General features: G+C 36.3%; 3 protein-coding genes across 14 annotated transcripts in view; all 3 read right to left on the bottom strand.

Moving 5' to 3' along the window:
- srms (src-related kinase lacking C-terminal regulatory tyrosine and N-terminal myristylation sites) overlaps positions 1 to 5,396 on the bottom strand; it is a 12,323-nt gene extending 6,927 nt beyond the window's left edge. The window contains exons 1-3 of the mRNA XM_006639604.3: positions 4,879 to 5,396; positions 1,516 to 1,637; positions 460 to 626 (exon numbers count right to left, since the gene is read on the bottom strand). Coding sequence (XP_006639667.2) covers positions 460 to 626; positions 1,516 to 1,637; positions 4,879 to 5,222 — 633 coding nt within the window. The 5' untranslated portion in view covers positions 5,223 to 5,396. The remainder of the gene's footprint in view (positions 1 to 459; positions 627 to 1,515; positions 1,638 to 4,878) is intronic.
- Positions 5,397 to 15,287: 9,891 nt separating this feature from the next.
- On the bottom strand, positions 15,288 to 25,900 carry LOC102684364 (protein-L-isoaspartate O-methyltransferase domain-containing protein 2). Of its 2 annotated transcripts, none has more exons than XM_006639605.3 (6): positions 25,640 to 25,900; positions 23,112 to 23,456; positions 22,573 to 22,675; positions 20,627 to 20,798; positions 20,130 to 20,253; positions 15,288 to 19,372 (listed from the first exon to the last, which is right to left on the bottom strand). In XM_006639605.3, exons 2-6 carry the CDS (start codon positions 23,416 to 23,418, stop codon positions 18,975 to 18,977), a joined length of 1,104 nt encoding a protein of 367 aa, XP_006639668.1. In that variant the 5' UTR covers positions 23,419 to 23,456; positions 25,640 to 25,900; the 3' UTR covers positions 15,288 to 18,974. The 2 variants fall into 2 exon arrangements, with proteins under 2 accessions (XP_006639668.1, XP_006639669.1); XM_006639606.3 differs by having other exon boundaries at positions 15,288 to 19,369.
- Positions 25,901 to 31,705: 5,805 nt separating this feature from the next.
- On the bottom strand, positions 31,706 to 69,179 carry myt1b (myelin transcription factor 1b). Of its 11 annotated transcripts, XM_015364958.2 has the most exons (24): positions 65,321 to 65,534; positions 65,014 to 65,144; positions 58,872 to 58,972; positions 55,713 to 55,767; positions 55,130 to 55,160; positions 53,344 to 53,406; positions 52,410 to 52,669; positions 51,029 to 52,042; positions 50,273 to 50,407; positions 49,680 to 49,770; positions 49,427 to 49,546; positions 48,368 to 48,582; positions 47,546 to 47,754; positions 45,081 to 45,332; positions 44,457 to 44,611; positions 43,926 to 43,988; positions 42,983 to 43,051; positions 42,480 to 42,542; positions 42,097 to 42,180; positions 41,023 to 41,244; positions 39,745 to 39,836; positions 39,277 to 39,380; positions 38,862 to 39,005; positions 31,706 to 37,961 (listed from the first exon to the last, which is right to left on the bottom strand). In XM_015364958.2, the coding sequence occupies exons 4-24, from the start codon at positions 55,765 to 55,767 to the stop codon at positions 37,818 to 37,820; spliced, it is 3,585 nt and encodes a 1,194-aa protein (XP_015220444.1). In that variant the 5' UTR covers positions 58,872 to 58,972; positions 65,014 to 65,144; positions 65,321 to 65,534; the 3' UTR covers positions 31,706 to 37,817. The 11 variants fall into 11 exon arrangements, with proteins under 11 accessions (XP_015220444.1, XP_015220436.1, XP_015220437.1 ...); XM_015364950.2 differs by lacking the exons at positions 65,014 to 65,144; positions 65,321 to 65,534 and adding an exon at positions 69,075 to 69,179; XM_015364951.2 differs by lacking the exons at positions 65,014 to 65,144; positions 65,321 to 65,534 and adding an exon at positions 69,075 to 69,179 and having other exon boundaries at positions 31,706 to 37,958.
- Between the last annotated feature and the right edge of the window lie 2,910 nt (positions 69,180 to 72,089).

The raw sequence follows: 72,089 nt of genomic DNA, 5'->3' as shown, positions 1-72,089 counted from the left end.
GAAAAACTGATAAGGCACTTAGTAAATAGCTTTATGATTTAAATTAAAAAATAACTAGTTGTACAACTTAACACATTGTTATCACAATTGTGAGCTACCAGTCCAAGTAAGATAACAGTTCACAATATTAAAATATTTTCAACAGTTATTTGCTTGCCAACAGTTTTAATTTGCTTGCATGTGAATTTAGTAACTCAAAACATTGAAATTCATAAACAGTATCAAATCCGGAGTAATATAAAAATACCTAGTCAAGTATCCCTTTTAAAGAGCAACTTCACTTACAGGCTTCATAACAAGACATGGATATTAACAACATACAGTATCAATTCTTCCATTTGTGTGATAATGACAGTTTTCTCTACATTGTAAATGTAAATGCTAGGAATGTATCAATTAAAATGGGCGGCAAAACTCTCAAAATATATATTTGCTGTAATAATCAGTGAATGTACATACCTGTTGCACACAAGCTTGCGTAAAAGGCACTCCTAAACTCTTACAGTTGGCCTGGTAGTGGCAGATCAGCTCCTCTAGAGTAGCAAACTGCTTTTTGTTAGAAACATAGTATGCACCATAGGGTGAGCGATACACTCGGAAATGCTGCACTTTTCCCTCGTTCCGAGCTGCAGAAAGGAAGACACAGCAGTTAGTTCAATTCATTTCTAGTTTATTTTCATTTCAATCCACCTCTCCATGCTGTTCTGATTGAAATAGCATGGTGTTACTGCTGCCCTTTGAGAATGTGAAAACTGTTGTATGCTGTCTGGTAATTTGGTTTCAGTTTAACTGTGCAATATGAATCAGTTTTTTCTGGTAACATAACAGAGCTTAGTTCATGTTTCCAGGTGGAGCACTTTACAACCGGTAATGTATAGTAATATATAGTCTAACAACTTATGTATAGTCTCACTATTTGTTTTGTGAGAGCAAAATCATTAAATGCAATCATTCTCACCTGACAGGTATGTATTTCTCTTTATTCTCTTATTTATTCATTTCCCAGGAAAGCAGCATTTACAGAAATATGGGACATTTCCAGTATTGAATACCTAAGTCCCAGGTTTGTATAAGAGTAACAAGTACTCTTCTGCCATCTTATGGCTATGAACAGTTCTGTATGTGAGTAGAGTCAGTTTTGTCAAAACAGAGATGATAACCATGGGTTTTCTTCTGATCACATTTTTGTCTCAATTTTAATCTGTTATTATTTGTGGAGTAGTATCCTATTTTCCGGAAACCAAATAATATCTAGACATTGGGACAAATCAAATGCCTCAAATAAAAATGTAACTATCTGAAATTTGCTGAAACCTGCTCTGTGAAAGGGCCTGTAAACCTGTATAGTCCTGCTATGATGTATGGTAACGGTTCCCATCTTGGAATTATTAACTGTACTCTTTTCCCATATGAAGCTGATTTTAATCCAAATGGAAAGATTGAAAGCACCCATGCATTTTCCCCAAGCGTACAGTAGCTGTGTACTACAAAAGAACATGGCAGGAAAAGGCTCACCCGATATAGAATATTCATCACTGTTACTCTCGCTGATCCGGACAAGGAAAGAGCCACTTTTATTTGGAGATGACAAAAGCAGCTTCTCTGCCTGCTGTCTGCTAATGTTCCCATAATACCACCTGAAAGAAGACACGCCCACCAACACACACAGCCGGGTTACACTTCGTCACATAGGGCCATTCAGCACAATCTCTGGAAACCTATGAGATAAACACAGCTAATTTCAAGGTGATTTCTGAAAAGCAAATGGAAACAAAAGTATTCTTTTAACAGTAAATATGAAACACTGATCTGGTAATTACACCTAAAAATATGTGTATTTCAACAAAGGTCCGAAGAGCAACAGTTCCTATACCAAGCAATAAAAAAGCAAACAGAATGTTGCTATGTAATTATAACTGTAGAATTTAATTCAAGCCATGTTAATGTTAAAATTCGACAGTTCCCCAGCAAGACCTCATCTAGAGCATTGTCCATAGGGCTGGTCAAGATGTTACAAAATAACATTGCTACTCTGGAATCCATCCAAAGAACAGCAACCAGAAAAGTTCAACAGAATGTCCTACTCTAACAGGGAAAAGGAACCTTATCTTTGTCTTCGACACACAAGCCAGAGTACATAAGCGGAATCTGCAGGGAACTGCATTTAAAACTGAGAACAGGACTCACTCCTTCACACAAAGGCACGTGGGAGTCAGGAATAAGCGTTCTAGGCATGTTGTTGAAGCTGTCGCCCTGGCTTCTTTCCAGAAAAAAGCTGGGTGAGATCTTCAGATCAACCAACTACTAGCAACCAAATGAGCTGAATATGCAAATGGGCTCCTTTTGCTTGTACTTTTTTATGTTCTTATGCTGTTATTGCCTTTGGCTAACAGATAGCCTTTATTAAAATCGGTACAATGGGTTTGTTTCACACACAGGCAGAGTGTAATTCACACGGTGTGGCTCTTCAATTATCTCTAGTGGAAATATGCATGAACAAGTTGCCAAGGAATGATCTGTTAGGAGTACAACTTTCAAGCAGGTAAAAGTTACTAAATATTTCTTAAAACTGAACTTTGGCATCCAACCTAAAAAATGCCTGCAATTGACAATACAGCTAAATATGTTGTGATGACTTGAGAGTCGGTTGCTGGTATTGACTTACACATAGCGCTAATAATGATGCTGTGTTCTGTAAACACAAGACTTAAAGTTTAGAGTGCAAAGCCTTTCTTGAAATGTGACTGGCTGGGAGGAATCCCTATTAATACAGGATAGACTCTCAGAGAGGAGGATATCAAAACTAACTCCCCTCATTTTCTCTGTAAACATAATAAAGAAGAACTTCACTCTAACATTAAATCTAACTAATTACTAACATTGCAGCCAGGGGGAGTATAACTCTGAATGTTTGTGTAGCCAGTGTCAGTCATTTAACAGCTTAAGTAAAATGCTGCCACATATAGTTTTGACATGAGATCAGGCCTGATTGTGTGCTATCTACATTGTTTTAGTTAACGGGGAAGATTTTCATTCACAGTTAAATTAGTAAAAACTTTAAAAAGTGCCTTGAAATTATGCATCTAGTCTTTTTCTAGGTTTACCACAAGGAAAGTGCTCTAGTGTATGTCTTCTCCAAAACCATTTTGCTTTCATCCAAACAGACAGTGAAGTGAAGTACGTGAACTCTTTGCCATCAGAATAGCATTACAGTGACACGTTCTTGTTCTGTAGGTATTTGGCAGAGCTCCATGAAATTAAGGAGGTTTCGCTGAAACTCTGAATTTGCAGTGTTTCCATTTAAAGGTCCCAAACAATATAAGACTACGCAATCATGTACATGTTTAGTTTACCAATAAAATTGATTAATAATGTTTAGTTTCAAATCAAATAAAACAAAAATGGTTACAAGTTACTGTACATAATGGCTGTTTTTTGGAGTGTGGATTTGGAGCAACTGAGTTTTAAACGCAGTTGTGTTTCTTCTCTTAAAATCAGATACCTATGTTTTATAACTGTCGCAAAGAGAGTTTTGAGATTTGTAGACCTCTCAGTTTAAAGTCGAATGCACTTGCGTATACACAATAAACCTCCCCAGTATTCATCAAAGTGTGGCCAAATTGTGGAGTTCAGTTTCACAGAGGCCATAAGTGAATTCCAAGACTTTTTTATTTTCTAAATAAACTTCTAGGGCTGTAACACTGCTGCTTGTACTCAGTATTTGCACTGACTAAAAAGGTTTGTTTCATTCGTTAGTTCTTACAGTTTCTAAGAAAAAAAAGGAACCTAACAAACTACATGTTGTTGGTGCTATGTGCAAACTGGATTAATTAAATGTTAAATATGGTTCTATGATTGCAATACAATTCCAAATTGTGTAGTTAAGTTTAGTTAATCAATTGTGATGATTAAGACTGAAAGTAACAGTTTAGCCTAACATGAACTTAAACCAGTGGTTTTAACAGGTCATATTGATCTTTAATACTGGACTCCCTACAGCTAATCTAGATAAGCAAGTCTAAGACTATTATTATTCAGGTTATGTGAAACTACTATAGTTTCTGGCATATTTCCCACTTTACTTTGGAGGGGTTACTTGATATCATAGAATTTTCCAGTCTGCAATGAAACAGACCTTTGTAGACACTACTGCACCTATTAATATACAGTACCTGGACTTCATTGGGTAGGAAGCTCACAAGCATAAAAATGTTAGAAAGGTGAAGTAATCGTCATCATCATCTCTGTGATTCAAAAGAAGAGTTATGCATGTTGTCATTGTCATAGCCCTGTTTCTCTTTGCTCTTATTTTGTGTTGCTCAAGTGAATCATGAAACCATGATGGTTCTAGAGACTCTGCAAGACTTGTCAAGGAGATAAATGATAAGTCCTAAAGCCATGATAACTGACCTCAGTTCATTTCATTAATACAATCAGCAGTTTCCTTGGGAAAGTGATGGCTTTACAGTATATAATACACACTATCGTGTCAAAATGAAAACCCCCCAATACCTTTTTAATACAGTGTGTTGATGCCTAGTCTATATTTCACCTAATAGTATTATGTTCTTAATATATATATATATCTTTTTACTTGTACCATGAATATTTAATGTAATAATGATATATGGAGATAATCAATATCTGAAAAGCCATAGATGGTTGCATGTTTATCAGTTCTATAAAACTTCATGCGTGCATACTTTGAGTTTGATTCATAGTTGCATGTTCATTTGACAACGAATCAGTTACAGAAACTTATAAATTACAGTCGACACATCATTAGTAAATAATATGCTCTTGCAAAACTTTTTTTTTTTAAAACCAAGCAAAAAGTAAATGAACAAGAAGACACATAACAGTCACGAGGCGACTCACCGGTGATTTGTAAATTCATCTCGAATCACAGTCACGTAGTTGGCCGGCACTAAACCAGACTCCAAAGACCCAGAGAGTTTTTGGGCGAATACGTAATCTCCAAGCTTTTCGATGACAGATAATTTATCCCCTTCTTTCACACTGAGTTCCTCCTCGCTCCTGGCTTCGAAATCAAACAGAGCCTCGTAGAACTGGACTGGCTTCTCTTTCGGCAATGGTATCTTGACATCACCTGAGACGGTGAGGATTTCGGCCGAGCGGCTCACAGGATAATGAAATTCGGGCCAGATCCGGTCCCAAAAAACCCTGAAACACGGCATGCATTTTCTACAACAGTTCTCCATCCCGAATATATCGCAGTCACCTCGGGCGAAGACGAAGGGACTGAAATACGTCTGCCGAGAGAAAGCAAACAGATTCGATCAGAACATTCTCATCACGAGTAATTGCCGAAACATGGCTAAAGTGTTTTCTCTGGGACTGCACTTGCCCGGGCTGCAGATCAGGCTCAACCTGTTTTGGTGAGAGATGGAAACTGAGGTCTTGGTGAATGCGGAAGCGACCGCTTGGGGATTCGTCTGCTTAAAAAAAAGGTAAAGAAATAATGGGAAATTTGGATAACTGAGATGTCGGCGGTAACCATCTATATTTATTAACGAACTATAAACGAAAAACTTTCGATATTAGCTATATATAAATGTTGTGGCTGCAACTTTCATTGTGCAATTTCAGGTTTTGGGGGAATGTATTTGGTTATATGGTACCGTGCACGCCAACGCTGATACTGTGGAATATTTTAAAATAATCGCACATATCTAGATGTCCATAGCATTATGATCTTCATTATTATTGTTAAAAGGCTGACTTGAAACTGCTAAGGCGGAAATTGGAGGCATTCGATAACGCTATTTGCACTCCCAAAGTGGAGAGCTAATTCAGTGACCCAGATAAAATGATCTCACGTGTCATAAAACAAAACAAGGGCGTGAGAAGTAATGGAACAAATCTCACCTTGTTCCAGAAATACCCAAGAACGGATGTAGTTCACGGGTCTTTTTTCTTTGTATTAATACGACAGGCATATCGTTCAGACAGAAAAGACAGACCGCACAAATGTATTTTAGCCTACTGTTGTGAACGCGTTAAGAGCCTAGAAAAGTGAAGAAGCAACTGAATTGTTAAAATTTCTCTAGAACCTCTCATTTTCCTTCTTAGTTAGGAGCACAGCAGGAAATCCTGCCTACTGTGACATCTCCTCACGTTAAGACATTTACCTGTTGAGACGGCACATTTATGTCTGGTTGTGGTTTTTTGTTTTTCTTACGAGAAGACGAATTAAAATAATTGTCTACTCAGACGTATGAGATACACTATGTCGAGGTTAAAGTACTGAAACTTTGAGTTTACTCCTAAAATCCCCTTCCTTCACAGAAGTACTTCCTTACGTCTCCACTAGATGTCAAGGTATTGTTCTATAATTTTTATGATCTGCAATGTTTTTTTCCCCCGTATGATGTAAAATGCACAAAGAAGCACTAAACCAAATACTATCAGAAGAACATCTTCTAGAAATGTACAGGCAACCCAAACATTGAGCATTTAACAGTTTTACAGAGCACTTCATTCAAAACGTGAACAGTCACAAATTCTGCATGGGCTTCAATATTGCCTTTCAGCAGAAGGAGACACTCAGTTTCACTCCTAAGGAGTCATGGAATAGCTTCTGGACTGGAACTCGCTCTGTGTGCATTTTGTGTAGTCTCCCCTGTGTTCCTGTGGGAATTTTCCAGATGTTATGGCTTCCTCCCTCCTTTCAAAAACATGCTGGTTAGTGGATGCTGGTTTCTCTAAATCCCTCCTATGTATGCGCTCATGTGCATGGTGACGCATAGGCTAGCACTGTTGTCTCACCGCACTGGGGACCTGGTGTACTATCTGTGTGGAGTTTGTATGTTCTTCCAGTATTCATGTGGGTATCCTTGCAGTGCTCCGGTTTCCTCCCCCCAGTCCAAAGACATACTGGCAGGTTAATTGGCTTCTGTGCAAACTGGCCCTGGCGCATGTGTCTATGACTGCTCTGTGATGGACTGGTGTTCTGTCCATGGTTTATCCTGCCTTGCTCCTGTTGTTGGCCAGTATAGGCTCTGGCCGCCCCGTGACCATGTATTGGATAGAGCAGTTAGTGCAGGGGTGGATGGGTGTGTCCATGCGTGTAGACTAAACAAGATAATTTGGAGAAGATTATTTCACACAAGGCCTTGTGATTAATGGATGACCTCTGAAAACATGCTCTCTACTCAATGCAGTTCTATTTTTACATGAAACTGTTTTGTTTTTGTAAATAAATGTTGAGGTTAATGTAAATTATAAAGCAGTTGCAACAATCCATGTAACTGCTGAAATGGACATTAAAGGCATACAAGTTTGACTTTCAGTGGGGATGTCAGTTTTATTTTTATGGTTGTTGTGTATGGAAATGTTTGCGTTCTGTGTTTGATGTGTTTTGAAAATAAAAATGTGTTCACAAAATACATTTTATGCATTTAATGTTTTTTTTAGTTGGTTAATACAGAACTCTTTGTTGAAAACATTCTGCATCATACATTTTAGAATATTGTTAATTAACAAATAATGTTAATAAACAAAACTGCTGTAACTATGTGCAGTATGGTTTGTTTTACACTACTGTAGGTTTATGAAAAAGGTTTTCAGAACTAAACATCTGGATTAACAACATTGATTGTATATAAAACACTGAGAAGCATTCAAATTCAACAGATGCTTCTGGTTCCAATACTACTTTGTTGTGTGTTGCGTCTCTGTATATTTGCCTTAAGTGAGTAGAATGAAGAACTTAAATTGGAAGAAAAGAAGATAATTTTCTCAAATATCTGTAAATCTAAAAATACAATCAAGATGCATATATTTGTATGTCAAATTCAGATTATCACGGAGCAGGGATAGCAAGAAGTTGCACTTGGCTAACTTGCAGAAGTAAAGAAGGCATGGAATATGTGAATGCATGTATTGATGTGAACATCAAGAACATCATTATTTAATTAACATAATCGTGAGAGATGATTCATTCTCCTAGATCGAACACTGATGCTCAACAACTAAGGGTTCACAGTCCTCCCATCAGCACACACAGGTTTTCCTCCAGTAAACCACAAAGCATGAGTGTTGCTGCACCTGGACAGTGCACCACAGCTGTTGAAATGCCAAGCTGAGATCCAAGTGCGGGAATCCATTTTCTCCTTGAGGTTGGAGTGCTACCTGTGGTAGCTCAATGTCAGAGCATCGTTCCAGTGGTGCTTCAGAGAATAAACAGGGTGTGCATTTGCAGGTTTGATTAGCTGATTGCCTGCCTAGTTGGGGAAAGGGCACATTGACAGGTGGCCTGACTGTGTCCTAGCAGGCTTGGGAAAAATGCGTGCACTCCTGGGAAAGCTGTGGTTTCCCGTAGCAACAGAAGGTTACGGTTGCTGCCAGCCGGGGCTTGACAGTGAGGAATTGGAGATTTGCTCACGCTCCGTGGATTCCTCTTGTTTTTGCAGTTTCAGCTCACATTCACCATCCCCCTTCCTGATGTGTGTGCACTCCAGGTGACTGCGATAGCTCCCCAAACCCTGCGTGCTTCGGTCAGCCATGCGTGCTGTCATAGGGAAGCGATTGCTTGTTTCTGATCTGTTCTGGAGGCTGCTACCCTTTGGTATCCATTCAGCTCTTAAAAGCCTCAGGGGGGATCTTATCCCTTCTTAACTTAATTCAGCTGTTAAAGTGGTCATGGTGGAAAAAATGCTTTAAGCTCTGGCTATGACAATGATAAAGATGTATTGAAAACAGTAGAGTGGTGTTGTTTTTATTCCATTTCAGTGAGACTAGATTATCTCAGGCTCCTGCTGTACTTTGAGGGAAAAAAACTGACCCCCTTAAACAGGCTGCAGCATCATTGGGTTCTGAGACATTGTTTGGTTTAATTTCAGGCACGAACAGAAGAACTTCTAAGTGAAATCAATAAATGATAGATATCAAGAGCAAATGATGAGGAACAAATACTTATGCCTTAATTAAGATGATTTCATAAATGATAAAGGTGTGACTAACAATGAAATGGAAGATTTATGTTTGATGTCTTTAGTAACAACTAGCAAATGAAAATAAATGGAGCCAACCTTAGGAAAACAAAAGAAAATGATTAATTATTCATATTTAAAATGTATACTATATATATATATGTGATAAGGGTAAAGTGCAATAGATAAGTTAATAAAATCCTGTATCTCTAAACAACTGATTTTCAAATTTGTTTGCTAGAGCATGAATGGAATTTGTTGGGAATTCAGAATAAACATGAAACAGATGAAAGCAACTGAAACTGGAGCAATTAGAGACTAATTTTTTCACATTTTATCAATTCTGTAGCAAAGGGGCTAATTTACAGAAAGAAAACAGGGAACTTGAAAAGGTGGTTGCAGCCATGCGTGTCTCAGAACAAACAGGCTTGTCTATAAAGAAACCACTAATCTGCTGTTCCGTGATGAATGCAATACTTACCAGAAGAAAGCTGACATCTATAACATTCAATCACTGGCTTTCATCCCCAAGGGAGGATTTGAAAAAGCATTGAAATCTGATCCCCAAACACTCCTAAACAGACAATTCTTATTTTGTGAAGATAAGAAAGCAATACTTGAAAATAGGGAAGCATTTGTTCTATTTTGCTTTCACCTTGAATGTGCCCTTGTGCAAAGAGTCTTCCTGTCCTCCAGCATGTTATTCTCCAAAAATATCCAAACGAATGGCCATAAGTTATTAACATTACTATTGCAGTATTACAATTTAATCTTTTGGCACAGTGCTGCAAGAGACCAGGGAATCCCAATCCTCAAGTGTCAATAATTATTTTTTGCACAGCTATCTTCTTTTTACTTCTAAGTTGGTTCAATTTTGGTAACTGTTCAAAGACAATACTGTATTTCACTATCCAGATCATTTTAATGTTAGAAACCTAAATCTTAAAACAAGGTAATATTTACTAAATCAGTAGCAGCTCTATCACCCTGCAATTCACAACTGGCAGCCCACTGAAGCTAAGCAGGTGTGAGCTGGCCAGTACCTGCTGGAAGAGGTGTTTGTGGGACCAGTAGGGGACACTCACCCTGCAGTTTGTGAGTCCCACTACAGTGATGGGGACAGTGTACTATATAAAAGCCACTGTCCTTCGGATGAGACATTAAACCAAGGTCTTGACTCTCCATGGTCAGTAAAAGTCCCATGGCTTTGTAATGATTAAGCAAAAAGAGTAGGAGTGTAAACCTGTTGTACTGGCTAAATTTTCTCCGTCTTGTACGAATCATGTCCTCCTAATAATCCCCATCTATTAACTGGCTTAATTACTCTCTTCTAATTCCCATTGATAGCTGATGATCATCCAGGTGGGGGCTACACATTGGTGGTGTAGAGGATTCCCCATTACCTGAAAAGGGCTATATTACTGTATGTGGAAGGAATAATTGTATTATTATTATTATTATTATTATTATTATTATTATTAAATCGGCAGTGTAGAATGAAAGCTCAGTTAAAAATTGGAACACAGGACACACTTTCTTTAATATGATCAAATATGACTGCTGCATCAGCTTAACTTATACAAGAGCAGTTTACCTGATGGGCTGTGCTTGCCAGATAGGTTAATGTCTAATTTCTGGCATACAATGTATTGTGGCTTCTCAAGTAAAAAGTTTTTTTTTTTGTTAAAAACACACCCATTGATTCTTCTCCCATTGATAAAATACTGTGGGGTCTTTTAAAAAAGTAAATTAAGCAATGTCAAAGATCTTAACTTAAAATGGAAATCAGCTTCTGCTTTGCTTGTTCCAACTGATAATTTAATAGTTTAAGACATAATTTTCAAAGGTGTGTCCACTCTACTGAAGTTTAAAATATCCCTTTTAATCTACATCTTTGTGGTTGAATTATATTGTTTTACTTAAAAAAACATACATTGCAAATGTATGTACCTGGTTGAATAAATAAAAAATGTAAAAGAACTCTACATTAGGTTAAAACATCCACCTTGTCTTTAGAAACATTTTAAGGTAGCCACCTGGGAATTTACTGTAACACTCTTCAAGTGAGAAAAATACAATCATTCTTCAAATCATCATGCATGTTAGATTGTTTTCTTTCGAAAGCTATGCAGTTTACATAGCTGCTAAGCCTTGTTTAGAAATAATTGGTTCAGTTTAATTTTTAAAACAATAGACAAAGACAATAGACATGCAACACACAGACTTCTATAATAACCCTCTTGAATTAACATTTATTCAATAAGAATAATGCTGCAAAGTTTGCCAGAGCATAATTCAGTTGAAACATGAAAAAGCTTACAAATGTTCCAAATATATAATGTGAAATTAACAAACAAATGCTATTATTGTCTGCATGAAAATGGAAATGTATTTCCTTTGCTCTACTGCAACTGACTTCACCCGGTTTACTTGTTACCACAATCTGAGGTCACTCCCATTAAATGAATTACATATCGTGCATTTAATGAGCACTAATATGAGTCTTTATTGTAATCTGTTTTGTTATGCTATAGGATTTTGGATTTAAATTATAGCTGGCCATGTACTGCAGTGATACTTGATAAGTTAACAAACATCTTTGTGTCGGTAAGGAAGTCTGCACAGGCTGGTGACCAATACAAAATACTAGCTACTATTAGCTCAAATGTTAAGCTTTTTATATGTTAGCTTTTTTATTTTTTTCTTTTAGCCAAAGAATAATATTGCATCAGGATTAATCAATTTTGTAGAGAATGTTTTTGTAATTGAAATTCATGTTTATGGCTGTATATAATAGAAAACTCTGGTTCCAATGTTAATTTTGTTTTGCATGAAATATTTATATGCTGCATTTGACATGTAGAGCTAATCCCTTCATTTAATAGCCTACTGGATAGGGCTTTTTAAATTTTAGGTAAAAACTATATACAAGCATGTGGAACAAAATATCAGCTGAGATGTTCTCTCTTGTTTATGGATAATGCATTTTACAATCATTCAGTTAGAAACTTACCTGGTAGCCTTACAAAGGTTTTAAACAATACTAACAATATTTAACAGTTGTAGAAAAAAGAAGTTTAACAGCCATTTATCCGGGCTGGGATTATCTTTAAACTTCATGCTTGCGCGGTGCGGTACATATTACCGTTTCGTAATAATATTAAAACACGATTCAATGTTTTTTTCGCATAAATGAATATTACTATAGTAGTTTATTATAATTGACCAAACGGGAAACTGGAATGTTTAATCTTGTACCACAAGAGGGAGACAAAATATTACCGATAAAAGAAATGTACAACTACATTTATAGCGTTTATACATGTACTGTAGTAAACAAGCCTGCTGCAATCCATTGATAATCATCCACACGGCTTCAGATTTTGCAGGAATATCGTAAATGTCAATGTACTTTTCACTGATTACTAGGCAATTAGTTCCCTTTTCATCTGTGCTAGTACTGATTGTCAGTAATGTCTAAATTGTAGCTTTAATACTTGCTATTAAAAACAAAGGAGATACATTTTTTGTATAATTTAAGAACTTTGCGCCCTTCAGTCAGAAATATTAGTATACCAGTATATTGCAACCCATGACCACCAACAGAGCTACTTATTCTGAAAGAATTGAACTACAAGAAACACTACGAATTCACCAAGTAAAGGATAAAAGTACAATTGCAATGAACGTTGTTTTGTAGAAGTGAACAATAACTATTAACAATGTCGGACATTACCTTTTAATTCAGGAGGGTAGCTGCGTCCGCATGCGTGGGCTGCAAAGGAACAAGGTTTATTCTTTCTTCTTTTTTTTCAGCATGGAATAAACCTATTACTTGTTTTATTACCTTTTAACAGTGGGTTCACACGTTCACCAGTCATTGTCAGTTCAAAAGATTAGCTGTGGCATCTGCGCGTAAGCAGACAAAAAAACCAACAACTTGAAGAATAGACTTAGGAACCAGCACCACGACTCCAGTTCCTTGCCACGATGTGTCGAGTCTTTGTAACCTCTGCGAGGATGTCGCCTGCGGAAACAGAGGTGTCAATCAATATCAGACACAATGTACAGCACAGTACACACAAGCCACTGTCACTTCAGGCGTAGACAATCCACTCCAGAACTCCGAATCTGGTTGTTTTTGTTTTCTAAAAACTATGAGGGGTCTCGGAACTTGGAGGTGATGCTTAGGATTTTTCCAGGAGAAACGTAATGATTTCGAGATCAAATATTTGTAACGTAACGTAGTTGTTCTATCGTAGAAAACACAGCAGAGTAACAAATTCGAAAAAGTCAGTGACTTTATTCCAAAGTTTAACCTGACATCATTTCGTTGATTGTATCAAAATGATTTTTTACTTAAAATTAAAGAGGAAAATGCTGATAATGACACTTTTCTTTAAAATACTCTCTGTATCTCCCTTGTATTTTAACATTACAGTATAGTAAATATATTTTTGTCCTATTTGATAAAATCTGTAGGAAATTCTGTGTATACTTTGCAAAACAAAAAAAACACCATCCAATTAATGCACTTCATTAGTCCTAATAACCCTTTCATCTGCAAATCGCTGCATTAAGATGCCAGTGTGTGAAGTTCCACAGTCTGTGTTTCATGGTTCTGCGACATTCAAATGACAGTGGAGCACTTGGCACAGCTGAGAGGAAGGAGTTCATCAAGCTGTCTCTTGCCCCTGGGCAAGACAAGTGTGAGAAATGGTTGGCACATTTGCAGCACAGTTGTCCAGTCAGTGTTGACACATTTCTTTAAAAAAGTAAAAAAAAGACTGAAGCTCAAATTCATTTCACTGCACTGAAGTAAATCAAGACCAGTTCTGCTAATGCTAATTCACTAATTAAGTATCCAATTACATCAGTATTGGTATTTAAGACTGCAGACTATTTCTCCCTAAGAACTATGTGGTTACATTTTTGAGAATATTGTTAAATAACTGATTCCATATTTAAGGGAAAATCAGCAACTCAGATCTTGAGATTAATAGTGAACTAATTAAATTTCCAAAGTTTTTTTGCTATTTCTTTTTATTTTACCATACAGATAAACTGATGATACAACTGTCTCTTAGTATATGAAGTATAAACAATGAATTGTCAGGAAATTTGGTAAAAATTAGATTAAATCCCCTTTCAAAATGTCTTTTTCTGACCACTTAAATATCTAGGGTCTTTGTTTTACAAATTTTATTTTGGTTATCTAAGTTTCTCCCATTAGATTTGTCTTTCACAGAAAATGTTTGAGATATACTTTATTGAATTGGGGCAACTGCCTTTATCTGTGTATGGTTAGCCTATCATGACAAGCTCAAACAGACTGCTGACAGTTTTAAGTAGGCCAACCACAAATACTGTTCAGCCATGCAAAATGGGAAAAAAACACAACCTCTGTGAGCTTTTATTGGATTCCCCTGTGGTCTGACAGGTATTGGTTATGTGTGACAGTTGTCTGAATGCATGACATCAACTGCAGGATAATGTTTACAGTCACATGTTCAAGCTTTTATATAGAGGTTACAGATTATACAAAAATCTGAATGCATTCTGCAAACATGAATGAATTTCCACTTATTAGAAAAAACACTTTCAGAGGCTTAGAAGGGTATACTTTCAGGTTAAATGTAATATTATTGGTCCTTCCATTGGTTCAATGTTTTTCATCCTGAAAGCATTTTAACGTATTTGAAATGTAGCAAGAAACCTACTAAATCCATTACTGAAGTTCAGCACACACCTGACTAACACATAGCAGCCATTTGGCACCAGCAGCCCCAGTTACATTATTGAATTAAAGAAAAAGTACTGTATAGGATTGCTAATTTTAACACGTTCAAAGGGAACCAAGCACATTATGGTTTTACACCTAACAGTTCATTGGGATCTTTAATCTGAATCTTTTATGACCAGTCATGACCATGGTTTCACATTTCATCCAATTGACAGAACCACCTACAGTCCACCGTACTAGAAAACTGGTTTGAAAAATCTGGTTTAGAGGGAAGAGAGCCTCTTATAGCAGCAACACATTTTCCTTAGAGGTCTCCCATCCCAATATTAACCAGGCTCTGCCTTGCATAGTCTATGAGTTCTAATGACATCAGGCTAGAAGGTGGGTTTGTATTGGAGAACAATACCTATTACACGAATAAGGTTCCTTTTACCTTCTGCATAAGCAGCACTAGAAGATAATTTCTGTTTTCTGTTGATCTGGCTTCAGCAGACCATCTGATTAGCATATACAAAATACCATCTTACACTACCTTTCTATCCTTTCATTTCTTGACTTATTTAAAAGGCCATGAAATTCACAACAAAATATTTTTTGCACATTTAAGTGTTATTTTTATTAACTGCAGTCAAGAGTGAGAACAGCAAAACACTTTTTCAAATCAGAACATCTCTCTCACATTTATGTGCAAAAACGTACGACATTAACATTGCAAAAATGTAAACCTTAAAAAACCTTAAAGATAACATTACAATTGGAGGAAAGCTCTACAGGACATATCCCTTAAGCAGTGCAGGTTTCAAGCAATTTACATTTGGCACTGAAAATACAGTCTTGCAAAGTCTAAGAAATGTTTCTCTGAAACTAATAAAGTATGTGGGCTGTTACAGAGACAGCACATCATCCAAAAGTAAATCACAGCAAGGATGGAATAAGTATTACCCAGTTACACTACCAGCTAAGTATCACAGAACACATTTCATTTATATGTATGTGGACAGCAAATATACTGAACGTTTCATTTCAAACAAAAAGTAGCCAAGTGCACAAACAGTTTTTGAATTACTAGTAATTCTAACAAAAATAAAAATGACAGTATGTAATGCATATGAATTACATCACTTGCAAATGAAATTTAAATGTCTGTCATTAAAAGGTGTTCCTCAACCACTGAAATAATAATGTTTTTTTTGCATGGGGAAAAATAATCCTGGTTTACATCCTCAGCATATTAAACAATATCCCTTTCACAGTGCCATGCAAACATTTCTAAGTTTAAAAACGTGATGAATGATCTGTAGATCTGCAAAATAATCATGTGGCAAGGTAACAGAATTCTATGGTAAATGGATGTCAAATACCCATCTAACATTTAATGCAGGTAAGATGTGTGGATACTACACAACACCCATGTTGCATCAGACTGTCAGATTTCAGTTCTGCAATACCATCTCCACTTGAAGTACACTCTACATTATCACTTACGGAAAGCACGTGTAAAGAACTCTTATTGTATTTGCAAAACCACTTCAAGAAATATAAAGCTTTCATACACCTAATCAGATTAAGAACAGAACTTGTGTAAAACAGTTTCTCCAGTCCTAGCACCCCCTTTGCAAAATGAAACTCCGCTACTGAACCATATTTTAAATGGATATTTCAGAGTGCTGGCAAATGCACTTCACATAAATCAGAAATCCAGAAAAAAGACAGAAAAATTTAATCTCTTATCTAATATGAAATACTCAGTTAAAACACCCTCTCAAAACAGCCAGTGTCATAACCCTCAATGACCGAGAACAAGCATATTTTCCCACTTGCAGTGTCTCACTATCAGAAACTTCAACAAAAAATAAAAAAGATAAAGCACATTAATAGATATCCTACTATCTGGTAGACTACATTTAAAATCAATAGGTTACTGAGCCAATCGGTGGGGACATTGATGAACTCACACAAGATCCCAATTCTGCAACATCCAAGCTGATATATATGTCAATATACAGCTAGTATCATTTACACTGCTGTATGATTAATGAACACTTGTTTCATGCTCTCATTGTAAATTGTTCTTGCAAATCTTTTTTAAAGTGAATGACACACATTACTCAGCCAGAGAAAGGAACAATCATTTCTCAACATAAATTGTATGCTCTCATGGTGCTGGTACCCAAATTTGTGTCATCCCATCTTCACTGCAATATGAAGATGTGGAACAGCAGTATGATCTTTGTCATTAATAAAAAACAAGCACAATCTTAAACAAGTTTAAGTAATTAAAAAAATACAATGTCTAATAATTATTACCTTATTAAGAATAATTCTGGCAGTATATGAAGAGAGCTATATTGTTCCACCTCACTAAAAATTCCAGCAGGCAAAACAGCACTGTTTGGGAATCTTTTCAACTACAGATTTTAGTATAATTCAGCTACTAAAGCTTGTGAAATGCACCTTTTTTTAATTGTAACCCCATTTTTAAGCAGGACGTACCACATGGTTCCAAAAATATAACCATTAAACATTAGGCAATTTCCTCAAACACAAGCAATTTTACACTCAGAAACATTTACAAGATAGATACTTCAATTACATATACCACCACACTTACATATGTAACCTCATTGACATCTTTTCAAAAGAAGGCCCAGAAAACAATACCTTGAGACGCAAAAGAGGCACTTTTAAATGTAACAGTGTAAAGATGACAGGAATCTGTGGAGTTAACAAGCTGACCACAATAAGACTGCCAGAAGGCACAATAAAGAAACAAAACTTTTTAACAAAGCCATTTACACTGATAAACTAAATGAAAAGATGCATAACTGACCACCCTTATCCTTACTATGCTTCTCTCTCACTGTTGCATCATGCAAAACCTTATTATAATCTCAAAAACATTAACTAGATAAATATCTAGGCCTCAGCAGAATAAAAATACTTTAATCTTAAAATTAACCATAATTACACTCCTCTGTAGGTTTTATAGCATGTATAGGTTTGATATGATTTAACATAACTTCTGTGATAGAATGCTAGACTCAGAAGACAAGTGCCTTATTGTTTTATACATTTTTTCAGCCTGTAGCCTCTCTGAACAGATCATACCAGACTTAAGAAGATGAAACAGCATCGACTCTCCTGCTGCTTCCTCTACTCCAGTTGCTTTTAAAAGACTAACTTAATTATTTGTGCCCCTAGCTGGAAGGAAGATGAAAATTAATGCTCTAATTTCTGTTGGGTCCCATTTAAAGGTTAAAAACATACCATGACCAGTACTCAGACCAGTGAGAATCTGATCACTGACTCTAATGTGGCATATTAGCAAGATCGTCCTCTTAAGATCTATATTGCTATAACTTGTAGAATTTACTAATACAGTATTTATTTTATATGCATATGGTAAAAACACTTTAGACTATGGTACCGTAGCTTTAATTACTTTTAAAAAACATGCAAATCTACAAAAAGTTGCTCAATGTTTTTTTTTTAATTTTCCAGAAGCATCAAGGAAAATATTTTTTCTACAGAATCATTTCCTGACTTTCTAAGCATCTACCTTTTCTTTTCATCCATATTCTATTTTCTGTCAAACATGTCTTACGAACTCCAATACAATATACTAATTTGTTTTTAAACACATTTTTGAGATAAGAAAAATCAGTTCTGTTGTAACTGTTCCACCTATCAAGCACAAATGTATGTCAACCCCCTGATACCCAAAAATCAAGAAACCAAACACCATAAAGACACTTCATATTTGGAAAGATTAAATTCATGAAATGCAAACCGAATAATTAAAAATATCTGACAACACTTAGTATGCACTGAGGAAATAGAAGGTTTTTTTTTTCATTTCATGGGTTGTGATCCACTAAAAATGGTAATGAAAATGATTTGCTTGGCCCTTAATATTTTGAAACTTGATAGCTTCAACAATGTTTATCCATCAAAAGATCCATTATAACTGTTTAGGAAAACAAACTATAAAACTCTGTAAAATAAATAAACAAAGTTCTCCAAGATCAAATTCACTGAGAAATAAATAAGCATTCAGAGAAAAGATTTGGTCTGCCCAAGACAACTACCCCTCAAAATGAGCAAAGATTGTTGCAAACTCTGAAACCAGCCCCTCTGTTCTTTAAAACTGAAAAAGAAATGATATGACACTTAAGAGTTAGCATGTGTCTGAAGTGCCTACGGGGGACAAGATTTTGTGGTGTGAGCTAATCTCTAGTTTGTCAGAATGGGTGTTGACTACATTGAAGGGACCTCATCTATTTTTCTCTGTAATAGAGCAAGTACATTTTGAGGGGTTCAGGCAGAGGGAGGCTCAAGATCTTCTCCCTCAGCAGGTTGATGGGGGGATCGGGCTTAAGGTCGCCATGCTCCCGCTCTTCATCTTCCTCGTCTTCCTCTGCCCGCTCCTCTTCGATCTCGTCGCAGTTGTTATTGTCGTCCATGGGGCCCGGAATCATCCGGCTGACAAACACGTGCTTGTTGGACAAGAGGACGGAGTCCACGCGCCGGCGGTGCACCCTCCTGCGTTTGAACCGCGGAGCGCTCCTGGCCGCCGTGCCGTTCTTCGGCTTCTCTTGGTTGATGACCTTTTTCAAGGTGTGGCGTATTGAAATGCGGGACAGGTCCTGCAGCGTCCGCACTTCAAACATCGCTGCTTATGTTTTTTACAGATTTACAAACGGAGAAAACAAGCAATGTTAACAAACAGTTTTCTGATCATCTTAAAATAAGTGGCACACTAAAAATATTTACTCTCAGGATGGATAAATGATTGCAAACATAATAACAAAATATAAAGCGTCAGTGAATAGAAGCCGTATCAAATTATTTCAGCTGACATGTTTCTTGATTGCACTTTGAACCTGTAATAAAGCCTAAAGAACAATATTATACAACTACATTTTTAAGCAGCATGATTGCTATTATTTGTGACAAACGCACATAAATAAAAAGAGCAAATCATCAAGCAACAATAAGGTAAATTAAGCATTATGTTTTAATCATGAGATACAAAAATCTTGAAAAGCGAGGTATTCTTATGTACATTATTACCTTTTCCATTTCGCTAGGGCAAATGTAGAAGTCTGCTTCTGCTCATTACAGTGTTTATACGTTTACTATTGTGCAAGGTAGGCAAAGAAATATGGATCTACAGTTTCTCTAGAGCAGTGCTATTCCATGTAGAGAAAAAACATGAAGCCCTTGCATGGACTCCATTGCAAGAACAAAGAACTGTTTCAAATGACCATCTTATTTAATGCAAATGTGAAATGTATATGTAATATTCAGAGAAAGCCCTTCTGCTCCTGTAGGTTTAACATAATGCTGAAACGCAGGCAATACTACACGATTTATTTGACAGAAAATATCAATAGAGCAATACAAAAAGGCAATAGAACTTTGATACTTACGGAGTGGGACAAGTTTAGATTTCCCATTATCTCTGTTCTTAGGTTGTACAAGCGGGGCAAAGGACACAGCAATGATCTTTTTGGTTTCCCATGTGTTATATCCTGTGCGGGTAATCTTTGTTAGCTACAAAAAATCACATAAATATGAAGTTTCTCAATAAATAGGAAGAGTAGGAATAAGTGGGAAGAGTTCTTGTTTCACCAAGACCTGAAAGACCCCTGTGTGACCAATCTGAACCCAACCCCTGATGACAGTATGCTAACTGTGAGTCTGTTGTGGAAATCACAGTTACAGCTGTCTGGTGAAATGACACAGGCAAATCATTAGGTGCTTAAATCCTCACCCAAGCAGGCAGGTTTTGTGTCACATTCACATTAACACAGAATCTAAAGTGGCGTAATAGTTATAATTATAACAATGCATAGTTTGCCAAAAGAACTTGACAAAGGTGTCTGGTTTTCATTTATTTTCTCAAGGTCAAAGACATCTGGCTCACCTTCTCTTCTAAGGGCAAGACCAAAATTCCCCCCACTTTCAATAGGTTCCTCATGTAGTCCTCATGCTCCTTCTGCACGCCTGCTCCGCAGTAGACTCTGTCATACTGTCGACTTTCAGGGGTGATTTCAAGACAGTTCCCTACCACGAATGAGGGCTCACAGAACTCAAACCTGCAGAAGGCATGGTTACTGTTCAGAAGTTTCAATAATCCCGCACACTCCTGGTGTCAATTGGAACATCAATTCCATACAGTTATACAACTGTACAATACAAACATAGAAAACTTGAAAACACAGCAACCTTAATCTTTATAACAAAAGGTTCTTCTTCTCATTTCTTATCTACAATATGGTAGGGTGGATGCAGTCTTAAAAGCTTTATTTTATTATTAGGACCATACAAAGAAAAATGGTGCATGATGACAGGTATTCTCAATTGTGATGTTTTTTTACTTTGAACTACTGCACATCAAACAAAGCAGATCACTTGAGAAACAATATAAAGAATTATCACAAAATTCACCTAAAGAATGATAATATCATTATAAAGACAATGTTACTTTTCAATAGAGTACATGACGTGACAAACTCTGTGTTTAATATAGCAAATGTAGTGAATTAGTCACTAAAGAGTTATTTTGACAACACATTCAACACAATATGCAAATGATTGGGAATAGCTCAGTAACACACCTGAACAAGTGCTACTAATGCTGTTCACACCTCTGTACCTGGCACACAAGAATCTTAACTTCTGGTCCGCTGACAGCATGACTTTGGCAATTCCTCACACAGAGCACTTCTTCAAATATCAGAACTTAAAGGAGAACTGTGCCCTTTACAGTAGTTTTATTATTCACCTCATGTTATTATTTACACTCCTACTTTAGCCATGTAAATGTCTCTCCTAGGCAGATACATGTTGGAGCTACAGTACATACTCATGTGGACATTTAAACATTTCTGCAATCTTCCACATCATTATCATCTTGCCACAAAGCTATAAACTGCAGCACACAAGTGCAAATAAAGATTTTTTAAGTATCTTACTGAACATGCTACTCGATATCTGGATTTATCTTAGGCCTGAATTTTATTTTTTACTATTGATGTATTTCTTGCCAAAATAATCAATGTATTAACAGATGTTTTGAAGGGATAAAAACAACAGTGTGAAGCTGTTACTACATGGGTAAAACAATTGGACTAAATTGATTAAATTACGCCAATTTATATACAGTTCTGCTCAACTAGTAAGAATTATTCAAGTCACATTAAGTCATTGAGACAAAATGGAAGGCAGAAGGGAATCTTGTTACACAGAAAAATTCTCGTGTCTTAAAACCTTTACAAAGAAAATAAAAAAGATGCCCAGTCCTGACTATAAGTACCGATCAAGCAATTCACTACCAGTAGTTGACACTGTTCATTTGTGGGGGTGACTGACATTTAACTTAATGAATGAATTTAATTCATTCTGGTTGCATAACAACACACAGTGCTCATGTATCAATGCAACTCTGCAAGCCAAAAAAGCATGCTATTGTTACCTAAAATAAACCAGTGTTCAGAATCATAATATCAAAAAGGAATGCAGGAAGTGCTGCCTGTGCAGGAAATATTTATATAGTTCTGTGCGGCTACCTGTATGATCACCTCCTCTGTTTAAGAAGTTACAGAACTTCAAGTGACTGCATACTGAGTAACTACTACAAAATTTATTTCATAACATATAAACAACTGAGCTTTATTATTTTCATTAATTGTTCGTTATCAATACATGTAATCCATTTCTAAAACTTAATTTCCTTATTTTGCACACCCATAGAAATACAGTATGTATTTTTCACCTAGTGAAACCACCAATCTACTGGAATGACTTAATCTGCTGTTGTTTCTGTTTCATTCTGAATAAAGTAAATAACAGAAAAAGGAAACATCTCACTTGTCAAAGCTGTCACTGGTCTTGATGAAAAAATCCAGCTTCTGGTAGGCATACTCAATGACATCAGCATGGAGCTCCACCCCGTGGTTAACACCAAATGGACCTTATAAGAAACACGAAATGAGGGGATCTCAATATCATTGTAACAACAACAACAATAATTATAATCTGAGTATTACATTGAACCATTCGTTCCATTGACTTATCCACAGTAACAGTGATTTCATTTTCAAAAGAAAGCTATTCAGTTACTAATACTGCCTAAAATGCATATACATGCAATACAAAAAAGTACAGATTTATCAAACAGCCCCTTATATACAAATCAACCTACTTAAAAATGAATCCCCAAAGCCTCCTAGTATTTGTGCTATGGTTACATTTTAACTAAGAGTCAAAAGTTACAGAGTTATAGAGAAGTGTGGATACTCCTGAAAGTATGGATACCCCATACAGAGTGTTTTTTTTTTTAATTGGGCAAAATATGAAGGGACTTTCTTATCACCATGAAGTGGATAGAGTTTAACCTAGAGCTCTACCTAATATTAAGCCAACCATGGTACTGAGGTAGCCTGTTCCGCTCCCCAGGTTCAGAAAGGAAAGCCCGGGCTGTAGATCCAGGGCTTCCATGACTTCAGAGTAGATGCATGGAGCAGAGAGATGGATGTTCCCGTGTCTCCATGCCAGGTCCTTATATGCATTGTCCCTGAACTCCTCCAAGTAATAATCTGCCCGGTCAATTGCCCGGAAGGCCTGCTCCACCAGATCCGTCCGGATGTAATGGGCCTCTTTCAGATTATCAATTAACTCGTCGTTGTCCTCCCCGGCACTGACTGCTCCGCCCATCTTCACCGAATAGAAGTCGGCCTGTCAGGAGTCAGGCACTATGGGAAATAAAACGGGAGTGATTAGGGTTAACTTCAGGGTTCGGAGACCTCACACATCAAGAAAAGCCATAAGTGATCCAGAAGGACCACGCAACAAAATGACTCTTTAAATGTTATCATTCCAGCTGTAGTTATAAAAATACATGGGTTTTCTTAATTAAAACTGGAATAAAAAAGCAATATTTTAATGTCTTAACATTGCTGGTTTTAACACCTTCCCTAACATAAAAACAACTCCTTCAAGATGTTATAACGACAACAATTCATGTACAGTAGTTGAAAAGTCATCTACACACTAATATCTCATTTAAATAAATGATACAGGTTTTCATTAGGTGATGATAACACCTAACAGCATCACAAACAAATTACCTCTTTGATTTGATATCTGCCTTTAGGTTGACATAAATCATAATAATTGTACAGAATGCGTCTGTGTGCTGTGCCCTCACATTAAATTAATGTTAAGGAAACATTTATTGAAGCTGTATTGTATTACTTTTTAGGGGACAGATTATTTTGATGTGATGTCGATGGAAAACAGAAGCTCTGCACATTGTGCATCTGCACAGAATATCCCATGGAAAATAATTCAGCTTAAGGACATTCAATCACCCTGAACTTTCTGTTTCTAAATCCTTTGAATCTGTAACATTGAGAGGCTGAAATACAAAGATTTTTATCTCCTATTGCAAAAATTACATATTTTTTTAGAAGGACACTGCAATTATTAATATAATAATCTGAAACCACATAATACATAGGATGATGATTGTATCAATGCTTTACAAAAAACAGGTGGTAGTTTAACAAGTAAGAAATGGTCTCTTTCCAAATTTCTACATCTATATTATTGACAATCCACAACCTACAATGGAATTTTAATTAAAACTATCAACTTCATTTCACAATAAGTTATCATATGCAGATTCTTAAAGCAAAGCCAATCCTTAATTTTGCTGAAATGATAAAATAAACCAAACATTATTGTTCAATCATTAATAACCTCCAATATATGACCCAATTAAAGGACAGAGACAAACAATTTCAGATATTTACTAATTAAATTTATTGCTGTAAGCATTTTTGCTGCCCCACAAAAAAACATTTTGCTTTCAGTAGGCAAACATTTTTCTAATTGGTTACAAATATGTATTATGCAAGTTCCAGTTTGTGATGATTTCTGCATTCACGTACCAGTCTTTAGAAGTAACAGAGACTCACCAGACTTATTTTACCATATTGTTATAATTCTCCATATACAATATATTTTAATCTCATTTGGGATTGTGAACCATCCATGTGGCTCTTCTATCCTGGTTGAACCTACAGCAAACCTGGTTTGCCAATTGTAACAGATTTTGGATAAACTAATTCTTTAAAAATAAACAAACATACTAATTTATAAACTTAGGTTTGTAAATATATACTATTTGCCACAAGCCTGAATTTTGGCAGTACTGTGGTGGTTTAGTCACGCTGGGTAATACTGTTAGGTGATGGAATATAATATGTTTAAGGTAAAATGGGCGATGTTTTCACGTCCATTAAAAGAAACGTGCATCTGTTTCCCCCAAAATGCTGTGCCAGTGTGGTTTTCGTTTATAACTAGACAGACTACAGCGGTAATCTACTTTTTGCCTAAGACAGTGCTGACTCTCGATGTAAAGTTTATTAAATCCGTGTTTTCACGTAATCAAAACGATCAAAAGAGGCGCTCAACAGTTTTCAGATGGAGTTGACAAAGCTCAATGCTCATGGCTACCAGCGACTTTTTTTCTGGTGTTCCTGATTATCCTGATTATTACGGCCTTGTTCTATAATAAGACTGCATGTATGAGCCGGGAGGTGGTGCTGTAACACTTGACTGTACTGGATTAGTTCGGCTATAAATCTATTGCCAGTATAGGAACAGCGGAGAAACAGATATTTCTTTTTATTTTTCATAATATAATCAGGCACAGTACGAGAATACAAATACGTAATGGAGCCTCGGAAACACTGCATACACACCGTGCTTCTCTTCCGGAAATGTGCAGCCCTACTCTGATTCAACCAGTTAATTGCCTGGGTGACCTTCGAGGGATTAAACGATTTATTTATTTTGTTTTTTTAATCGGAATTTTCAAAGCGATAAGGTTTACTTTGAATTAAAACTGACAAGTCGGTAGATTTCTCACCTTTGTCTTCTGCGACAGCAGTCTGGGAAATCGAGAAGCGGAAAATAAACGGGGGAGAAACACAATACCCGTAAGAAATAACTCAGTGACAGCAGCAAATAAAGACGCCTCTAAAAAAAGCATGTAGCTGTTATCAGCTATTTGGAAATGCAAATTGTTTGTATAGTAATATTTTGTCTTCGCCTTGTTTTCTTCAAGCTTTTGTGCAGAAACATTCACAGCCAGTTCAGAGCTGGATGTAAACAATGACCAGCTGACTCCGTGACGTCACGCACACAAATGCACCACATGAGGAATGTGGGCTGCAGCAATAAGACCTTGTTTTGTATCGACTCTTCCTTTCGCTCTATGAAAGCACGCTACTGCAAAAGCTTTAGCATGTTCCTACAGCGCCTTCTTTATCTTGTTAAAATAAGTGTTGTGTTGTCCTGCATAATATGCTTATTCAGGTGTTAAAAAAACCGTATCAGTAGCATTCCCTCGTGCTCGAGATGGCCCAGATACTGTAGATTATTATGAAACAAAAACTACCATTGCTACAAAGCTGAAGCAAGCAGCGTGTTTAACTGATAAGTCTAGGAAGGCTACTATATTAAAATCAGTCTGTGCTCTTTCACTCAAGCTAAAACATTAACATCTTACTGTTTTACTTTTCCCCCACCAGTGCAACCTTTGTTCATCTAATTCATCTAATTCAGGATATCAGAGCACTTTTAAATCAAGACTAAAAACCTTCTTTAGAAGGGCTTTTTTATTTAATTAAATTAAATGACAATAAAGGAAATAATTCAAGGATACAAATGGAAATTAAGAGAATGTGTATTCATGATTTAAAATAGGAGACAAGGATTTATACAAGGACCTCAGGGAATTTATTTGCCATGTGTACATGCACAATGGTTTCTCAATCACACCATTCTCCCAGAACATACCTAGTACAACGGACACCAGACAACGCAGTCAGTATATTGCAATACAGTAAATTATAAATAGTGATTCTTACATCAATAAGTTACTTTATGATCAAGCAAGATGTGCTAAATGATCTCTCATTTGCAGCCTTTCCTGCATCATTTTGCATTTCTGAGTGCATTCTTTGACTTTTTTTCAAGGAGAAATAACTTTTAATATGTAGTTTAAACTTCAGGCTAAAATAACATATCTTTTGATGTACTTTCCATCTATTTGTAATGTCTATACTTGTTAAAAGCATGATAATATGAACTTACATCGCAGAAACAAATGGTCTTTTTAGATCCTTGATTTTATTATTCATTATCACACAGCTGTGAATTAATGACTGTTCTTAAAACATCTTATTACAGTCTATATTTAATGCACATTTGTCTCCAATGAATGCAAGTTAAATTATGTTTGTATGAAGAAAAAAACAGGAATAATTACCATTGTTAATACAAATCAAGAATGGTACCACTGTCATCTTAATAAGCATTTTAAAACCTGTAGTACATCTGATTTCTGTTAAGTGGTGTATGTGATAAAAATTGACAAAATAGTAGAAAAGGGGAGAGATTTTAGATACAGTATGGGCAATGATAATAACTGCATTTCCTTTGAGGAATTTTCTAGGTTAGTATTAGTTTGATATATTAGGAATACTTTAAAAATGAATGCTTAAGAAATAGATTGTTGTGCACCTATATATATATATTTGTGTTGTATAGCTTTAAATTCACATTCATTTCTGTTATGTGAAATTCATATTATTAGGTCAGTCTCCTGTAAAATAGATAATTTAGATAGACCTCCTTTTTAATATAAGCTTAAGTAATTCTATTACATGCTATACAGTATTTATAGACAAATAATAATATTGCAGGACCAGTGTGCTCTTCAATTAAAACTAAAAACAGTTTCCATCATAAAGCATCATCATCGCGTCACTTTCAATACCTGCTTATCCAATTCAGGGACACAGTGGCCCAGAGCCTATCCTGGGACGCCCAGGGCTCAAGGCAGGATACACCCTGCATGGGATGCCAGTCCTTCTCAGCGCACACGCAGGCACAGTTACTGTATGTTCACATTCACACCAGGACCAATTTTATAGAAGCCAATTAATCTAACAGCATGTTTATGGACTATGGGAGGGAACTGGAGCACCCAGAGGAAACCCATGCAAGCCACCCCATGGATTGAAAACCAGCACCGTGAGGCAGCAATGCTAACCACTGCACTGCTGTACCTCCCCAATACAAAGCAGAATATCTACAACACACATGAATTTGTCTATGTGGATAAAAAGTAATAGGCAAGCAAAACAATACAGTATAGTGGAAATAATTCAAAAAATTTTAAGTGCTTTTAAGCTGCCACAGCAAAACAGAAAGCTTACAAGAGTGGCAATTTGTGATAGGTAGGTTTTAAAATGGTCATTATTCTGCATTGCAACAACAATAAACAATTCATTTTAAATGTATTCAGTTTTTTTAATATGCTGTTCCATACTCATTCATAACTTCATTATCCTTTGGGATCTGCCAGAAGTTACAGTTACCATAGGGTTTCTAGGCTTGACATCTTTCTACTCACGTAATTTTAGCCTAGGAAAGGTACTGGTTTCATTTAGAAACTCAATAAAGATATTTATTTTTAAACTATGTAACGAGAAACAGGCACGTTTCATGCCTACAATTCAGAATGCATACTTCAAAAATTGCATGCTTGATCAAAAAAAAAATCAGCTTGGTTTTTAAAGAGGATTCTTACCTCATTAATCCAGCAGGTGTCAGCACTCTTGTGCAATATATCGTTTGTTTCTGCTATGAGAAAAAGCCCCCATTTTCTAAAGCATGTAAGTTCTTGATAATGTAATGTATTCCCAGACAAATCACACAAGATACTGCTGAGTTCCACTCCTATAAATAATCAGAAAAACATAAATGTATATTCACTACCATAAAGGTACATACTGAAGTTTAACAAAGCTCTTTGTTGGAAAGAAATACAAGAAGTAAACAAGTATAGTATTGTTGGGATATATCATTTTTATAATATATAATATTTGAGTGTGAATAATGAAAAATTGTTTTATACTTGCTTCTTTATAATAAGATAATAAGAGGTCATTAACATATAATATGCTATGTGAGCAGGTTCAATGGTAAATATTTGATAGGATACATGAGAATCTGGATTTTATTGAATCTATTTCACGAGAGCAGCATTGTGGGAAGTAAGTGTCTAGTCTGCCTAAATGTGGTCACACTCTGCATTGAACATCTCAAATTCAGATCCTAGGTACTGTTTACATTATAAGAGACTATTTAAAATCCTTAATAAATAGAGCATCAAGAAAAAATATATATTTCCTATTATTTGTGTTCTAACATACTGAATTAGAAAACAGATTTAAAAAAAGAAAATGGATGAAAATAATTTTTTCAACTTGCCACTACAGTTTGTCCAGAGTTTGAGTGCTTGTAAAAGTTGGGCTTCACTGATGTTTCTCATACTTACTGGGTGCAAACAGATGTGTACATTAGGAGATTAGTGATGAGTCTGGAAGCCTGGGCTCCTGCCGAGAGAAGCTTTTTTTCAGGAAAGACTCAGCTCCCATCTGTCACCCCCAGCTGATGAATACATTAACGTTTCACTCAACGTTTATTTAATCAAAAGGGCAACTTTTGAATATCGTTTGTTATTTACATGGATTATTTTTCTCCTCCCCCACTGCTCCCTCATTCAACAAAACACCCAAATTCCACTTAAGCATATTGATCTTTAGGGTTTTCCTCCCTGTTTTTCCTCCATTTTTTATAGTTTCAGAAAACAATTTTTTTGCTCTCTAATCACACATGAGGCTTTTCTTTGTTGTTTGCTCTAACTTTTAAATGCAAATTGGACCATGGATTAATTACAAGAAGCCACATAACATTTGCATAGGGAACCAATGAGTGTCTTTTGAAATGCTTTCCAATGTTGTCACTGTGATGTTTTATAACTTCCAATAGGAACTAAGAGTTGGCTTTAGAAAATCAGTTTAAGCAATATTAAGAGATTTCAAAGAATTCTTTTTCTGTTTTTTAATGGTTAGAAATGTGGATGTCACTGCTAGTAAGTGGGAAAACAACTACTGAAGGTTTTGTCCTGTGGTCTTTTGTTAATTCTGAGTCTATTTCTATAACCAGTGCTGTTTTTTCTATAGCCAATGCGGTTTTTAACTCCCGCGACAACATTTCCATTCTCAATGTGAAAACACAGTACATGAGTACTACTGTATGTTAATCCAATTAACTACATTTACATTTCTATTTTTTTCAGATGTTTCAGACATGTAGATGTTATTACATTTTTGAAAAGTGAATACTTGGTACATTATTTAAAATTGCATACACTCGTGATCTGTTTTGTAGACGTGAGCAAATACAGCATAGAAAGCTCCTCAATAATATACATAATGATACATGATGAAAAGGCTAAACCTTGATTTCACATCATTAGCACATTGGATACATACACAATCTTATATTTACGTAGTGCACATATGTTTTTTTGATTGATTGAGCTGTATTGAGCCTTGGGATAACAAAATGCTGAGCTCAAGTGAAGTGATTTCATGAAATCACAAGGTTCTCTATGGTATTTGAATTGGGCGAACATCACCAAAAAGATTTGATTAAGAATCTGTATAAACAGCCGTTCAAAAAGACATTATTTTAATTAATGAAAGCAAAGTGAAAGATAAGACCATGCCCCACTTGAATAAAATTGCCTGACTTCTACTGACATAAAAAAGCTAGCTTGTTTCTGAGAGAAGGTGCCTGGAAAATGAGATGTTCTGCTCCAGCAATCAGCTGACTAGTCAAGAGAAACCAGGAAGCCAGCTCTGTAAAGGACAGGCCATATCCTGAAAGACAGAGGGTCACCACATCAGCTGAGGACAGTCACGTCTGTCTTATCCATCTGCATAACCATTCTCAGTCTTCAGTGGGTGCGAAATGTATGAGACACAGCATGGGAAAATCCAGGAAGAAATAACATGTGCATCAGCAGAATGACTGTAGCTCATTGTCTACATGGAAGTGATCTGCATACTCAGAGGCCATTTGGGGGTAACATTGTCCAATGAGAGAATACATAACTGTCATCTGTGGGACAGAGAATATCTGAGGTGGGTACAGAGAGAGTGCTTGTGATGAATGATGAGTACTATTTTCAGTACTTCCATCAACTACATGATGGAAGGCATTGGGTCTAACATGGTTGAAGATGTGGTAAGCAGGGTACCGATTGTTGCATTGTTCATGGGGGTCAGTGGGGTGGAAGTGTTATGATGTTGGGAGGAATCTTCTTTCAGGATAAGGATCCTTTGGAAAAGATACAGAAAAGGTGATTTTCCAACAGAACACTGAAAGAGCACACAGCTGTGATTACATTTCTACTATAATGTTGAGGCCTCAGTGCGGCTAGCTAAACATCATCTGAGTCATACATAACATTTGGGGACCAACTTTATTCAACAAGAGATAATTTGAGGCAGTATATAAAGGAGATCAGCTCAATATGGCCAGGATTGTATCAGTGTCCATATCCAATACTAACTCTGTAATGTTTTCATTTTGACAGTTTTGTTACATTTCATACTTAAAATATGACAGATCTTTTATTTGTGTTTTTGTGTACATTTCTGAGTTTTATTTGACATCAATGTTTAAAATAGTGGATTATATTCACTAGACCTCTGTGTTGTGTTTCATTTGATGTTCAGTATATTTTTAACACTTTTTAAACTTTTTGGATTATGAATAGATAACATTAGTAAAACATCCCCAAAATATAAGATTAGAGGTGAAAATATTTTGTTTCTGATTAAAGCCATACATTTTAGAGGAGTGTTAGACATTTTGATTTAAGCAACTGGACTCTTTATTTAACACACTGGAGCCTTTATTTTGCCAGGTTCAGACATATTGTTTGACAAAAACATAAATAAAGCTCTTCAAGTTTTCTACTTAATGGTTTTCTTTGTTATTATTTGGGGTATATAATATCAAGTGGCAAAAAAAGTATTATATGATGATATATAAAAAAATCAAGTTTAAATCATATTGTTTCATTTTTTTATTCTCATTTTTCATAAGTAACATTGAAATGGATCATACGCCAACAAATAACCAACATCAGCTTCCATGTTTATAACACTGATACATAGACACAGAATCACAGACATTACTTCACAAACTGTGTGGATCTACAGTGCTCACTTTAAAAACAAGAGACCGAACACATACGGTCAGGGCTTGATCTGCTTTAGAAAATGGTAAGAAAGGAACACCACTTCTACAAAACCACCATTTAAATTTGTGGAAGTACCAATATTTTTGGAAGTACCCTTTTCATTTCAAAGGCTATCATCAGTACCTAAAAAGTTGCCGGTAAAAATATTTATTCTCTGTAAAAATATGCTGACAGGACAAACCCTGACTGTATAGTTTCTTACACATACTGTATGTAGGAGAGATTTTTTTATTTTATTTTTTTTTTTACAACAACAATAACACTGTCCTTTAATACAAATTTTTACAGAGTATGCCACTCATTTTTAAAATAATGCCCTGATTGTTTGTGTTACTGTTTGTTTATTTACTTCTTCTAAAATAATTTTACTATAATGCCATTTGGTACCTGAATCATTATATCAAATCACAGTTTCATTTTTTTTCCAGAAATTTGATGAAAGTGTCACCAGAACAATTGATATGAATTCTTTGCACGCCCAGCAGCAACACTTTTCATTTAATTTCCGTTTCATACCCTCTGAAGGGTCTTTTTTCATTCACATCATCCTGAGCTAGATTTGAACCCAGTTCCCAAATGTAAACATACCCTTCCTGCTTTAATGGTATGAGAAAGGCACAAATGATACAATTACACAGTTTTAAGCTACAGTACCTACTTGGGAATTTTGGTTATATTCGCTTAATGGAAAGTACCATTCTACCACACATGCCTTTCTCATTTTTAATTTAGATTATAGTTTTATGTAATGTTAATAAATTTGAGGGAAATATCAGTAATTCAAGTATAGGCACTTGCAGTGCCAAACCTCTTTGTCTTAGTCTGTCAAGAATCAAACAAATTCATATTCTCTAGCAATCACACAGACTGATTGTAAGCTCAGTATTTTTATTGTTATATATGTGTGATTGCACAGTTAGCAGTGACTACAATGCATCACTGTTGAAAAAAACATGCTAGTTTTGGAAGTATAAGAGAAAGGGCCAATCATTTTTATTCTGGCTCTGGAAGGCTTTAGTCCTACATCTTTTACAGATAATCCAAAACCCTCAATATTTGAAGACTAGGGAACACTGGTACTGAAGTTAATAAAGTCGATAACTGACTACAAAAGGAGATGAGGTTGCTAAAAATAATTAAAAAAAATTCTAACTCTCTAGCACCACAATTTAATGCCATTTAGATATACAGTGCACTGGAAGAATAAAATGACAGACCTGTGTCTGTCATATTTATACATTTGATTTGGGATACATGTCAGCAAGTCGAAAAGAAAGGAGTACAGTGGAATATTTTTCCACCTGAAAAGTAGAAAGAAGAAATAATGCGATGCTATATATGGAGCCTTGTTCAGGTGTGTGCTACGGTATCAACATAATTCTTGCTAGATATATTTCACAGATACATACTGTATCTCACAGAGAAGCTATTTGGACTGTTAATGCAAGCTTGGCATGGCTTGCTCATAAACTACTTCACATGGGTCTGAAAGAGATTGTGTTTCAGAATATTCCAAATTATCTAGTGAGCCAGTCGTGCCAATCTGGTGAACTAGACAATAAGGAAATGGTCCTTATGTGTAGTTTATCTATTTTCTAATATTCCTGATAGAATGTGTGTTGGAATGATGACTGGATCTCTCACTCCAGCACAGCTAGCTCTCTAGATGTATATTTCTTGAAATACAATCTCCCTCCCAATCTCCATGGGTGCCACATGATATGAACGAATATACAGTATATAACACAGGAGTGAGCTATTACTCTGCCAGAGCACTGTTTCACATGTTTTTAAGGCTACGATTGCTGAACTGAAAACCAAGCATTATGATTTATGGAAAATATTGGTTTGGGTGTGCATGTAATTACATTGCAATAACTGATGCTCTTTTCTACTTTACTGATTGGTACTGATTGCTCTGTAATCATCGTGTTTTGAATTTGGGCTCACTGTTCCACTACCTGTAACCACACAGCAGGATCATTATTGAAGCCATTCAGATGTGGCTGGAAAATCTTTGTTTACTTATGGCCTCATATGGTATTACTAGGGTTATTCATCAGGAGTTTAATAACCATTCTATTACACAAATAGAGTAGGTACCCAATGTATTATTACTTCTGGTACCAAGCAAAGCCAACATGCAAAAACTCTTACTATTAGAAAATAAGTATGTACAAAAATGTCATATTGCAGTCTCATTTGACTAAATTTCAATTCAACTGACCATAAGATAAGACACATTTTAATATCTGAATATAAGAAAGGCAAGATTTTGGAACAATTAATATTTTTCAAATGGTGTTACGTTGAGAAAGTTCTTTCCGAGCTGTCATCTGCAAACTTAGTTTATATTTATTAGATGGATGCCATTACTAACATCCGACACACATCAGCCTAGAATTTGCTCTTTTTGAAATAAACATACATGGCAAAATATCATAAGAAAAGTACAGAAAATACTGTGACCTTTTCATCTGGATTCTCTCAAACATGCTGATTAACCAGCTTCTCTTAAAAATGCTATTACATGTCTAAAAATTAATGTCACATTTGACATTTTTTAATCAAAATAAACGAACAAAGCAAAATCCCTTTTTATACTTTTTGGAAAAGCAATTATTTGTTCATTTCAAACAGCAGATTTCAAAACAACAACAACAAAAAAAACAAATGTGTTGTCTTAGCCAATACAATAACATGAAAATGCTCTTTGGAACTCTCCCATTTTCTACCACTGAGTATTTTTTCTGCTTTTTGTTCATAAAGGGTTTAGCAGTACAGTATAAACATACTCTGTTAAAGGAAATTCAATTTTTCTGGCCTTAGTTAACCAAGTAGAATTTTCTTTATCCATAATATGTGCAAAGTACAATGATCAATTTGATCAATGAATCCCTCCTTTAGAGTAGACTACAATAGAATGCAGATTTTTCAGCAACAGTTCACAGGAGAGGAAATTACCTACAGTTTTTGCACAGTCATTTCAGGAGCAATAATAATGCTCTACAAAGTAAAATCAATAAATCTTGTGCAGTATTTTGTTATATAATTGACACTTTATAGATCGGATTTCTTTCAATAATTTAACAAATCATGTATCTGAATGAAGACTGCTACTTATATTTGCTTTCACACCCCTAAGCAATTCTAAAAAAAAAAAAAGATTTTTGATTAGTTTTGTACACTGTTGGCCTGTTATTAACTGAATGACCCTCTATGACATGACTGAATCATCGCTATTGGTAAGAAATTCTTCCTTTCAACAGTCCATTAGATACCTGATGTGCTGCACATTAAATGTTTAATTTCAGTGATCAAATCTTAATCTCTGTCCTTTACTTCTGTTCTGTGGAAACATGTTTTTCCAACATATTAAAAAAAAAACTGTACATCTTAATGTCAGCCTCCAAGCCATGTCTGTGGTGTTTATATATTACAAAAATCTAATTTTTCTTACTTATTAGGAAAGAATTTGCCAATATCCATATGCTACTATATTACAACTATAGGATACAGATTCTCTATAACAACTAACAGGAGCTCAATACATTATTGGTCAGATATAATAGAATATGAAACCATGACAGCTGATACTTTTGAAAACTCAGTGTCCATACTTTTTTGTTTGTTTTTCTTTGCTTTTTTTTCTGGACTATCCTAAAACCACAGTCAAAATGGTCTTACTATTAAAACAAAACTTACAAGGGTTCACAACTTCAAAGAACACAGTTCATAAAGAGTGCTATCTGAACAGAGAGTTCTCTTTTGATGTGCTACTAAGAGAAAGAGCAAATTTAACAATTACACTGGAAAAATATATATGTATATTTATATATATACTTTTTTCTTTACAGAAGTTATATATTGTATTTATGGCCATCTTGGCAAGAAAAAAAGGCATTTGTAACAATCACTAATCAACTATATCACGTGCCCAGAGGGTCTATCATTGCTGAATGAAAATCACTAAAGAAAGGATTAGTTAGTGGCACTTTGTGCATTAAAAATACAAAAACAAGAATAAGGCTACCAGGGTATACACTTTTTGAAAGTCTTAGGACTTAATGATCTGTAAATGAACAATTCTCTTAAGTGTGTGTTTGCGTTCGCTGTTTAACTAGAAACAAATTTTTGCAACTGTTGTCCTTAAAAGAAAAATGAAAAAAGTCAAATAATTAAAACTAAAGCGAGAAAATCTGAAGCACAGACATGAAAACATTTTGATATTAACAAAGCTTAACAATATTTCAGGAACACTTTGATATGGCAGATCGTTGGTAAGATGAAGGCAAGTACAGTCTTTTTTTTCCTGACTTGAAGGGCAGATGCCTGCTCAGAACTCTGGGGGACACAGTAGTTTCTTCTGCAGTCTGACAGGATGTACAGCAGTTGTACTATGGAAACACTGTGTAATCAAACACCTTGTTGTACAATGTTGCGGAACATGTTTTTCGTTTATTTTAAAGAGCAACAGAAGTTTAAAGACTATGAATACTCAGCCAACACAGAGACACACAGACATTACAAAATAAATATCCAACAATATCACTGTTAATTATTTCTTAAATATTAAATAAATAATAAATACATAACTTTATTTTATCGGTTGCGGGTGTCTGAAAACACGTTGCGGAAAACAAAAATAAATATCAACAAAAAGAAACCTTTAAAAAATTATCAAAACTTGTCAGTTATAAAATATTTGCACTTAAAAAAAGAGGTTAAAAAATCCCATTCTTCAAAATAAATACTAAAATATATAAAATAATTCACTGTGGTTGATATTTTAAATAGAGTTTTCTTCTTCAAATGTTAATCTTGAGGAAATTTATCATCATTTTTTCAATGGCCATTTACAGTAAAAGGTTTTACTGGATGTGCTGTATTCTGTTTTACAAAAAAATAAATAGGCAAGGTTAAATAAATAGGCAAAGTTAACATAGAATACTGGGAATAAATTACATTTTACCCTTCACGGATACAAATTAAATAATTTATATAACAATAATTAAACTACAAACTAGTTATTGAAATGAAGTGCAATTTCTATGCTCATAAATACTATAAATATTACTAGATGAAATTGAAATTTATTTACACAATATATTTTTTTCTTTTTTATCTTTAAGGAAAAGGTGGTATCAGGTGTATTTTTTTGTTTAACCATCAGACAGGAAAGTATTGTTCATGGACATCTGATGAGGCAGGGAAAGCAATTGGGAACAGGTTGTGTTGGAAGATATATTCTCTACTGCAGTGTGAGGAATTCATAAGATTTTCATCCGGTCTATAGGGGACCAGGGAGATCTTGGAACACAATTAACACAGGTCTAGTTGTTATCTGGCAAACAACCTTGACCAGAACCCTTCTATGTTCTTCTTCTCCTTTAGGATGATAGCCACCCCAATTTCACAACAGAACTAGCAGAAATGATTCCCAGGGGTATTGATCTGCCCCGTAATAAGGTAAACAGATGTCAAACAACAGCATGGCCATCACAGCATCTGTAACTTGTTTTCCAGTTTTCAGGTAAGCTGTCAGAAGTAGCTGTTGACCGTTCCCCAACAAATAGGTAAGCTGACTTTTCAATGGTAGAAAGAATAACACTCATTAACATTCTTTTTTTTTTCAAGCAGGGATTTCGAACCTGCTAATCCGTTTGATCCTGATAATTCAACTTCAAATCTCAAAGTGTTCATTGTCAAAAACTGGGACAGCAAAAAAAAAAAAACAACAAAACAACAATTTGGTTCTGATCCACTTGTCCTATAAGCCCCCAGCAGCAGCATGCCTGGATTTTGGTCCTGGTTTTGAGGAATGCTCCCTGGGAAAGAAGTACATTGCCTTTTAAAACCTGAATGCCCTTTTTAATTTTTTTTTAATTTATTCATTTTGTCGTAGTCTCTGTGTCCTTTAAACCTTGATACCCTTTACTGCTTGGTTAATTGTCTCCAGAAGGGCCTTGTTCTCTGGGTTCTGGTAGCATTCCTTATTGGTGTACATGTCCGTCAACGTGTTCACGTAGGCATCGAAATTCTGCTCAGTTATTGGCTCCTGCTGAATTAAAAAGTTCACACTTTCAGTAACATACTGACCCTTCTTTGCATTAACTCACAGAATTATGTTAGGTGCTGCTGCCCCCTTTTTTCTCACACATCATATTTTATTTCCTTGCAGCTCAGTGTCTCCCGTGTCATTTCCCAAACCAAAAAACAACAACAACAAACAAAACAGGAAGAGCTGGAATGGGAGAACAAACAATCGCAAATGAGGCTACAGGGAATAAAACTGAGACAAGAAGGAAACAACACCAAATGGTGTCATAGATGTACAGCAGATAACGCTGCTTTATCATTTGTGTAACCTTTATTTATGTATGACTATCGTTCCATGTTGCCCCCGACATTGATTGGTATTATCGGGCAATGTTGCATGTTTCCCTTTTCTTTTTTGGGCCCTTTCATTGAATTACACATAATAGGAACTTAAATCCTCATCAGATAGCTAGATAGAATTAAGCATAAAAGATTGAGGCACTATGCTTGCAAAAAAAACTATTTAAAGCAGAGGTGATTAAAAAGAAAAGAGTTTCATCATTTGGAAGCAGTGCTATCTAAACACGTTGTTCCAATCTCTTTTTTATCAGCTTAGCCAGGCTTTTGTGTAACATCAAGATTTTTACTAATTGTCTGTTAGGTGAATGTTCCAGTAATTAGATGTTTGCTTTTGCACTCCAAAAGTATGCAATGCCACAATGAGTTAGATATAATCAGTTTGATATAGTCTAACGGGAGCTGTAGACTCACTACTGCTTATTTTATTTTTATAAGGGGAAATTAAAGCGCATAAATAAAGAAAACACTACAAGCTTTTACTTTTTCAAAAGCTTTCTTGTTGCAGTGTATTCCCATAACTTCGACTGGATGAGACTCTGAAAGCAGCCTTTCTCCAACTTACCATGTGTGGAAGGCGGATGTTGGCGAGGCTACGGATAAGAGCCTGACTTAGACCAGAGAGCTCCATAAACAAGGCTTCATTCTGCTCCTCAATGATTTTGTTCTCCTCTTCAATGTTCTTCAGGTTCTTTTCCATTGAAGAAATCTAAATGCAATGTTTCATTGAAGAAAAGAGTTACCACAGAGCCAGCCATTTAACAAAAGAATATCCTCTTATCTTGAGGGGGATTGGTATCTTTTGCTGAGTTCGTTTGCTGAGAAGGATATGGCTTCTCCAGGCCACTTCAGAATTGGTTTACACTTTTGGCTATACACAGCTAAAAATGAAAAGAATGCTTTTCTTTCCTATCCGTTCTGTAGTTTATGAAGAAAAATTGCTTCATGAAGGTTGCAGGAAAACCAAAGCTTGTACAAACCTGTGTCTGCAGATTGACCATGTCTGCTTCCATTTCAGTGTTGGATTCGTTGAGTTCGCTTATCTCCTTGTTTAACTGTTTGATATCTTCATCATTATCCAGCACTGAAGGTGAAAGCAAACCCATCAAATATTCATCAACATCCATATAAGGTGACAGTAGCACAGGATAAAATAGAACACAATTTTTCAGAATAGTGATATTATGCCTTGTTATAAATAACTGTAATAAGCTATTATAAAAATAGCTTCATGTAATTTCGAAGAAATAGAATTTAACTAGTTTTTAAATATAGGTTTTCAATTACTCAACTCAATATTCTAAAACTATGATACAAACCACAACCTGATCTTATGCTGCAGGCTGACCCATGAAGTTTAAACTTGGTTTACATTTCTAGCTCTGCTCAGACAGGTAAAATAAAAATAGAAGTTTTGTACTTCATTTGATATATATATATAGTCTTACCATCACTGGCCCTGAATTTGGTGCTTAGATATTCCTCCCCAGGGAACTTTGCTTTCTTCTTAGCAAAAGATGCTCTGGGGCAGCCTGATAGACTAAGAAATAAATGAGCACGTGTTATTGTGTACAACATTGTACTTGCCGAAAATGAATGTGAATCGGAGAGTGGTAATAAAAGCAGTCAGTTTGTATGATTTTGTAAGACTTGTCTTCCTATACTGAGATGTAATATGAAAGTTTATCCAGAGTATAACAGCCATGAACTGCCCTTGGTGACCACATTTTGCATACTTCATGTAACTTCATAAGTACTGAAACTCGACTTTAAAGTCGTTATGAAGACAGATTTCTGCTTCATGAAGTTTCAGTACTCCTTGTATTTTAAAAATAAGAGCACAAAATGAACAATTTAGAGAACAAAAAAGGCCTATGGGCTGTGGGATGAAGCAGGCTATGAAAAGACATTTAATTGCCAGCAACTACTACTGCACGCTGTGCATTTGATAAATAAACTTTGATTTTTTTGATGAAAGAAACATCTGATTACATAGAAATGAGTAGCCCATCTCACAAGAGACACCCATCCAAATCTTTCAGATTACATCTGGTTGGGATACCATGAGAAAAACAATAACTACACAGCAATTTATGCAGGACATTTATAAATAAACCTGAAAGGGGAAACATATTTCAAAGAGTTATGGACCATCAATATCTTTTCATTTGTCTATGAGAGTGACCCAGATGTTGTGATTGATCGTGTTGCTGTTTCATGGCTCTTGGGTCTTGGGTTTTATTCTGGACTAGGGTGCTGTCAGTGTGAAGTTTGCATTTGAAGTCCGATCTGCCTGGATTGTCACTGACTGCTCTGGTTTCCTTTTAAAAACATACTGGCAGTATTGACTGGTGTCTCTGGGCACCTCATCCACACCGGTCCTATCTTGCATACTATATTTCTGGGTTGAGTCCTGGGTGGCCATGACCCTAATGAGTTATGAGCAGGTTTCCAGCATTGTTAACATTTATTTACAATGAAGAAATGTGTGTAACAGTCTATGCAGTCTGTTCAATTTTCAATCCCAACTTGACTTTCCAGCCCCATTGTTATACTTCGGAAATGCCCAATACATTTGGATTCCACAGCCATCGTCCTCAGTTCCCTGTGTTGTGCATCGAGGGAAAATCCATATACAGAATGCACTGTAAGGCTACATTAGCTCCCGATATTGCTGTGAGTTGCAGAGTGCCTCACACCACTTTGTAACCATCGGTTACCCTCACCTTCTATGCGTAAGGAAGCTGCCATTAGCGTGACCTGAGCCGTCACATCCCGGAGTAGGGCAGGTTGGCCCCTCGGTTTTGAAGGATTTCCAAGAGAAAGGGGAGCCTTCCAGGAGCCCTTCCTTCTGTCTGCGGGCAGCCAGTGGGCAACCGTAGGCACTGCGGTGAGTAGCGTACTTTCCACTGATGTGGCCCAAGCTGTCGCATCCCGGAACTGGGCACCTGAAGAGGAGGAGTGTTGCCAAGTTAATGGGAGAGAAGGGAGAGGTGAAGAGATGAAAGCTGACGATGAAGAGATGAAACCAGTTAATATTGCCTTGTGCTCAGTGTGGCTGATGGACGTTCCTTCACATTTATGAGGATAAAATGCTAATGATAATCTTGGAAATTTAATGCCCAAACTACACGTGCCTCATGTGAAGGCACACCAAGCCCTCTTACCTCACCAATGCCTTCCCTTCACAGGTTATACTTTTAAAACGTTTTTAGTTATTGGTCGATACATCTTTGAGAAGTGGTATAAAATGGAGGAATATCATCCTCCTAAGATATTTGTGTAAAATGGAGGAATATCATCTTTCCTGCAACAAGACTGCCACAGAGGAAATTAATCCACCAGCTTGTATACAAGGTAATATTTACTGGATTTTTTTCTCTTAGCCTTTATCTCTTCCTTGGCAACAAAAAACCTACAATACCATGATTGTGGCTGTGTCTCTTGGAAGCAGCATGTTACAACATCTTCAGAAACAATCTGAATTGTTGTTCTATATTAATTAATTTTAACTGTATGATATCTAACTTGCTTTTAAACTATTTTGAACTATCGTATATAACTCTGAGGTACCCAGGCACCTCAGGATGGTATGGAGGTAAAATAAAATGGTGTTAAGTCAGTTATTGAGTACTTTTCAAGTTGGCATCAGGTTCATAAAGATCTCACCAACTCAGCAAAGAGATGCCATTGACGGAGGGTCTTAATTGGCCTCTTGACTGTACTTTATGATTTAGAGGTTTTTCTAGGTGTTTCAGCATCGGAGAAAACAAAGGTGTGGCTTTCTTGGCAGTACGAACTTTAAGAGCTCGGAGTCTTCCTTGTCGTCCTTGGAAGGAGTTGTTTTTATTCCACCTTTCTTGGCACGGGGGCACCCAGACAAACTGAAAATAGAAAGTATGAGCCGATAAAAAAAGGCGGATAACACCATGCGACACTGGTTGCAGAAATCTATAGAAATGAAACGAGGAAACCAACCAACCAAAAAAAAGGAAGAAACGTATGATCTATATTAATTAACAAAAAAGCCTCTCTCTCAGCTTGTGTTCTAATACATGTGAGTGTCTGCTTGTGTCTACGGCTATTTGTGTCTCTCTATGCATTTGTAATTATATATTTTATATAGCCATTCCTTAGATGAAACAGCAAGTAAAAAGGTGGTGCTGAAATGAGCCGTGCATACCTTCTGTGTGAGGCATAGTTTCCTGTGATGTGACCAGATCCATCACATCCTGGGGTGGGGCACCTGTCAAGAGAGAGGGCAGACTCAGCACTGAGAATGGAAGCCTCACACTCTGAACGCCAGTGTACATCAGCCCCACCATGATTTTCCTTTGATTTAACATGAATTCGAAGTCACAGCCTCTGATACATTCACATGGCCCTTGGGATTATGTTATACTGGGCCTCTTTGATTTTCATTTGCGGGGGTGGGGGTGGGGTGGCAGTTACTATTCAGGAACTTGTAAACATCTTGTAAACATGTAAACATCTAAACGACATAATGAGACGACTACCCTCACCACACACACCTTTCAGCCCTTTGTTAAAAGCAATTCAAGGTTCTCTCCCCCTTTTCTCCACCTTAAGCTCATTTCTTGTATTATTTGCTGAAAAAGGGTAAAGCTGTAAAGACTGAAGTGCAGCAGTAAGGGGGAAAAACAGTTCAGTTAAGTGCACACATACTTCAGCTCAGCAGAGTGGGCAGCCATGAGGGATCTGAGACTCTTGTCAGCAAGAGGACAACCAGACAGGCTGGAAGAGAAGACAGAGAGGCTTGGTGAGAGCAAGGAGGTGACAGGGAGGAAGAAGAGTCCAGTGTGCTCAGAAGACATGCCAGAGAACACAGAGAGAGAGAGGGCTGGTGGTTTGATTAACCTGTTTGGTTCCGCAAAGTTGGTGCTATTCCGTTGAACGTTATTACTTCTTTTTTTACTTCACAGTATTACTGATACTCAACAGGCTCATTGTGTTTCAACATTTTCGTTATGTTGCCTTGAAAAAGGCCAAGAGAGCTGGAACATGACAAGGTAAAGATTGTGAAGCTTTCAAGAAATATCTGGCAAAAATAGTACTCTAAAAGAATTTGGGAAGAGCTTTGTTTTACTTGTTCAATGTTTAGCAGGTACCTTAGAAACCCAGATACTGTATGCATGCGAATAAAAAATATGGTTGGAGATTTATAAATAAATAGGGGTTGGAGATTTATTAATAAATAGCTCAGAAATCTCTTGTAAGTGCAAACTCTTCCTGTGCTGCTCTTTCACTCATTATGGTATAGGAGACAGAAGAAGTCACCCTTTGCTGGAACCATCCAGTATATGTCATTCAAGAAAAGTCTGCATTTCAGTGGTTACAGCTGCTGACTTATGAAGTCCAGAACCTGATAAATACACCGTGAATAACTATAAATATTTAAATTTGAACTGTAAATATTTTAATCATTAAGATACCTCTTCCCCTAACTATGATCTGAACTATGATATGGAATCATCGCCCATCCATCTTCTAACTCAACAAAGGTGTTTAGTTCCACTAAACATCTTTGTGGAACAACCCTGAACTTTACTTACAGAGAAAAGAAAAGGGATATTTAAATGAAGGTGCTTTGTACTGCTGGCACCCATACCTCCGGTGTGAAGCATAGTTTCCAGTGATGTGGCCACTACCATCACAGCCAGGTGTTGGACACCTGCAAAAAGGTCAATCACAGTAAACCATTTTTGAGCTCATGAAAAATTTAAACAAAACATCTTGCGAGCAGGGTTGACTCTTCTTAAAACACCTGCTTCCTTTGTGAAGAGTCAGTTAGATCACTTTGTTTAGGGTGCGTGCAGCATTCATTCACGCCAATGGAATACGTATTTCCACTTGTTGCTGAAGTTACACAATAATGATATCCATGAATGCTTTAATAACTGCTTAATAATCACAATACTTTTACTTTTGATATTTACAAAATATCACAATTAGAAGTGTAGCTAAATGACAATCAGCTGTGTAATTTTTATTATTAAACCTTAATTACATACAATGTCACAGTTGATTAGTGAAAGGTGAAATATGTAAACATTTTTATAATTTAAAATAAATATAACAATAGTTACAATAGTTTTTGGACCATTATTTAGTTTTTTGTAGGTTCAAGAGGTGGGCTTACAGCAGAAGTTCTTTTTTGCAGTCCTTGGACTGATATTTCACTTTGAAGCTCGAGGTTGTGACCTCTCCTGGGTACTTTCTTTCTTCCATACTCTCCTGAATCATTTCACAGTCTTCAGGCTCTGATGAGGCAAAGGAGTGGGACGCAGGCTCCACCTGGTAAAAAGTTTGATGTATTTTTAATAGAATCTACAATATATGAACTGGGAGAAAATGCATCGTTTCACTGTTTTAAATGTCCATGAATGAAAATTGGCCATAACTATCTCAAAATTACAAGTAACCAGAAAAAAGTGGAAAGGCATGACGTTGGTGTGAAAGAATCCTGCCCATGCATTTAAATATCCTAAAAAGAATGAAGTGCCTTGATACAAAATGAGGACAACTTGAATGCTTAAAAAACAAATGACAACACTACATTTCTGTATTATGCTTCCAACAGTAGACAAGTAGTAGACAAGCAAACCATTTGCAGTAATGAAGAATCAAAAAAATACAGCAATACTGCAGAGGTACTTTGAACTGTGTTGTATCCTGTGTTTTTAGATCCTAAAACATAATTTCCTTTTCAGAGTCCTAAGCTGACTACTGTCCTCCAGTCCAACAGGAACTCCAGTCCACTGACCTCCTCCATGTCCTCCTCGCGCTGCCTGTTTGGTTTGGTGTAGTCGATGGGGCCCTCCCAGTCCTCTTGCTTGTAGGTGTGGCTGGACTGCGGGGAGGTCATAGCGCTGCTGCTGGCACTGCTGCTCTGGTTCTGGGACTGGTCCGGAGAGCGGACCCCTGGGCTCACACACGACAAGCTGCCCTCTCTCTTCATGTGCTTCTTCATGCTGAGATCCAGGGTCCCGTTCTCGTCCACCTCGATGTCCATGTTCTGCGAAGACAGCGCTAAACAGGTCAGCAGAGTTTGGATGCAGTTGTGTTATATATTTTCCATGCCTGCTATCTCTATAAAAAGAGATTTTTACTTTCTCTTATGGAGTCGTTCAGGGCTTATGTACGCTCACTTCAGAGGAGCTTGGTTTGAAACAATGTATCAATGTGCTAGCCGTTCACACGTGGGTCTACTGTATTTAATCTGGAAGCGGACTGAAATTCACACTGCTATTGTCAATTATCATAATATTTATATTAATTACATTAGATACTTTGTCAGAATAGGTTACTGTCACGTATTTAAAAAAAAACAAATGGGATATGATGGATCTTCCTTACATTTACCCTGGAAATGTATAACACATTTTCTTTAACAGCAGGAAAGGAGCTGTTATCCTGATTCATTCCCTGTTTGCAAATAAAGAATGTTCCTCGCTTTGTTCACATTGACGTTTATAAAGAATTCCAATGTACATATACATATGGCAATAAACCCCTCTACTGCTACTTCTACTACTCTAGTAGTGGTGTGTACCCAGCCCATTAGCCAAGTGGACTGAGACTACCTGATCTCTCTTTGTTTGTTTCAATTTGTCGATTGGAGCTGCCAAAATTGCTTAATTTTTTATGTTCACAGTGTTCTTCAAGTGAAGTGTATTGTGTACATAAAAAGCTCCAGTGTGGACATACTGTACCCATAAGACTATGTGTCATTGTTTTGCCATTTGTAAAAGCTCTGAATGTATCTTCCACTTTTAGCGCTAAAAAAAGACCTATTTTGTTGAAAATAATAATTCTGACCCAATTACAGCAAAACATGGACATATTTGTGAAAGTAAGATTAAATGAGATGTGGTGTAGCACATGAAACATGATTTGAATATTAAGGAAAAAACACGCTTTGAATAAAATCACAAATGGTTATTTCCTTTTTCCTCATAACTCAATATAGACCTTTCCACATAACTGAAAGTTCAATCAATCATGCTTTTATCTTGGCTCAAATTGGTCCTGTGGAATTGTCTCTGTGTATGTTTGCTGCTATACTACACCAGATGAATATATATAAACTCTTTCAGGAATTTCTAACACAATATTAAAAGGTCTGATAAAACCAAAAAATCTGAATTCATACACAGTGGAAGAAAATTGCAGCACCCCAGAATATCCTTTACTGATTACAATTGTATTCTTGGGTTATTCTAGTGATTTATCTTACTTTTCCCAGCCAATAACAATGTCATGAAATGGAAGTGATTAAGTAGTCACTCCCCATGAAGGCAAAACCTTTTAAAATTGCAATAAGGGAAAAGTGCAGATGCAATTATTCTGGGAATGAAACAAAAAATCCTTTTGACCCAAATTTATCATCCTATCTTTGCTGTGCACAGCAAGCTTTTATAGTCAGTGGAAATAATGAAAAAGTAAATATCTAGCCAGCTTAATCTAGAATGCAGCTGCATCCAAGTTTAATAAAAAAGAAGGATCAATATCATGCAATCGGCGCTGAAGTCAACATGTATTTAAAATCCAAAGCAAGCACAATGAAGCATCTGAAGTGGAAAGGATGATAACACATAGAAAGCAAAAGAAACATAAGGAGAAATATTGGATTTGAATGTGTCACTGTTCTTAATTATTCCCAAAAGAGGAACGATTCACAATTACTGAGCTGGTTAAGAATTATTGTAGGGACACAAATTTAAATGGTATTATTATTATCCATTGACAATTTTTAGAGGATTTGGTGATTTTTTTAGATGGGAGTTTGCTACAGTATTGGACACAATCTATAGATCATTTAGATTTGATGTGTCTTTTCATTGATTTTTTAAAAAAGGTTTTGCAGAATGTATCCCCCTCTAGAATCATTCATTATAAAAGCAGATGAAAACTAATATTAAAGCAAAGTAGAGTCTACATGGCATACAGATTGTCACAGTCAGCCATTTATTTATTCCGGGATGATGATGCATTTGCTATGGGCTTTGCCAGCTATGTTTACTTCTTGGCAAAAACATGGAATTCAGGAGAGAGTAGCAGCATGAAATTTATCAGTAAAAGTTTTCTGAATGTACTGTTGCAAGTTCACTGTAGAGCATGAATGAGATGCCTGCAGAGGTTGGCAAAGTGCACTGTTTTGGTCAAAGAAAAAAAATAGCCAGAGGGCTTGCAAATGAGCAGTGCATGAACAGCTGATAGCTCTCTTACCTTGCTGGTGAGGTCTTGCTGCTTTGTGCTGAGGTTTTCGGGCATTTCCCAGCAGCGGGTGGACAGGTTCAAGATTGCTGTGGCTGCCATGTGAGCAGCCTCAGCATCATGGGAGTAATCGTAGCCACTGGAGGAGGAGGAGGATGTGCTCTTGACATAGCTGCTGGACATACTGTGGCTTGGGGAGGATGCCTTGGGGAATGGTTTTGCTGCATCACAGAAGGAAAATAGCCTTTGTTGTGAATTGCATCATGTCAGAGCAAAGACTCCGTTTTGCAATGCATGAAAAACAAATATGAGCTTGTTTTGAAAGTTTGCTTCCCACTTTTCTCAATGCAACCTTTTCAAAGGAGGGAGCGGATGTGAAAAACATTTTTTTATTTTTTCCTACTTGAACATTGCTTTGAAACAATACAGGTAGCTTGTCTGATTTTATAAAAGGTGGAAAAAGTATTGTCTTAAAGCAAAATATTCTCCATCTACTTTGAAGTTTTAAGATAAAATTCTTAATTTCAGCTAATCTCAGTTATGTTTCATTAAAAGAGGGGAAATTGTCTACAGGCCATCTAGCAAGAAATACCAAAGAAGGCTTTATCAACTTGTTCAATTCCCATCCCTGAAAACGGCTTTGTAATTTAAAAATAAAAATAAATTTGAATCTCATACCTACAGTAGATGTTTGCAATAAGTGGTTTGCTTTATAAGGCCCATGTTGAGAAATGTTAAAGTTCATTTTGAACCCACTGCAGTTAAACCAGGACACACATACAGTATAATAATCAAAGCATTGGTCAGAAAAAAACAAATATCTGCCATACTTACATTTAAAGGCTTTTGGTGAGGTTTCACTGGTCTGAATCTTTGGGGCAAGCACACGTTTGCCAAAGACCTGAACATCAAAACTTGCATAATCGAAGGAAACCTTGGAGTATTTTTCAAGTTCCTTTGCCAGGTTGGCGCGAGGCGTTGTAGGTAGTACATTGGGCCTGTAGCTGCCATACTGAGGGATTTCTAACTGCTTTACAAAACACATGGGCCTGTGTGGCACAGAAAAGAAAAAAGCATGTAAAAGACTTTTCCACTCAGATCCAAGGATTAAAGCCTGTCTTATCCGCATTGAGCAAATTTACATATTGTAGTGCTGGGAGTTTAAGGTTTATCTTATGTTAAAAAAAAAACTAAATTCCTGTTTGCTTTGACTGCTTAGTTGTAGCCAAAGTTGCTTTGGGAATTCTCTGACAAACATTGCTTGTCACAAATCTAAGCAGATTTCTGTTAAAGTCAGGCACATAGAGAATTTGCACATGCTGATTACTGCTCTTTGAAACCTTTGGTCTTCACTGTGTGGCCTGCACTGTGAAAGGTCATAATAGACAAAGGAACGTAATTTCATAAATGAGCCATTAGTTGCTGTTTGAATTAAAGATATGGAGGATTAGAACACTAGATTACTGCCTGAGCAGAAGGGGTAGAATTTGTTAAAACTGAATGGTTTTATGAAAACAAAAGCAAAATATAGAACAGATGCCAATGGATTAACGGTGGCTAATTGCACACATTAGTTCTGTACGTTTTCATACATTTCATTAAAGTCTGGATACATAATTCTGAAAATCATTGTGATTTTCATTTCCTTCTTGCACAGTGTGATTTCTTACACTTAGTGACATTGTTTGAATGGAAAAAAAAGAGTAGTATGTTATTTTTAATCCCTAGAGATTTGTAATTATTTTTATACTAACCATGCTGTACAGATTGACTCCTTTTTTTCTGATAAAGCAGGCCTAGAATTGTTACAGCATTACATGATGCTCAGATGAAGGTCTGAGAACACTGCAGAAAATTCTACAGGATGGACTTTCCAGCATATATAGGATTTACCTGAGTACTCTATCAGAATTGGGGCTGCCTTTGGGGTGGTCACTCGAAGGCTGTGGAACCTGCTGCTTCTCGTGGCTTTTGGACAGTTTCTCTGCAGCAGCAATGGGGCATCCAGATAAGCTGAAGGAGTAATGGAATAATTGCGATTGCTTATCTGTTATAGAGTATAGGTTAACTCTTAATACATTGTCATTAAATGTACACATTCACACAAAATCCCTCACTGGCAAGTACATGATAAGTACAATCCTACCTTCTGTGAGTGTTGCGGTTGCTGTTCACATGACCTTGTCCTGTACAGCCAGGTGTTGGACACTTCAGGACATTCTCATGCATGGCCAGAACTGAAGAAAGAGTCAAATTTAGACTGCATTTCCTTTCGAGTGCTCTGATGTTACACCCATGAATGATGACAATGTTATACATTAAGACTATCGAAATAAATCACTACACTAAAAAGTTTCCTCTGGGAAGATTTAATGGTTTTAAAAATTAGTAAATTACATGTAGAACGAATTGTTTTAAGTGTTCTTCCCTAGATGCAGTCTATTCTACACAACATGGTATAAGATATGGTGATAAGCTTTGTTGAAATACAATATACATATAGATTTATTATCTTCAAGAAATTAATGCAAGGAGTATAAAAGTTGGGGCAACAATAACCAAATAAATGCTTAAAGAAAGACAAAACAGTCCTTACATTTTATTAGGTTCCTAATCATATCCTAACATTTATGGGGAAAGAAAGAAAATCAACTTATTACAAAGCAGGCTGTTAACTAACTTTTTACTTGGAAAGAAAGAACATATTTTCTATTATGCGATGGCCATTCTGGTACTTACTCTCTGGAGGTATTCTGTCCTTGTGTGGGCAGCCAGATAGGCTGCGATGGTGAGGGTATAGCCCAGTGACATGTCCTGTCCCATCACAGCCTGGGGTTGGGCACTTTATTTCTCTTTTCTCCGGCCTGGAACTCTCTGTACAAGAAATCAAAGTTGAGCTTTAAACTAGGCCTCTGAAAAATGATGCTCTTTTGGTATTGGTTAATAACATAATTATTATAGTTTTACCAGAACAAAAAGCTTTCTGGTCATGGATATAAATATACAATATAAAACTATTTCTTCACATACAGAAAATATATTGGACAGTAGTGGAACTCAATGTCTCTTAAAATGTTAACCTATGAAGAGAAATGAATATGTCCAGGTAAAGATACGAACCATAACAAACAAACAGATTTAAAAGTGCTCTCTTAGGTTAGTCAGAAAAACAAAATACCCTCAGTCATGAAGGAGGGTTCTTCTCACTCATCCAAAATACAAACTATGCAGTTTCAAACAGAAACAGTCCTTTTGCCCGATCAATAGCTGGCAACATAGATGATGAGCTCTAAAGTTTTCTAAACCAAATGTTAATGGACTCTTCTAATTAAGGTTTCCGAATGTCATCTTGAAAAGAGAAGGGAAATATAAGGCAATTCTGATATCTGTAACTGCTCTCACTTTCAGACAAACCATATTTTACAACTTTGAATTTTAGAACAGATAGAAACAAAGAGTTAAAAATTACAGGATACTTCATAAGCAAACCTTTACCTTTACCGAAGTAACTTTTTCGGATGGCATCCACAGCCTTGCTCGGCCTGTCCTCTATGTGGAAATAGCGCAGCTGCTCGCCTGATACCCGACCTGGCTCCCGCGTGCCCTTCACCTGCTCTGCTTTCAAGGCGATGGCCTGCTCGAGGAGGCCCAGGTTCCCCCTGGTCATGTCATACATTTCCGACTCATCTGTGACCGCCGACTTCTGCGAGAGGCTGTCGTCATCTTCCTCGTCATCCTCGTCTTCGTCTTCGTCCTTCTCGGACTCCTCGGATCGCACCTCGATGACGACGGATGGCGCGGTTTTGTGACAGGAGTAGTCATCCTGCTGAGACTCCTGTACCACTTCAGCCTGCATTTCAGACTGAGATCCCTGAGTGGCAGCAGCACGAGTGGCAGCAGCAGGCTCTTCTTCTGCATCCTCTTCATTGTCTTCTTCATCTTCCTCCTGTTCCTCTTCGTCCTCCTCCTCTTCCAGAATCTCCTCACAGTGCATGTCTGACTCAGCATCTTTCTCCTTTGGCCCTGTTCTGAACCTGCCACTGAAGTACTGATGGTCTGAGTTGTCTTTCTGGGTCATGCGAGTTTCCCTGCCTTCATCTTCTTCATCATCCTCATCCTCCTCCTCTTCTGGCTCTTGCATTTTCCCTGTCAGCCTGTCACCAGTGGGCTGGGTTAATTTACCCTCCTCCTGGGGATGTGCGTTTTCTCCATCTTCATCATCATCATTGTCATCGTCTTCCTCATCACCTTCAAGATGTTGCTCTGTTCCTTCCTTGCCCCCCTTCTCAGATTTGTCTGAATCATACCTCATGCTGGCATCTGTGTGGTTGAGCGAGTCCTCTGCTCTTTCTCTTGTGTTTTCGGCGATTTGACCCAAGTTGAGGAGGGAGCTTGCTACCATTTCATGATAGCTGGAGTAATCATCTCTTTGATTAACAGCAGGTGCCTTAGGTGAGTCATTCTCTTTAGATTTTTTAACATTTGAAGATTCTGCTGTCAAACATTCTGCTGTGTAGAGCAAAAATATAAAATAATTAGCTATTGGGAATAGTTAGCTTTCATGGGAAGATAAATTAAACAAAAAGGAGCAACTTATCTCTCAAATTTGAAACATTGAAGCATTGAAATATATATAAGAAATAGCAGTGGTTTAGAAATCTAATCATTTGTCCTGGACTACATAATCTTAATTCAGGTATGTGAGTTAAGATTACAGTATTTTTATCTATGGTATATAAACCCAATTGTATGAAATTAGTTAAGTAGCTGGAATATAGAAGGATAGTAGATATACTCATACCACTATAGTTTTTATCTCACTCTTCTTTCTGCATGTTCTACGTTGACTTCAGAAAAGCATTTTTGTGTGCTCTACCTTCTGTGATCACAGATGTGTATTGACTCTCCACACTCCCATCTTTTTCAGCCATCTCTTCTTGATCGTCCTCCAAAGCCTCTTCTGATTCATCAGCTGTGGAGTCCTCCTTGGCTTCCATCTCATCACTGCCATCACTGTCCACATTGTACCCCTCATCAAGAGCCAGCTTCAGGGGGTGGGACTTCCTTTTAGATGTGGGCTGGTCTGCATCCACATCCTGGTGTTTTCTTTTTTTGGCCAATGGGCAGCTCTGTAAACTGGAGAAGGAAGCACATGGATGTGTAGAGAAAAATGTCAGGAACGCTCTTTACACAATTTTTTCGCTGAAGCCTGGCCAGAATCTGAAATACAGCTGTTGTGACAAATATGAGTTCCATTCATTTGGAGGTAACAAAAATACAGTTAGCAAAACAATTGTATTTCTCTCTCTGATATGATCAAAGTGGTGTGGTCATGTATGGTTAATATAGGATTTCAATGAATTGTCTGTTCATGATGAGTGAATGACAGAGATATTGATGTATCGTGGATAGATGTTTGCTATAGTTCAGTAGGGAATAATGTGTTAGTACACACATGATTACATCCAGTTGACTGCTGCAAACTGGACACTTCAGTGAACTGAGAAAGTAGAGGATGGAAATTAACAAAGCTTTCACTCAAAAACGTAGCAAATCTATAATCCAAAAAATTCCACAGTGAGATTAAAAAGTACCCTGAAAAAAAATACCAATTCGTTTAATTTTAGAAACAATGCTTGTCCTTTTAATGACTCTGCTTTGGAATAAACTCCAATGTAACTTTTCCCCAATAGTATTAATTTAAACAAACTGATAATTGTGGCTGACATGTGAAACGTTAGCTTCCTGGTATTGTAATGTCCAACCTATGTAGTGTCTGTACTGCAGAAATGGGGGTTATACTACCCTACCTTCTGTGTCTTGCATATTTTCCACTGACATGACCTGAGCCATTGCATCCAGGGGTGGGGCAGCTGAATGGAGTCAGAAATAAATTAGTTCAAATTAGTTTGTCTCCCCATCTCAAATAAGAAAGTACTGCAAGGGTACAGCACACTCATTCATACACACTGGAACACAGACAGCAAGGAAGGTCAGGCACGTTGCTGAAGAATTGCCGAGAGAATGCATAGTCTTTTGTTGGGGCTGTAAATAATGCAAATGGAAAAGTAAACTGACTAACTTGGTGAAATGTGTTGTGCTTTATTGTCAATGTTATATAGAATATTAAGGAACTCAGGACCAGCAGTCACTCCTAATCACTGACAAGTTATTTCACATTTAGAATTTAAAGTGCCTGTGTGTGCTATTGAGATTAAATCCAAAGCTTCATAGTCTGGCCTCTTCTTTCCATTACTTGCACGAAATGATCAAGGCCAATAGGGAAGTTATTGCACATTTTTGCGAAACACACAGTAGTTATAATTGCTAATGTGTATCCTCATCAATCCTTGAGATTATTATTATTGCTATTATTATTTATTACATGCTACATTAACATTCTAAATTAGGTAGAGTGTTCACTCCCGTCAATGCCCGTAAGATTGTATTATGAATTTTGATCAATGCTGGAGAGGGAGGCGTGACAAATGGACAGAATTAGTCTGAAATGGCTTTTGGGTCAGAAACAATGGGTTTATGACAGCAATGGGAGCTTTATTAATGCCAAACTGGGAATATACTGTATCTATATGGTACCGTTCGTGAAAATGCAAAAAGGACTCGTTGCTATATTACTAAAATAGTTGTAGTCAATAGATCATTTATGTGCTAGTTATTCAAGTTTCCGAATGTCCTCAGCATGCCCTTGTGAATTTGCAAATTTTCCTAGGCTGTGTCCTGATGACTAACTGTGTCTACTGCTCTGAGTAAATGGGCATTTTGAAACTGATCAGTATAGCATCATCTCTTTTTATTGACTTCGAAAAAAATCCGTGACCTATGCTGGTGAATCATATTATTTCTCAGGTTCGGGAACAAGGATGATCTGATATTATAAAGAAATGGGTAATAAAACCTCAGCAGATTTGCATTTTACATTCTTAAATTAACTGTCTGCATTTTGTGCTAACAAAACACTTCAGGAGTCACACAAACAGTAATTCCTCATTGAGCCAATTTTAAAAAAGCAGAAGACAAATCAAATCATCTAACACATATTAGTAATAAAGATTTTATTATAAAAAAGTGGATGTGCAAAACAAGATTAAAGCCAAAGGCATTTTAAAAACACAATATGAGTTTTAAATGCATATTATATAAATACCCATGTGTATATATGTGATAATGTGTTTCTGAAAGGAGAATCCACTCATCACCAAAATGATACCTTGGCCTTTTTCAGACTCTTTATATCCATGCCCTCATTTCTTTGTTTGGTCCCTTTTTTCCACTGCCTTTCCCAGAGAAAAGGTATCACTAGTGCTGTGCCCTGGTTTTATTTTTACTTTAGCTATGATTGTCAGAGCCAGCATAAGGACAGTCTACAATCCTCAGGTGTTGATATCATGGGGCAAAACAGAATAAAGGAGTGAAAGAGTCATTGAAATGCATGGACTGTGACTATGCCAATATAATGTCCCTCCTGATGTTAAAGGTGGATGTCATCTTTCTGACACATGTACATATATGAAGGTTTTGTTTTCCACTTCTAACTCATATAATCATATTTATGAAGAGAATCCACAATTTTCTCACCTTAATTCTTGTCCTACAAGTTCTACAGGTACTGAGAGATTGACAAAAGACAGAAAACAAGAAATAAGTATATATTTGAAACTCTTTTAATAATATAATATAGACTCCGCTAGATATACTGTAACTACTTCATGTGTAATTTAACTAAAACAGTTTAATTCAGGACATATAGTAATAACATCACAAAACGTTACCCATCAGTTAAATGTTTAATTCTATCACCTTATCTTTACTTAAAAACGTACAAAACAGAGAAATATTTATTTGCAGCATATTTCCAAAACCTGAATACAAAACAATATTCACATTTAATTCCTTTATAATCAAATTTAATTAAATGAAAATGAAATTTTGAAAATAAATGTAATTCATATTCAGTCTTTGCAAAGACAGAGTGATTTGGATCACTTGAAGGTTGTTGTTCTTTCTAATCCATTTTCAGCACAACATTCTATACAAAGGATTGTATTGATACATAGATGTTTAAGATAAAAATAACTAAAATGAAACACATTTTAACAAATATGCCCCGAGTGGAAAAGCATCAATCAAACTGTTCCTGTGATAATGTATGTTAACTCACCTCTAATTCCCTTTGATCGTGTTCGTGTTCTCTTGTCGTCACTGTCTAAACTCATCTGTAAAAAAAACAGGACAAAATGTACAAAGGATTTCAGGCTGATGTTCAAACTAGCAGCTGTGCAGATAAATAGTCCACAGACAGAGATTGACTCGTTGGAAACTAAATTGGAAAGTTTTAGTTCATGCTTTCTTGTTTTTAATTTTCACTCTCCCTTCTTCTTTACTGCCAGTTTCAGTGTAGGAAAAGAAAGAGAAAACATTACACAATTGAAAGTCATGGCACTTTGCAATATCATATCATAATGTGTGCATTCATGTGTTGTCATGCTTTGTTATATTATGATACTTTGTGGTTTGGTTTGTTCTATGCAGAACAATGATTGGCATGTTGCAATGGTGAAAGAAAAATGTGACACTTCAGTTACTTTCTCCCAACAGCAAACCTGGAAAATGGAGTATGCTTAGCAAACAAATACATGTTTTCCTTGGAAAAATGTGTACCTAATTCAGTATCCCTTGTGTGCAAGACAATTTTAAGTTTTCTGTGGATTATCACAACAGGCACAGACTTGTTTCTCAATTTTTAGAGAGCTACATTGGACCAAATATGTAGAAAAGAAACAAAATCACATGTTTAAGTTATTTTTCCCTAATATATGCACAGAGCTCTTGTATTGCTGTTAAACCATTTTGGCAAAAGAATAAAAAACAGTTTTAGGATTACAGTACAAAAAATAAATGTAAAAAGGCTCTATTTATCTAAATGTAACCTAGTGTTTATTCTGCATTTTAAAAATCCATCCCTACCCCTAATTTATTGCACCTGAACAATAAACACAATTGCATATGGCACAGTGTGTTCAGTCTTGAGTGATCTCTTTATGGCTACCGCCTTACTCTGTTGAAATAGAAAATACAATTACTGTAATTCCTAATTTTGAGCATGTGGTCCCTGTATAGTTCTGGCCTACATTTATGCACAAAAGAGCAGGTGTCACCGAATGCCTCAATTCCATTTATTATGCTTTTAAATATACCACACTCTAAGCTATCTGATGCTTTTTACACAATAAGGCTATTAGTTTTGATTACTAGGGACCCCACGTTTATCTCAAGCCATGCACTTAGAGGTTTTGTTCCTGTCTGGAGTGAAGTTGGCAGAGACATAGTTGATTTAAGCAGAGCTGCTCTGGCAATTGCTACTTCCTGCAGATAAATTATTTTAAAAGGAGAGCTACATAAAAGTGCTGTGTGTTCAGTTCTGCTCCAAGTGATTCTGTGTACAGGTGCAGTGTGCTCAAATCAAATAGGACTTTTGATCAGTTTAAATGAATGTAAATATGGACAACAAGTAGTCTTTGTGCGTAGTACCAGGGCCATTTTGGCATCAATCTACATTGTGTCTTAATAGTTTCTGTAATTGAAAGTTGTATGAAATAAATGAAAAGGACAGGGAATTGAACTCAGTTTCAAAGTCGATCTCTCTGCAACAACTTACCCAAATGTTTTTTTTTTCATGATTCTGTTCTCCCAAACACATCTTCTCTGGAATTTTTAATTCACATTTCAAAACCGATTTTTCACATTAATTCACATTAAAAATGATGTATTTTATATTTCACTAATGTATCACAAAGGAATGTGAAATCATCAATCTGATGGTGAAACTGATTTTTACAGTTTAATGAAATGATGACTAAAAAAACGAAAAAGGATCAGATTTAAAAAAACCATGATTACAAGGAATGGTGTAGGCTGGCTCAGTTTTTAGGCTTTTTAAATTAAATGTAACTTAAGCAACTAAAAGTGCATCATTATATATATATATGAATTGAAAGTAGCTCCAAATTATTAATTAAAGGGTCTGTAAATAAAAAAAATATGTGATGATTCACCTTTTCATTCATTTTCAAAGAATTGAAATGCAGACTTAACCTGACCTTTGCTTTTCATCAAATCTTTTAAATTAAACATGTACATCATTTTTCAGTAGAAAGGACAAGAAGAGAGAAAAAAGATGCAGTTTTGATAGAAAGCAACTGAGAGGATCTTTATCCCTTAGGCTCCTGTGTACATTATTAATAATGTCCTTCTTTGTGCTTCCTACAGACGAGAAGGTTTTGAGACTCACATTCTGACAGCTATATGTAAATTTCTGGCTGGGGGCAATGACTTCATAGAGAAGGTCACCCTCTTCACCATGTGCATAAACGAGCCTATTATTCCTTTTCACTTTTACAAGCAAAACCAAGAATAACATACCAGATTCACTAGGCAACACTTTTAGTGGAAGAATGAAAGACTGACATTTTAAAATTACCTATGGACAACCAAAGCCAATTAAAAGATCCATCAGGCAGTACCATATTCAAAACAGGAAAAGACAACCAAGACCCCTGTATTCTGTGCAATGGGGATGCTGCTTTGTGGAAGTGCTGGGGGTTAAATGGACTTTTTTTCAGTTGGTTCTGGAAAAAGCAAACAGATTATGAATAACTAATGTTTATTCTCTGAGAAAAACAAAACCCTTTCCGAATGGAAATGCATTTTTTTTCCTTGGGTTACTCCCTCAAAGGAGAAGATCGCGATTTTAGATATTCAGATCCTCTTGAAGCTGCATGGAAGCAAATGAAGCCGAGTTTTTAATAATCCAAGTGAATAATTTAAAGCACCACTACTGTTGAAAGAAGGTCAATAAAACCTCTTCCTTTAAAGTATTGCAAATATCAATGGGAAACCTGAAACATTACAAAAACCTTAGAAAACATAGTTCCCTTTCCTGTTCAGGACCGTGGAGATCATGCATCTCAGAATTATTTGGAAAACCTCAAAGTTATTCAAAGCATGAAGAACCAAAAGCATGAAGAAACAAAACTTTCACCTACTGTATGTGTTAACGCTATGAAAGAGAATCAGATGTTACGAACAACCAAATCTAATGTTTTTCCTCAGTAGTGGGTAGTTTTAATTTTGGAAAGCACTGCAAACATTTTTTTAACTATTTAAAAGAAATAGTAGCATGGGCTGAATTTTAAATTCAATATGCTTATACTCCTTGCCCAGCAGTGATTTTGCTGTCTGTTACCATCTTTATGATAAACTCCCTGACTTGAAAATGCATAAAAAGCAGAAATGAAACCAGAATGCAATTGCCCCTTGCCTTGATTCGTCTGCTGTGCAGGCTTTTTGTTGTTCCACAACTGCTGAGTCTTTCTCCTCTTGTCCACCTCTGATTCAGCAGCTCGCCTCGAAATTCATTTTCTGAAAGAGCAGAGAAAGGAAAAATAATATTCAACAACAACGGTGAAAACCATAAGAGCTGACCACACACAAATAAGCTCAAATCACTGCCATTAACTAATGTGTGCAAATGCAGTGGTGCAGAATCCCAGCTGTTCCCCTCAATCTGCCATTAGAATTAATCAACTTCTCACATTTTTATTGTGCTTTTTGCAGTTCCGAGAGTAAGATAAGGGGTCAGGGAGGTCAGTGAATAATTAATCAAGAACAAATGAAAACAATTTCATCAGGGTAATGGTATATTTCCCCTTTCCTTTAGATAGGACATGTGCCTCGTGCATGAAACCATTGTACATACCGTTATGTACATAAATATTAGTACAGCATGTCGCTACAAAAAAAAACACAGGTGCAAAGCAAGTTCACAAATCCACCCTGGGATTTCAGTTATAACCCCAATAGATGTTTAACTCTATAACCATTTGTTAAAAGACAATTTGTTTTACACAATTCCTTCAGTGTGTAAAGTATAGTGTGCAGTCAGAAAAGCATATGAATATTAAACCTATAAAGTATTGTGTGCCATACCTGCAGAACACAGCAACAATAATTACGTTTTTTTTTGTAAAATCAGAAGCCTAAAACCTTTGCCCTGTGGACGCTGAAAAGCAAATAAATATCACTGAAGCTTTTAGAGAAAAGATAGAATCATGTATCAATGCATTCAGAATTAATGAACGCTAACATTATTTTCTAATTTTTAATTTTAAACCCAGTGTAGCAAATCATAGAAGGAAAACAAGAATGAAATGACAATGTACTTGGCCAATATTTACCTATTTTTTTTCTCCCAAACATACGCTGTTATGGATTTTACCTCAAGCTTTTGTTTGTACAAATAAACACTGTAGCTGAATTTCACTTTCCCAGGAGAAACACCAGGTAGGTTGATCCCCCACCCACCTACACCCCACTCCTACCAATCTGGTTAATTTCCTGAAAGCTGCACTCCTGCACCTCCATCTGTTACACTCAGCACTAACACAGGAAACTCTCGGAATACAACTGGTGACTACTCCACACACAGATGGGAAAGCATGCTGAAACTAAACAAGTACACTTAGCAGTTTGCTTGCAATTAGAATCAACAATCTCATACTTGCTCTCTCGCCCATCATTGCTTATCAAGAGCCTCGTGAGATGCTTCTGGCACATCAAGAGAAATTTCAACACTGGTTTTATTCCAAAGCATCTACAGATCACCAGAGAAATGTTACTGAAATAAACATGTAAATAGAAAAGCAAATAGAGGTTTAAAAAATTGGCTAAATAGCCTTGTGATAAACAGAGCCTGAGCATAGCTTTCTGAGGGTCCTAATTTCCAGTAAAAGCTTTACAATGGTAAAAACTCCATATTTTGATGAATTGTTAATTTGCTCCTTATTTATAAACTTAGTTCTCATGCTATCTATTCTAGTCTTTTATTTAGAATGACTTTGGGGAGAAAATCTGTTTAACAATGAATGTGCTTGTAGACTGAATATGGGCTTTGTATTAGATTAATATGGGATTTTAATCAAGCTTCTTATCTTAGGATAAAAAATGTAAATAAGAAGATCACAAATGCAATATAATAAGCAGAATAACATTCAACATTATTTTGATTTACTGACTGACAAAAACCTGTGATGCCTAATTTTTCCAATGATACACCATAAACATGTTCTAATTCAAGCTAGAACAAAGCACGGTCTTGATTAACCTGAAACTGCACAATAATAGTTCACTCAAAGCAATCAAAATTGAACAATTGTAAAGTACTATGCAAAACTGTAAGATTTAAGCAATGGGGGAATTAAATCCATAGTTCAGATTAAACTGCAAAGTGTAGGTTTACAATAATCCAAAAGCCATCCAGATGCATGCTAGAGTTCTACTTAGACAGGATTTAAAAGCAACATTGTGTGATTAGAGACAAAAGAATGCCAGCACCATAAAAACAGGAAAAGAAAAAAACAATGAAAAAAACCCAAAATACAGCTTCACGTTAAGATTTTTAAGATAAAAATATAATATACTTGTATTGTTTGTGTATTGTACATGTATTTAAAGAAGTACATATTGTATTTTAAGTCAGTTTCAGCTTTCAGTTGGCTTGCCTGTGAGTTCTGTACACAGAGTTTTGTTCTACAGAACATATGTCAGGAAAGCTTCTCGAAAGTGGCACATTTATCATGTTCTAACATATCTAACATACCAAAATCTTATATTAACAAACTTAAAAGAGAGGATATATGTAAATCCCGTTATTCGAGTTGTGATGTAATTTGTTTTGCTTAAATGTCTGAATCTGAATTACTGACACAGTTCAAAAAGATAAAAAGATAAATAGACTTCCCTTCACAAAACATATAGCAATGTACCTGACTTTTGAAATAATTGAACTCTGATCATCTATTTTTACAGGTTTACATGTATGTACAGTACCATGCTTTCACAGTAAACCTGTTTCAAAAATATATCTAATTGTTAAATGTTAGGATTAAGAGGCAATGGGCACTTACATATGTAATCATTTGACATAAAGTGTTTTCTTGTTGTTTTAGTTGTTTGAGTCCAAGAACTGTCAGGTTTCTGCAATTGATTTTTAAGAAAGAGGGATACTTTGTGAAATTAAGGTTTTCAGCCAAGCTTTCAGACATTGAACTCTCACTGAACAAGGATTGTAAAGAATTGAATGTTTTTAAACTCAGTTATGGGTAGTTTGCATGCTACTAGTATAAAAGAAAGTCTTTTATATCTTAAGGAGTAACTATTTCTATAAAGCATTCCATATAGTTTATTTGAATTGATAGTTTCCCTCCTCCCAGCTTAAGCTTAGTTTTACATTGAACCTTATTAAGCGGGATTTGAGGTCGACTGTGCATTTTTGTAAGAATGGATTTTGTAAGAGGTGGGTTGTGAAAATTAATTGCACATTATGTAACATCTTTGATAATAGAGGTTGTTTTAAAGCCTACCCATCCATCCCGTTAAAAACATTCCGTTTCAAGGCTTCTTGCCTTAGTACATCGCTGGTGACATTTTTTATTGATGACTTGGGTGACCCTGACTCGCGTTTCAATCGCTCGAGTTTTGATTATATGCATTGAATAAAAGGACGCACAGTTTGACCCAGCTGTTTCACTGGAAACGCTTATCGCGTTTTCCACTTCTGCGTTCCTATGACACCTGGTCCTGTCACCAGGGGCAATAAGAGCTTTTTAATCAGCACTTTTACGAACGTGCTGTCCACATAATAGGAAACGTGCGTAGGCAAAATGATAAAATAAGAAAAAACTAATTAGAAATGTTCATGTAAATTTGTAATATAAGATAACCATCAAACCACTAGCTCTTCGAAGAGCTCAGTTATGTTGTTATTTTATTAACTGTATGAATGTTTAACAGGCAAATATTGTGTCAAGTACACTCAGTCTGTTTCTTTGTCCTGTCTTTCACGAGGAATAATTAATATTCAGTTTCATCGTAGGGGATCCTTGCGAATGGTAAATATTATTTTTCTTCAAAAGAAGGTCTGATTAAGAATTTCTTTAGTCTACGTTGCGTAGGAATTTTCTTCCCCATCTGAAACTTTATTGGAATAATTTTAAAAGCTATTCACGCTCAAAAGTAATTTCGAATGCAGGAAACACGTAGCCGAAGGCAAACCACATCACAGCAAATGTCAGAACAGAATAGCTCCGCATAACAATAGCTAATCGCTTTTCTCCATAATAATCAATTTTGCACACACAATCCGGAAATATCAATAATGAATTAATAAATAATACAATGAACGGATTTAGACGAAGGAGAGTGAATTTGTCCACTAGTTTATGAACCTTTTGGACAACACCGAGAAGCTCTTTGGTGAGTACAACAAAAGAAACATTTTACATCGTCCTAGTTTCCTATATTTAGCACAAATCAATTTACCGTAGGCCTATACTCTTTCTTGTACGACAGCACTAGGCCTGTGTCATGCTTATCTTATCGGTATGTATTCAATGGTTTGATTTTTCAAACTTAGCCAAACCCTGACTTGCAATTTACAAAGAGAAATGCTCAGCTTCCAACAACATTATCCGAGATACAGGCAAGTTAAACATTAGACGTCTTTACTCATTTTTAACAACTTGTATTACTTATACTTATTGGCAGCAAAACACACAAATACCATTCATGCACTGGAATAAATCTAACAATTGGCATAATATTTAGGTTCATTGTATAAATACGGTTTTATAGCTTAAATCACGAGAAAACAGAACATCGAGTGAGAACATACCTAAAGTAAGAAAAATCAAAATGTGATCTGGACAACAGAATCTCAGCCCAGATGCTTTTAAGCTATGTTGGGAAGTATGGTTTTGTAGAACGATTAACACTTTCTAAAAATGAGATAATTAAGAAAAGAAGCAATTAACGCACAAAGTATACATCACATTTCAGTGTTCGCAGCTCTTTTTTTTTTGCTCCAAAGGGCTATTGCACATTTTTTGAGAGAGAAACGGACGGATCACATGAAACTTATAGCCCTGGAATAAAGCTTGTGAATTCCGCCCCATTTTGACACATAGGAGGTCCATAAGAAAATAGCAAACTTCCATTGGCTGTGATACAGACCTACACGAGATTCGCCTTCAGTGTCGCAAAACTGGCTGTACAATGGGGGGATGGGGAGGGGGCTACATCGCAAGTGGTACTAAACTCAGAGCGGCATGAAACGCTGATGACTTCTCAGTGCGCACCAAGCTAGGAGTGGCTGACATTTGAGGAGAGCATCTCCATCCTGTTTTCCGATGCAGAAAATCAGTTGCCCCTCCGCCCCTCCCCTTTCCCATGTATAGACTCCGATTCCTGTATTACGGCCATTGTTTGCCCTTAATTAAAGAGACCATATGGAAGGAAGTGATAACGGCAGCAGATGAGGCTACAAGAGAGAAACTACTAAAAGACATATCATTTAAATTATTTATGAACAGGAGAAATTGAAGACGCAATTTATATGGATTTTTCGAACGATGAAAGAAAAAAAAGTCTTAGACATACTTCGTGCAATAAAAACTTCATTAAAGTTCAGGATATATTTGAAGTTTTATACCCGGAGCAACTATTATGGGTAGAGAGCAATGAATTTCCAAAACTAACATAAGCGTCTGAGCTCAATGTCGAGACGTGTACTTATAATAACAATAGCTATATTATTCATCTTGAAAACTGATAGTTACCTGTAATTGCATAATGTTCTATCTTTTGGGTCGAGATGTTTTATACAGATTAACTAAATGAAATATCTAAAACTAAAAATAACTAAACAGTAGACCCCGTTGTACACCAATACACAAAAAACTCATTCATCCTACAGTATATCATTATAGTAATATACTACAGGCAGTGGGAAAATAACAATGCATTGTTGGAAAGCCTTCCATATATGACAAAAAAATGTCTTAGAGTAATTAAAGTCGGTAAAGCGCACATTTTGTGAGAGGGTCATACAATTATGGACCTGTATGGTAAAAGCTAAATTCGTTTTCTGGAATTCAGAACAGGGAAATTTTCTAGAGTACAAACAGAAGTCAAATCAACACTATCAGTTTTTGCAAAGAGCAGCTATTTTAATTATTGTGTCAGCACTGAAACCCTCCCACCTCTCCTAACAGAAAGAAAAATATATCCTCAAACAACTAGAAAAAAAAAACTTACGGACACGACCGTCGCTTTTTAAAATATTTAACAGAACAACATCCATCTACCTCTTTAAGAGATTAAGAGCGAGGCGTCCATTAAAGCAACTGAAAGCAGAACATCGGATGTTTGGCAAGACCGAAGAATTCAAACAGATTTGCAAATAAGCTTATCACCGAACCGCAGTTTGAATCTAAAATAATATGTGTACTTTAGTTCGTTAAATGCCAAACTAGACACAAAAATAAAACGCAGCTCTCCACATTATCAACCTTTACAATTATCATCCAATTACAAAACGCAAAAATAGATAGGAATATTGTAAATACCTGAAGAGAAAGATTTTCCATTAAAGCTTTCTCCTACTCGGAAAACGAGGGTTCCTCTTCTTTATTATTTAGTCAATTTAATTCAGAGTCAAGCAGTTTGTCCTTAATATCCCGGGGCTGCTTCAGAAAACCTTAAAAATATCCAGTGATATCCAGATTTGGTTGGAAAAAGGAGAACGTAACGACAGCAGAGAATCCTCGGTTAAAGGTGCAGATCTCTTAAGGGGAGCATTACATATTATTTATTCGTAGGCAAAAACATGGCTTCATTTGCCTTTGTCAGCGAGAGAACGTAATATTGACTTACCTTTCCCTCATGAACCATTGTCCGCCCCCCCCTCCACCCCTCGTTTGCCATGACATCACGGAAAGCTGTAGTAAAATTTACATCAAGGGGTGGGCAGGGCGCTTGTGTAGCCCCACTTTGATTCAGTGGGCATGTGTACACTGATGAATATATATAAATACCACTTTCGCCCCTTTCTGCAGGGTGGCAACTTGCACGTCTACGTGAAAATATCACCGTAACCCATTAGCCATAACACAGTAATATGATAGAAGTCAGTAAGCTCTTCCCTGTATTTAAATATCATACCCAGAAACCCATTGGTTTTCTTCTTTATGCCTGTATACCGGGGGATGAATTTCGCACTATGGCATATTTTGTTGGGGAACTACCAAAATAAATGTACACTTACAAAACATTTTTTTAAAAAACATCGCTACGTTTCGGTTCTCTTCCGTCTTTCCGAACAGAGAGAAGCAGAAGGCACTTAATTCACGCCAGCTGATTAATATTTAATATCCGCTATCTACTGCCACGAAAGGTTGCATATGTCACAACTGTCATTCGAGACCTCCCTCTAGAAACCCTTTCACATGGTACAGTCCAATAATTCTTACAATGAACACTTTACCGACAAGGGAATTGATGTATGCCCTGGGTTAGCATATATACATCTCAAGTAGATTGCATTATTTTTCTGGTTTCAACTGAATACGAACCACATCAAGCAAAAAAAAAAAGTATTACCTTTACCCGTCGCATTTTAATACAGGTTTTCGGATTATTTATTTTTGTCACTTTCTGTCCTACCACAAACAAATGAAAGCGTGTGTTTTTTTAAGTGTATGTGTGGGTGTGTGCAGGCAGGCTTTTTCTTGTAAAAATATATTTGAGCTCAATGTTAATTCTCTGTGCTAAGTTCCTTTACGTTTAACTTCATCAACTGTCAAAAAGTTCTTTCGAGAAACTCATGTGGGATGCTCATAATTTTCATTTCACGCTTCAATGAAACAGAATCATGCGTTCAGAATTCCAGATTAATTTCCAATTCTTTGTTCCTAATTCTTTACACCAAAACACGTTGTGATTGTACAGCAGCTCAAGGTATTTATGCGCAAATGACCAGAAAAGAATGCTTCCGTCATCAGTTTGTATCCAAAAATAATGCTGCTAATAATTTCGGGAACAGAATGACCATTGTAATTTGAAAAGAACTTGTAAAAACAAGCAGGACCAACCATAAAGCCTATCGGGACTCTCAATAATAACTTTTGTAAAATAAATCTTAAACAATTGTTACACATTGTGCTTTGCCTTAAAAAATAGAACTTTGAATTATTCTCAAATGTTGCACACAGCATCGTTTCTTTTGTTGTTTGGTAACCATTAGTGAAAATGACAACCATTCATTACAACCCATTTGAGAGTATTCTCCTCAAATGCCATCCTTTATCTCGTTCTTCCACACTGTGCATGCAGGGAATATTCAAAAGCTAACCTTCGCCTTTCAGAAATTCTATTAAATTCTTATCTCTATGCAGCAGGCATAATTTTTTTGCACTCCCATTGTTATGCATTCAAGCTGAAATCAATCACTAGTGTCCACAACACATCAGCCTGATTTCAGCTGCAGTGCTGCATGGAGCTTAATACTATCTTTTTCCAAACATGAGCCACTGTGGAGTAAACAAAGGGCAAGACAAATGCATTGTAGCACCAGCTACCCAAAATTGTTCGGGAGTCTAAGAGTGACGATATATGCAATACTAAGAAGAGGACGGTAAATATCGTATGCGAATAAAATCGGCGCAAAGTTTGGTTATAGGTCTGCAAACGAACAAAAAAAAGCTCAGTAGTTGGGCCAAGCACAGCTTCAGGACCTGAGATAGCTCCTCCCCTCTTACATGTTCCTGGTTTCAGCACCATGGACAGCGATTTAATGAACCGGCTGCACTGACAACACGCTGATAACGGACGGGCATTCGAGATAAAGACAAAATGAAACCGCAGTAACTTCAATGTAGACTTTTCAGTGAATCTCCCTTGAGTGCGTTATATCTCGGTTGATTGAAGCACATCCCGGATTATTTTTAAGTGTTATTTCCCTTAAGTGTGACTTTAACCATGAAAACAATACACGGCGGTTGTTCAATGAAGGTGGTCTCGAAAAAAAAAAACTTCACTTTACTTAGGCTTTCATCTGTTTCCGGGGTTTTATTTTTGCGGATTTACCCCTTTTTTTCTTCTGGTTATTAATATATAAAACGAGGCTGCGACCATTTCCTCTAAATACACCATTATTATTGTTCAAGAAATGTAAGTACAATTAAAAAAAAATAAAACGTAGCAGTAACAGTGAAATGAAACTATTAAGCCATAAGAGGTGAACATAAAAAAATCAGTTATTTAAGCTATTTTCTTCTCTGCGTTGTTAAACTGTTATTCAACAAAGTTAGCAACAAAGCAATTACTTTAACTAATACTTTCACAAATATTAACAACAAAGGCACTTTTATTTTGTTTTCATCACGGGTGCAGATTTATTATAAGTGACTCGTTTATGTAAAAATAGAAATATCCAAAGAGCAACAGTTGAATGAACGAATCAAAAGTTTCTGTATATTTAATGAGTCTCAGCTTCTTCGGTTACCAGCTGGGATGAAACTTTTTTTTTAAGTCAGTTCTTAAAAGCGCAGATGCATATGGGCAACCCTACAGCTCCAGACTACAATTAGCGATGTAGCTATATTGTGACGGTCTCTGGTCAGCATAAATATTGTATACGGTAGCAGCTGAAGTGCAGAAAAGGGGGGACGCCCAGCCCAGCGAAGGCCCCTGACAGATGGAAGAAACTGACAGACAAAAAACTTAACAAGCCTCCGGGCTAACATTGTCCTAACAGTTCTTGTCCCGGGCAGACCGCAAATCCCCACAGGAACAAACTTTCCTTTGTTTGTAAAGAATATTTTTTTTAAAAAAGAATCTACATACTTTAAACAGCTCAGTCTTAGAACTTCAAACAACAGCTACAAAAATCGCCTATGATCGTAAAAATACTACTACTACTGGTGCAAAGATTATTTCTTCGGAATGAGACTTACAATAGAAAAAGTAGGTTTAAATAATTTTTAAAACTTTTTTCAACGTAAATTCACCCCCCAAATCAAAAGCAGTAAAGGATGTACAGTATTTTTTCGCGTTAAGCATAAAAATACAGCACAAATACGGTAAAGAAAAGAACAGTCCTAGTTAAATTAAATATACTAATCAGGGTTCCTGTCACCGAAGGTCTAAAAAGTGAAAATATTCCTATCTGAGCATTAGAGAGTTAATAAAACAAAACCATTTTCAAACGATCATTTCGCCCTATCATTTCTTAACGACATACGTGTGCATAAATAATACGTGTGCTTTAATTCACCCATCACCTAAATAACGCAATAACGCGCAACAAACATTTAACTTATATTTTGAACACTACAAAATACTGGCATTACAAGTATTAAAATACAATTGCTAGCAAAGCGTTTCAATCATTAAAACTGGTAGTTTATTGGCATTACCTATAAACTACCAGTTTACCTATAAACTTCGCTCATGGTCTAACAGACAAAAAACATCTCTGCGAACAAGTGACTTTTTTTTTTCTGGACAAGGCTCTCGATTGTCCCTTTTAGCTCCCGAGCCCCCCAAAAGGCCTCGTTTTTCATCAAACTTGGCACAGCCAGAAAAGCACTGAAAAGAGAAGTAATGAAAAGTTTGTTTGATTACGAACCGAGAAAAGTTCCACACAACTTCATTCTTGCTAGTTTTCGTGCACCACCACCAACAGCTGAGAAGTTACTTCATTCCAGAAAAAAAGTTGTGCCAAGAGGATACAACTTATCAGCCAGGGGGCCAGCGGCTGCTTGAGGCCAACCCAATCAGAGGCAGCCGGGCAGGTAATTACAGTTCAATGTATCCAGCTCGACGGCCAATCAGAACCTTGCAGTTTCTGCGTTCTGCAACAATGGCCATTGAATATGAACACAAAAGGCAGGGGCTGTGTCCCTAACTTGTAAAGCATGGGAGCAAACTCGGTGTTCTTTCACAAACTTAAGTCCGGGAAACTTTTTTTTTTTAGTTGCAGTACCCTGCATATTTTAATATATCATCCAGTGGCAAATTATTTTAAGCAAGCAATGCTCTTTATATAGATGAGAAGATGAAACGACCTTCTGCTTTTCAACTAAAATCTCTGTTTTTTAGAGGTAAAAATATTAAACAGATGAAGCAAATCTGAAAAACAAAATAGCTTTGATTGTTCAAGTAACACTAGAACCAATATCCTTATCCTTTCAGCCACTTTCTTACTTGGTAAACTCTGATTTTGGCTATTATTTCAATAACAGTCCAGTACAGTCAAGTATTTATGAGTACTGACTTTAAGAATATAGGTTTAATGACTGCGACTTTACCCAGAACAGGGAATGAACTAAGGAATTAAAATCCAATAATTATCTAAATAAAGATATTAAAAGAGTAAGAAAAACAAAGCTTTAAAAGAACTAAAGACAAGCAAATATGCAGACCACTTTGATGTAGCCTTATAGACATGTTTCATGTTTTCAGTTTTTACAAACACAAACAGGGAGTACCTGTAGGTGATAGTGCAATCACATTAAGTGATAGTTCATTAGGGCTCACTGTTTTCTTCTTGAAAAACTTCTGCAAAAATGATCTGAACGAAGAGAGCACAGTGACTCAGGTGAAGTTTGATGAACTCCTTAGATCAGTTTAACCTATTTTGTGCCAGTTCTGTAGCTTGATAGGATTGTTTCTGGTGTATGTTCTGATTTTTGTGTTCACAAACCAACCAGACAAAGAAGTAAAAACACACACAACAAAGAAAGTTCTACAAAGGGGCAGGAGCGTTTGGCTCAGTCCAGTAGTACCTGTTCTGGCAAGTCATGTTTGAGGTAAACAAATGTCAGTTTGGAAAGAATGATCTTATCTCTTACATTAGATATCACTTATACTCTGTTATGTCAGGGATTACTTCTTATACAGTATCCGCTCCCCACATTCCTTATCTGTGACATGGGTACATTTGTGAGAAACTTACTATGCTTATCAAATGCCTAATGATGTAGCCACGTGTTCCATTTTTTGTCCTTGTTGACTGTAGGGTTTACAAGTGTTGCTGATAGGATAAAGTCAATGTGACTTTCTCACTTATGTCAAATGTGATTGAACAATTGATCTGTGAATTGTTCTTTCCTCAGAGTGTGAACCAGTAAAAGTAATATCTGCTACAAGCCTATTGCACACATTCTGTATTTATCACACAGCAACCTTAGCTCAGTCCATAGAGAGAGAGACTGACAGAGACACACAAACTGCATACCTCTGTTCTAGTTCCATAAGGACTAGTTATTCTCAGATCCCTTTTACCGCTGAAGTTGAATGAACGCCGAAGCTGAAGTGTCTCTTCAGCATGCTGAGCTTATGGACCAAAAAGAAAAAAATTGAAAAGCAACTAAAAATAGACAGGAAATAATCGTATGTTTTAATAAGGGTCTATTTTGACAGAGATGTTATGAAAGAAAGTAAGTAGCATCCAGAATGATATTATTGGGTTAAAATAATAACAATAATGTAATATAAGCCTATAGTCTTTTGGAAAATATTTTTACAACACAAAATAACCTTGCTACTAGTATGTTGATAACAATAACATCAGTAATAGAGGGTGCTGTTGTTATAAAACAAAGTTTGAAAAGTGTGCTTGGTTCTATACCGTACTATATCTATTATCCACACTAAAGGCTGCAAAAGTTAAAGCCTTACAATGCTTTTCAAACCATATTCTATCAAATATTTGGCATTCCATTTGATTGACATTGCACACCATCACTTTGCAAATCCATTAAAGAAAATTGACCTGCCTTCCTCAAAAGTCTCATCTACCATTGGCATGAATGTGGGAGATGACACTAATTCGAGCTCTTGATGTGCAATATAACATTCAGTTAAGAGATCACGACAGCGATGTATTTCCAATGCACTTTAAAAAATGAGAAATTGCAATACTGTATCTGCAACTCTGCTCTCTTTTGTCATATTGCTGTAATCTTTCTGCAAATACATGTTTTCCAATAGCATATGTCCTAAGTTAATGGTAGACCTTGCTCTATTTAAATGAGTTGGAATTGTGCTCCACTACAACAGATGGCCTGGTAGATAATGATGCCTTAGCACTGGTGTCTGAATGCCCCTCATTCCTGTTGCTATGGCAAAAAAAAAAGAAGAACGTGTAATGGATTCACTGCTTATTAAATTTGCTTGCTCTGTGCATTTACAATGAATGGCTCTCACTTTAAAAGAGTTCTGGCCTGCTAATGCCTCTGGATAGTTTTATCTAAAAAAGCCATGCACCCCCTTATATTATTTGTGAGTACTGAACACTCATTAACCCATTAACTTTAAGCCCCAGAGTGAGGGTTTTCACTTTCTTTCATAATACTGTATGCTTCAAAGTTCAGACCAGGAGTAACTCACTTTGTGTCTATGGAACTTTCAGTACAGCTGTCACAAACATTAAGAAAATGTGCTTCAAGCACATGCACAAAGTGAGCACATAAAAATAGAAACTTTAAAAAAATTAATTCCATATCAAAGATTTCAAGAGGCTGTTACAGTACAATGCTCCATTTTCCACTTAAGTTCAGTAAACATTTATAGTAATGACAATACCAATAATAAAGTACACATAACCATTTTCCTTTAACTTGAAAGGAAAAAAGTTTTT

The sequence above is a fragment of the Lepisosteus oculatus genome, chromosome 16, assembly GCF_040954835.1.
Source record: "Lepisosteus oculatus isolate fLepOcu1 chromosome 16, fLepOcu1.hap2, whole genome shotgun sequence".
NCBI lineage: Eukaryota > Metazoa > Chordata > Actinopteri > Semionotiformes > Lepisosteidae > Lepisosteus > Lepisosteus oculatus.
Note: the sequence above shows the minus strand (reverse complement) of the source record. Positions and strands in the feature narration are given on the sequence as shown.

What these genes read in the sequence shown, in the direction of transcription:
- LOC102684364 (XM_006639605.3), bottom strand. Translation starts at nt 23,418, where the DNA reads ATGGGCGGAGCAGTCAGTGCCGGGGAGGACAACGACGAGTTAATTGAT. An exon ending in CATGGTTGGCTTAATATTAG is followed by an intron (nt 22,676 to 23,111) that starts GTAGAGCTCTAG and finishes GTTTCTTATAAG; the next exon opens with GTCCATTTGGTGTTAACCAC. An exon ending in ATCTAAACTTGTCCCACTCC is followed by an intron (nt 19,373 to 20,129) that starts GTAAGTATCAAA and finishes AAAAAACATAAG; the next exon opens with CAGCGATGTTTGAAGTGCGG.
- myt1b (XM_015364950.2), bottom strand. Translation starts at nt 69,099, where the DNA reads ATGAAGTTGTGTGGAACTTTTCTCG. An exon ending in CACATCTGTGATCACAGAAG is followed by an intron (nt 52,043 to 52,409) that starts GTAGAGCACACA and finishes TGCTCTACACAG; the next exon opens with CAGAATGTTTGACAGCAGAA. An exon ending in AATTCTGATAGAGTACTCAG is followed by an intron (nt 48,583 to 49,426) that starts GTAAATCCTATA and finishes TGTGCCACACAG; the next exon opens with GCCCATGTGTTTTGTAAAGC.